Below are 72,089 nucleotides of genomic sequence, written 5' to 3' on the forward strand. Positions count from 1 at the left end.
CAGACCTTTTGATGTATGAAGACCGATAGAAAGACCATTTTATTTTGTAAAAGAATTTTTTTAATTGTTCCTTTGCTTTTGAAAACGACAATGTATTGTGTTGATGATATTTTTAATAAATACCTACATTTTTGGTTGAAGTTCTCTTTTGCTGAGAAATGGTTAATACAAGTGTTACTCTCACTTATCATAGTTTAATGATTAAACACTACTTTTAAACCAAATGTATACTGGAATTACCTACTGTTTTTCATCGTTCCAACCTAATGAAAACTATGCCCTTTTTCATACAAATGATAACAAATACATTATTCTGCTAAAATGTATCACAAGATATTTTGGTGATATATTTCTTGAACATAAAGATATTTGTATTTTCAAATCAAACACGCTCTTGTACTTGTACTGTTAATTCAAACATCATACTTGAAGGTGTCAATTTAAAACACTTCAACTGATGTTTTGATAAATTAAAACTTCAATTATTCATGTGTAAGCAAATTTGTCAACTGTTAAATCTTACAAAAGTAGTAGTAGAATTTGCAATTATTTACAGATTTAATTTCACATTTCGTTGTATTGTCTCTTCCGTTTAAATAATACCTATGCATAGGTCCTCTCGGTCACGATGTGTCTATTAGCTTAATTATTATTTAGTTCGAGCATATTATTGAGTCTGTAATTTATGATTTTTTGTTCATCCAGACTAAAATTTAGTATTACTAGTATTTTATGTTATTGCTCCCAATCTAGTAACTATATCAATATCAGTTGAAACAAAATTTGTTTCAAATTAAGAATATAACTTGTTTGATTTAAGAATACAAATAGGAATTTTTTGTTCTAGAAAGAATTAAACAGAAGATGATTTGTCATCTCTTCTTTCGTATATTTCTTTTTCATTATTAGCAAGATCAGGTGTCAACTACCTATATCGAACAGAAAACAGTAATTTTGGTACTAAATAATTCTATTTCGTATAAAAATAATTAAGTCATTGAGGTATTTGCATAATTTTTTATCAAACATTATTTGTAACAAATAAACATTTTACAGAATATTTGAACTATTACTTATATTGTCTCTATTATTTATTAACCCATGAAACAGTAAATACGTTCGTATGAAATCACTACAAATATCTTTAGTAACTTTATGCAATGATAAACGAGACATTAATGGAAAATTTGAGCATTACTTTATTTCAGTCAAAATTCTATCCAAAGTTGGGATTTTATTTTTAAAGAAGAAACTGTGAACATTATGTCAAATATTTTTAGTTGTTTAGTACAAGGTTTTTACAATTCTTGGACGACCTCCACGATTAGAAAAACAATTGTTCTAGTGCTTCTATATTCTTTGCTAGCAACCGATTTAGCAACTCCTCATAAGGCTTACAAAAATATTTTGAGTATTTCACACATCACATAGGTATGCAAAATTTATCATCATTCATGTATGAAAGAGCCTGTACGCTGTATGCAGTAGCATACAGATATGGAAAAATTTTATCGATATATACGATTGTCAATGCATTTGTCTGAAACATCATCTAGCTAGTCGACCAGTCCAAAATATAAAAAATACACGCGACTTATAAATTTCGGTTTTCGAAATTTATTTTTAAAAAATTTATTGTGAATATTTGAATGAATACAATTAATCTCAAGATCGAACTAACTATAAACATTAAATATCATCAAGTTGTTTACAAAAATCTTATTTATAGTAAAATAAATGCTGATACATGTTTACGATATTTGATACAAAATAGAATAAATGCTGATACATGTTTATGATATTTGATACAATTGCATTGTTTATAAAATGTCCTTCAAGAATTCTTCACATATAACTCGCGATGTAGATTCAAGAGGGTCAAGTTTTAATATTTGTAATCGGCTAAAATATTTATTAACATAATAATCAACACGTTATAATAAAATAATTATTGAAATCTTGAAAAAGTAAGTACAAATAATATTTATAGTGAAGAGTGTAATCAAATAGCCGTGGCGAAAAGTCCACGTGCATATGTTGCGCAATCATTGTGTGGACATCGATGTGAATACAGCTAACATTGTGTGGAATACCTGCTTTGTAGGGACAAACACAAATCCACACAATGTAAAGTATATCTTAATCGACTATTCATGTTATTCTGATTCGAACGGCACCTACTCCTCCATTGAAATGTCCTCTTAATAATGTTAAAAATATATTTTAGGATGTGTATGAAAAGTAGATTTTATAAATAACCTTATGCGGCCAAAGTTTGTAACGGTTGCTGGCGCCCTTAATAGAATTTGTTGTTAATAATTAAAAGTGTGTGTATGGACCGCGGTTAGATTGCTTTTTATATAACCCTATAAAACATAAATATATAATGCAAACGCAAAAATTTATATATTTTAACACTAAAGGACAAGAAAATGAATATCTTTCTCTAATAATTCTTGCTTAATGGGAGATATTGTAAATCCAGTTTCAGATGGAAGTATACTACTCTTTGTACATACGGTACCTCGATATATAATATATAGTGCGGGAAAGTGACATTCTTCAAAGGAGAAACAACTATCACACCCCCCGGGTTTGATATGAGTTGCTATGACAACCCAAGCATGTAATTGTTACTAAAACGTCAAAGTTGTTCAAAACGTCTTGGAAGTGACCGAATAAGAACAAACTTCTTCTAAATTAAACCACATTAAACCGAATCCGATACAATAATATTAATGGATTCATCCGACGAAAAACTTCCCGAAGCCATTTTGAAGGCTGCAAATGAAGTTAATTCCGAGCTGTTACCTGCCAAATCCAGACTAAGGTATGAGAAGCAATACGACCATTTAGATACATGGTATAAGGAGAAAGGGGCCAAAACTTATAAGAAAGAGGTATTTCTGGCGTATTTTTCAGACCTAAGTAAGGTTTTGAAATCTAATGCATTATGGTCCCGCTATTCGATGGTAAGAAGTTTAGTAAAAATAAAACATAATTTGGATATAGGAAACTTTCATAAGCTAACGTCGTTTCTTAAACAAAAAAATATTGGTTTTCGAGCACAGAAAGCGCAAGTTTTTAGTTTTTACTAAAGAAGATATATCCAGGGTTATGCTAGCTCCCGATGGGGTATACCTGATGATTAAAGTGAGTACCATTTTTGCACTGGTTGGCGCTCTCCGCAGATCCGAGCTTATAAATATCACTGTCGACGACATTCAAGATAAAGGCAACCTAATTGTTGTGAAAATTTCTGATTCCAAAAATCATTCGTCAAGATCATTTGTTTTATCTGAAGAAATAAATGATGGAACCTATTTGAAAGTACGCAGATTTACGACCACCTACCATTCCACACCGCCGATTTTTTATTCATTATAAGAATGGAAAATGCTGAGTTCAATGCGTTGGCGTAAACACTTTTGGTAAGATGCCAGCAGAGATTGCTGCAAATATTTACGCCTACCTAATCCGGAACGTTATACAGGACACAGTTTCATACGTTCTTCGGCAACGTTCCTAGCAGAATCCGGCGAAGAAATAACCAACCTAAAGCGTCTCGGTGGCTGGAAGTCTACTACTGTCGCTGAGGGCTATTTGGAGGACTCCAAAAATATCAAATAAAATTCTCTGTACTACAAATGACTTAAAACTGTTGCCGTCACCGTCATCGTCATCTTTATGCGACCTGCAACCGATGCCATCCTCACCGACGTCATCTACCTTCCAGTTGAAACCAAATAACTCCACTGGGCCGGCAATTCTTACTAGTCTAAAGAATGCAACAAATTGTGTTTTCAATATTAATATTTATAATAATTAGTAGTTTTTAGTTAAAATTTTGTATATTATTATGTTTGTTGGAATAAAATAATTTTTGAAAAATGGGTTTGTATACTTTTTTATATATACGGTCGTAGAAAAAATAATGTTCCCAACTCATGCGCAAAGTGTCTTTCCCGCACTTGACCGCTTACCCGAACTCCGCTCCGCGTCGTTCGGGACAACTGTAGTCGTGTGCAGGAAAGTATCACATTCCGCACTTGTTAGGAAAATAACTATTTTTTTCATAACTCTTTGTTACGTAGATCGAAAGTGCATAAAAATGACCAACTGTATGATACTAAAAATTTCTAAAAAAAAATTCAAAGAATTTCAATTGTATCACTGTAAATAATGATATACCTAAAAGTCTCTTATAAACACGAACTACAAGAAGTAATTTCGTAATAAATCACATATATACAAAATTTACTCTGTGACATCGGAAACAGATTCACAAAATAACCATTTCAGCAACGTTTTTGGTAACTTTTTATACAGTTTAACTCATGGCTGAAATTTATAGCTAACATTGGATATTTGGTAGGTATTGGGGTAATCAACCCCCTTCACATAAGATTATGGAATTTAGAAGAGAAAGAAAAATCAGTTTCAACCTAAAATATACATACACCCAAGAATAACAGAAAGCACCAACTCATTTTAAAATGTTTTAAAATATTAGTAGTGTCAGGAATCAATTGAAGGCGCCCCTATATATATATATATATATATATATATATATATATATATATATATATACTAGCTAAAAAACCCGGCTTCGCCCGGGAGTTGATATGAGATGACGTGGTAGAGTCGAAATAAAAAAATAAACTATGACGTAAAAAGTAAAAAAAAAGTTTATTGAAAACGTTTTCTCATTATTTACAATACTTGTTTATAAACAACATTTTTCATTTTATTGTCCGGAGTATATATACATAAATTTTTTGGATTTCCTACTCTTGAGCAAGCTACATATAGCCGACCGTGAGAGAAGCAGGATACTTACTTATAATACTCACTTCTAAATAAAGGCTCACAGATAACTTCTCTTCTTTTCGTTTTGAAATCGCTCGCTGTTCAAATTAAACTAACTCTGGTGAGCGACACCGGGCTCTTATATATTCAGAGAGCTAGGCTCTAGAATATTCGAGAAAATTTGAAAATATTTTCTCTCTCACACCTTCTAGAGTATTCTGGTCATTATCGTCCGCCATAATAAAAGGTTCTATAGCGGTAGCATTTGTAGTAAAAGCGCGAAATTTAAGAACCTAAATTTTTTAATGTTTTGAGAACTAATTTGGATAACTAAAATTATGTCGCTTTAACTCCAAAATATAAGTTAGCTAATGACGTATAAATACACAAAATTTAATAACTTTATTATAGCAACAAATTAAATTTAAGACTTTATTGAAATTGGAATTTTAAATTTCGCGCCACTACTACACATGCTACAATTGCTCGCAACGCTTTTGGAAATGCAACCCAAACAATCGTTGTCCTGAATGAAGTTCAAATATTCGATAACAGATGGCGCCACTATACTTAATTTCCAAGTTGAACGGTCGGAAAGTCCCTTATATCTTTAAAAACATGCCCTTTAGATTAAAACGGGAACTTTCTTGTTCGAGGAGGGATAAAGGGCTATCACACCACATAAGTCCCTTTATCGTGTCGGGACTCCTTTTTAAGTTTTATCGGCACGCACATTTTATCGACTTAGTTTTATTATATATATACAGATATATATATATATATATATATATATATATATATATATATATATATATATATATATATATATATATATATATATATATATATATATACTATTACTGTGTACTTTGCTTTGCTCACTTTGCTCCAAATATTCATTCAGAAATTTTCAGTTTACTAAGTAGACCGTAACTCCTACAATTTTGATGCTAAAACAACTCATAAACAACCATTTTAAAGGTAATTAAAAGAACTACAACTTTTTTTCATCACAATATATAGTGAAAAACCTTTTATTTTAGAACGGTGAAGGGTCAAAGGGTTCGAAAGAGACTGTGATTGCGCTGCCGCGCGCACTTTACACTCATCACCGTCAATTTTTGTGTGACAGAAAAAAAACCAAACATTTCTTATCAGAAAATTACCGACATTCTCTATCATCATTATTTTATACGTATTATTCATAGGTTTTGAGAATATTATTAGAAGAAGGCGGTTTTTTTAAAAATTCGAAATTTTTTTTTTCTTAAAATTTGGATTTTTTTGAAAAATATATATATCTTAAAGCAGCCAAACTGTTAGAATCCATCAAACTTTCTATATTAAAGTTAATTCTAGACGAAATACGAATAATGTTAATTTTGGTGGAAATGGCACTTATGAAACCCATAGATTTAAAAGAAAAAACCATTAGATGTTCCTCTTACTTGCATTACAGCTCACTCATTTTATGTGCAAAAGACTTTTAACAGTGCTCATTTTGAAGCTCAATTCAATCACTAGAAAACCCTATTTCATTAGAATGCATTAAATGTACCTGCTCGCCGCTAGATGGCATTGAATACATCGTTTAAATTTTAGACAAAATAAAAAACGTCTTTGATACCTTAATATTGCACTTAGAACACTTTATAAAAACTGATTTGTTCAATTTCTTACCTGCTAAAATTTTTTTATTATAAAATTTCCGTTAAAATGCATTTTTTTGGAGATATTTGCAAAAAACCGATGAAAAACGTGAAAAAAATTTGGATTTTCAATTGCCAATAACTTGAAAAGTATTGGGTTTTTTCAAAAACTTTATTGAAGATTTTTTTTCAAAATTAGGCCTTTCATAAATATCCGAGGTTTGAAAAAAAAATGTACACCAGCGAGAAGGGGTAGCAACCACCCCCAGGGAGGGTGCGGAGTTCAGTTAAGTTTCACTTTTGAAGTTAAGGGTAAAATGAGCCTAATTCCAAAATTTCATGCAAATCGGTTCACAGTAAAAAAATCGGAGCAATAATGCTTTAATGACTGCACTATTATTACTGGTTCCTATTCGCCAAATTCCGTTCTCGAGTAATATAAACTAGCCTTCAATTATTTTATCTGTGTTTCTAACAAAATTATCCCGAAAATTTGCACTACAATTTTCCACTGACTCTTTCGTTTAAGTTCAAGGGCATGTTTAGCTATTTGTAAGTATATTTCAGGTCTTGAGAAGTTTTCTGCATGTGTTACGATAAATAGTTTAAGTTTTAATATTGAAAAAAAAATTAAAATCTCATCCCCTTATATCGATATGTTACATATGTTTGTTTGAAAATAAAAGGCTTAAGTGGTTTTGACTCAGTATTAATACAAATGGAGTAGCTACCGCCATCTATCAACAATATTTCAAACTTTCCATACATACCTAGAAAAAATAAAAACTCTATGAATTAGTAACTATCTATGACTTTGTTGTACAAAAACTCACATTTATATCTTATGAAAATATATCACATTTATTATAAGGGATATCTCTTACAAAAACAAAAATATTTTTTATAGTATTACATATATGGGTACGGGTTAGTTTCCAAACATTTAGATCATGATCGGGTTAACCCGATCATAGTTGCCGAAAAGTCCTTTTGTATTCCTTGGTGTCTATGTACAATGTTGGCAGAACATTTAAAAAGATATTTTAAATAAAACCATATATATAATAATACTTCTACTGTATTACATATATGAATAAAACAGTTCAATCAAATTAGAACTGTAAATGTGTTCCAATAAAAAAAGTTATTTCATGAAAATATTTTTTTTATAGATCTGTGGAAATGTTCCGATCAATCTAGAATTTCGAGAACTCTCATTTCTGACATATAAAACGTATTTGAGAGGCTGTCATGTCAACCGGTAGGAATAATTTCAACCATTGATAACCTTTGTATTCCATCTTCAGGTACTGACATATTTGAAAAGAAAAATTTCCAGTAGAAAAATATTTTCTTTATCAAATTAGAACTGGCTTCTCCAGAGAGTAATTACAGCAGAATGGATGTCGACCCTTTGCCAGGAATGTCAGGAGGTATTTACAAATGAGTATCGTTATTAAGAAATAACCGCCATTATCCCAACAATTTCCAGATTCACATTGTTGTAAAAATTGATGTATATAAATTGGGTTTTACTTGATGAAAAGTGTTTTCATTGTACCGCTCAAATACTCTTAATTCGTACTAGCCCAAAAACACTATTGTTTAAAATTTACACATAGGTTCACATTAAGCCATTTGTTATGGTGTTAAAAAATAATTACAATGTCATGATTATATATTATATTATATTATAATACAATTAGTATCACTTTTTCTCAAAATACTTTTAGGTTTGACTACCTCCTTAGTGTTACAAACTTTACCAAAAATAGATGAAGATAATGTTTTATCTTCAAAAACCCCAAAAGAGAAACTTCTCGAAACACTAGATCTACTAGAGACTCATGTGGAAAAACTAAGAAAAAATGCAAGTCAACTTGAAGAAGACAAGGATGCTTTATTATCAACTTTAGATTCCGTTATGAATGCAGATATGATGTATAATCTTGAAGAAAGTAAGTTTTTATCTAAAAAAATTGGTAATTTATAAGTAGTTATCCATATTATATATAAGCTCAAACCAGCATAAATATATTTGTTAATGAAACCTATAGGGGAAAGCGAAATATCTAGAAACTGTGATTGCTTAACACTTTCGTTGCTAGAAAATGCACAAATAATTATTATCTTTCATTTCAATACAATTCAATACAATTTCAATACTGTTGTTATTGTTAATGTCAATACAAAATGGTGTTTGGGTTAAGGACTCAAAATAAAAACGTCGTAAGAGTTTTGCTTTAAATTTCCAATGCTCTGATCCTTTATTTGATCTTTATCAAGGCTTTGTGTCATATGTATTGTTGACAAATTTGAAAAACCCACAACCCCTCCATACTAGGAAGGACAATAATATTGAAAATGACATCTTCACCTGAGTTTTTCAAATCTATCAACAATACATATGGCACAAAGCCTTGATAAAGATCAAATAAAGGATTAAAACGTTGGTAACTTATCTAATCTCTTACAGACAGTTTTATTATTGTTATTATTAATTTTTTATATGTATGTATTTATATATTGTGGTATCATATACACCTCGATCCAAAGGATCTATTGTATCCCCCTTTCTTGCAGTGATACTGAGATTACAGCTGATTTGTTAATCCCACTCCTTTTAGAAAGTTCAGAATGTGGGATGGCTGTAGCTGCCAGAGATCTTTCTTTATTTCATATGCTCAATTCTTCTTATCTTTGTGGTAATCCCATCTTTTAATTCCTGAATATTGGCAGGTTTTGTTTTATAAATGATGTTTTTTAAGTGACCCCACAGGAAATAGTCTAAAGGATTCAAGTCGGGTGATCGCGATGGTCATTAGATAAAACCACGCCTTCCAATCCATCTTCTAGGAAACGCCTCATCTCACACACATAGCGAGGTAGGGCACCATCTTGTTGTAGCCAAATATTGTTGTTTGGCATATTGTTATTGTCTGAAAATTTCTAATAATGAAGTTTTTTTTAAGTAATTGAAAATACTTGGATCTGAAAATATCCGAGCCAACTCAAGTATAATACTATTTTCCAATAAATCTAAATACGCCAGACCATTTAACCCATTAAGTACCAAGAGTCCCATTCATTTTGTTGAATCTAAATTTGAATTTGTAAATTCTGTGTTTTCAAACAAAAATAGTAAGAACACAGTACTAAAATCAGCCTGAGTTACTAAACTCTTAGTTGTTATTTATTTTTGAGGTTATGTTCGAACATATTTCTGATTTTAACATGATAGGGTGAAAATTTGTTATGTTCCTGTTGTTCTGAATCTGATGTGTCATCAATACGTCTCTTCGTATACTTATATGATTTTTTTTATTGTTCCCCATTGGGGGATCGTGATATGTTCTTCTCTTCTTAGTTGAACATGTTTCTCACAGGAATGGCCTATCGAGAATGTCTGTCTGTAAGAGACCTTGAACAGATATTAAATGATCCTAACTTTTAGGATAATGACATCAATAACATTGATATTGTTGAAATACCACTAGAAGTTGTAGATGAAGTCACCGATTGTGAGGATTTTGACGAAAATCTATTAGAAGATTAATCCCCCACAGAAGTTCCTGGGACACTGGAAGTTCACAGTATTAATGCAGAAGATAATGTCGATAATGGTTTGAGTACTTCAGCTTACCAGCCAACTAGGAAAACAACGTTACTTAGGGCAAAAAAATCTCGTGATTTTGAAATACATAATGTCCATTCTGGTGTGAAATCGAATACATCCACTCCTCATCAAAGTAAAAAAAGTAGTCAACAATCACTTAGGAACACAAAAAACAATAGAGAAAAGGTATTTTCTAAATGGGAAAAAATAGAACCATCATTTTCTCTAGAACAGAAAAGTACGAACACAGGATAGATTGAAAAACACAACGATATAAAAATGGAATTGAAGGGAAAAAGTCCTCATGAAGTTTTTTAATTTTGGAGTACATCATCAGTGAAAGCTCAAAGTCTGCTGCTTAAAATAACAACCATATATTTTTTTTACTACCAACTGTTTGAAAAAATTCTTTTATTACCACAGGAAAAATGTACTTGGCCACTTCCAGTATCTCCGAAAGTAAACGTTTCCGCATAAAATGAATATGATAAATCGATTTCTCGTATCATTAATAATCTATGTATAGAGTTTCATGATGATCGTTGTGGGGTGGCTTATCGTACTCTTACCAAAATGTGTATTAAAAATAATGTAGTAAAAAACACGATAAACTGATATGCTGAATTGTTAGCTCAAATTTGACACGCCTCGCGCATGACGTCACGCTGGAATCAAAATGTTTTCTTGGTCATTAAGATTAGGTTGGTGTTGTACGTATTTACAGGGTTTTTGTGTGTTGTGATATTTTTTTGTGTTTAGCGGCTATTATAGAGTTGATTTAACTGTTATTATTTTCTTTTAAAATATTGTACTTTCTATTATACATCATAATGCTGTCGGTACATGCAAAAACAATAAACGAAATACCAAATTATTTTGGTTTTCAAAAATAAAGACTTGGCGGAGCAGTGGTTAGGACCCTGTGATCGAGAGGATATAATTAATTTAAAATATGATAATACTGCAGGCATTAAAGTTCAAAATGGTGTTAAACCTCCGAATTCTTTAATGCAGCTCCGATTTTCCTTAAAATTTATAATTGAGCTCATCTTACCCTCCATATCTCAAGATCTACATGGTCGCAAGGTGTGCAAATTGTTTTTAAGGGGGGAAAACCAACCCTTATCGAAAAATACCAATATTATAGTTTATCCTACTTTTTTCATTTCAAATGTTTTACGTTTATGCAGCATAAATATCTTAACATATTGTATATGTAATGAAAATTTATATATTTTGAAGTATAGACCCTTAAAAATCTTTAAAAATCACCCTTCTGATGAAAATAATATAAGAAAAAATCTTTTAACCATTTAAAAAATTGCAATTTCATTTTTAATGTGAAAAATTCATAGTATTTTAATAAAATTTAATTGGTTATTAATTGTTATTATTCAACCCTTAAAAACTACCCCTTTGCAGAGAATGAAATAAAAATAAATCTAATGACTGCCAACTTTTAGATTTTGCATTCTTTTTGGGATTAAAGTTTCTTGTCTCTACTTGAAGTAATTTTTAATTGTCTATACCCTGTCAACCCTTAAGAACCACGCCTTTGATAAAAAATAAAAAAATTTTTAATGACTGTTAATGTTTTGATTTTTAATTCTTTCGGTATTCAAGTGTATTTTCCAAACACGAAGTGATTTTTCATTCTCTACACCCTGACATCCTTTAAGAATCAGATGGGCAGAAGTGAATCGTCTTTCTTGAACCATCCCCAAACTAAGATGTTAATTTGTTTATTCCCTAGACATATCTGGCTAGCTTCACAGCACTATTTTTTGTGGTAGCTTTTATGAACAATTAGTGTCTCATCTGTTGTAGAATGCTGAATAATTTTCAACCTTCTTCAAATTGTACAAAACCTGCCTGATTCCAGAAGATCATCGAGACCTGCATTGCTGTCATAAAATATTTGAGCTTTTTCTCTCAAATTGGGTCTAATATTTAGAAGGTCGATGAATTTTTTTCCCATTATCAAAAAAGGCCGAAGTTCCTTCACACGTGGTAAATGCATGAGCAAAAAGTAGAAGCTCAGCGCAATTTGGATAATTTACCCCAAAACTTTCTGATGAATAAATTACTGGAGCGATATTCGATTTGATTAACTTTAGAAAGTAACCAGAATATCAATATCTTCAGCGACAATAACTGTTTTTAAATTTGACTGGTTTTGAAGAGACACTTCAAATATTGTGTCGTCAGCATTTCCTTGCGTCTGGTAGCACTGTATACATCGATATTTCAAATTTTCCCTAAGAAAAGTAGTAAAACGACTTTTGTTTTTATTATTAGATAAAAATGCATCTTGACCAACTGGTACTTCCATGTTTTTGGTGAATATATACGCCTTGGAAGTAGTTTTTAAAGAAATGCTGTTCCTTTCTGCGGACTTCACATCCTTCAAAAAACCATTTTAAAGGTAATTTTCAGGGCTACAAGCTGTTAGAAGGGTTTGATACCCTCCACATTTTATTAATAAATAGTGTTAGTGCATTTTTTTAGCTTTAACTATTTTACATCATATCTCACCGAAATTTCAGTCGAAACAATTTATATCAGTGGTCATATGAAAGGTCTTTTTAAGCTCTTTAAAAAGTATTTTATGATTTTTTGTTGAAATATGTACCATTTTTCCGTTATTTGAGGTTAAATGCTCAATTACGTAAAACAAAAGCTATTCAAGTATCTATAACTTGTTTTAGGTAGAACATCAAGATCTAAAAATATAGCTCAATTTCTTTGTTTTTTTTTATGAGCTTCATTTTTTTTATTACACTTTTTCGATAAAATGCATCATTACAGAGTTATACGAAAAAAAACTGGTGAAAAATACTGTTTTTTGACGAAAAATCGTACTTCATCAAAAACTATTGATCTGGCAAAAAACTTTATGTGGCATTTTTCTCTTTAAATTGGCTGATCTTTCGATTTCTGGGATTATTTTGCAAGAAAAATTTTCTTCCATCGAAAAGGGGTGATGCACACTTCGGCACCATGTTGATTTCGCTTTTTGGGTACACACCTATCATCTGTCAAAATTTTAAATAAATCGGTGCTGCATTAAAGAATTCGGAGGGGAAATGCTTGAATACCTGGCCTATAAATGAATGTCGTAAATCACAAAATAATCCACATAATACCTTTTTTTGCAATAATTATTTTTATTTTATGTTGTTGTTGATTCACTTGTAGAATTACAAGAAACAAAAACGGTTTCAATCTATAGTTTATTTCAGAAAGGTATAGAGCAATAAAAATTCATTAGGTATGCAAATGGACCACAGAGTGACCCAACGAATATTTAAGCCACTTTTATAGTTTTGCATTGAATTCATTGTAAAATTCTTTCTTTTTATCAAGTGCAGGTAGTACCACCTGGGTTGGGGTCAATATATGGGTTTAGTCGATTGTTATCCATTCGAAAACACTGAAAATATTGTGCCAAAGGAGTGCCGGTAGGATACTCGTAAAAAGGAAAGAGTGTTATTTTAACAGAATAAAAATTAGGCGTTATGTAGATAGTATTAGGTTTACTTATTTTTTATTGAACATTATACAAAAAATACCTTATACAGAAATTAAATTATAAAAAATAATAATATTCTTCGTCATCTGAAGAACTATCATCTCCTCTTGACGTTATAATTAACGGGTCGACGGTCCGATCGATCAAGTAGTCAAGATCCCACATTTTCTCCTTTTCTTTAATGACATGCTGGACTGCTTCTCGCCAGTTCTCTGGTGTCACCTCCTTTATGGCTTGATCAAACAGTAGCTTAACGTCTTTCATTTTGATGTCGTGTTGTGTATTGCTACAAATCCTTTCACTTGCGCCCATATATGTTCTTTAGTTCGCAATGATATGGCGGTGTGCGCAGCACAGTTAAACTATGTTTTTCTGCTATATCTTCCACGGCGTATTTCATCAAACGATGTTTGTATAAATTTGCTATAGCTAATAGTTCTTTTTTTATCAAATTATCTTCAAATTCAATACTTTTAGTGGTTAACCAGTCAATAATTTCTTGTTTTCTCCAAGAAGAAGTTGGATTCTTCTCTATGCGTCGAGAATGATAACTTGCGTTATCCATAACTACTACTGAATTAGCCGGAAAATATTTTATCATTTCACCAAAATAGTCTTCAAAAACATCCGAATCCATGTCCTCGTGGTAATCTCCCGTATGGCACGACTGAAAGGTTAGCAAACCCAAATCCCTCTTCGCTTCCAATATGGACGATTATTAGTCTTTTTCCTTTACCTGAAGGCACCTTAATACCCGTTGACAGGCCTTCCATGAAAGCTTGGCGAGCACTGGTTATATTTTTGTCTTGCCACATTTTTGGTACTGTATAACCTTCATTAATCCACGTCTCATCAAGATAAAAGATTTTCTTCTGCTCTGTTCTGTACCGCTTTATACTTCTTTTCTAGTGTTTTCGACGCCAGCAAACAATTTCAGCGCTTACCAGTAAAAGTGCTTCACGGTTATGCTTTCCCAGGCAAAATCCATATTTTTCAAAGTGGTCCATAAAAGTTTTTTAGTTATCAACGGAATACTGTCATCCTGGCCAAGCTCCATTAAAATCTTATTTAGGGTGGGTATTTCTTTTTTAAAATAAAAAGAGTGAACTTTTCTCCGAATTACACTTTTAGTGTCTTCATCAAGGACTTTACTGGTCTGCCTGGACTTTTTGGGAGGTTCCACTTGGCTTGCTATCTTTTTCCCCCGCAATAATTTAAAAACGGTGGACATTCCAGCTTCAGTCATTTGGGAAAATCGGTCGACAGTTTCTTGTACAGGTAATCGTATTTTATGCAATCGTGTACATTTAAAATAATAAGTTTTTCATTTACTGATAGTGGACAATCATTGGACATCTTTTCGTTGGTGTAAATGTCGCCATTTCATTACTAATCTTATAATATTATTTACGGCTTAACAGCAAATGCGTTAAACTAAACAAATATACTTATACAGGCCTAAAAATTTCGGGTAAGGCACCATTGTTTTTACAGCGCATGGTTAAGCCGAATCTGAAGTAGGGTTGGAATTAGACAGAGGCTCTAATAGAAGGTTAAACGGTACCTGTTAAACGCAAAACGTAACTGTATAATCTACTATCTAAGTAATCCCTACACAATATTTCAAGACCTACACCTATGGCCGACACCGAAGTTGAGCCGAATTGGACGTAATTCCCCATTTTATTGCTCTATACATTTCTGAAATAGACTATAGAGCTGAATTTACGAGTTAGTTTCATGGAAGTTAATGTAAATGGTTTATGATAAATATGATTTGTTGAAATATTTTGCAGCTTTCGGAAGATTATGGTGTTAGATCCACCTGATTCGATTAAAACTTTTAATTTTGATTTCGGCATTATAAATAGGGTAATTGAGGGTAGTCTCGAATATTATTTAAGATTATGCGGGAGGCGATTTTTCTTCGGTAAGGTTCTCGTGAAAATCCTAAAAATTATTCTCGCCGTAGTTTTCTGTTTCGTTTTCGATTGTGTAATTTATATTGAAATTGTGTGGTCGTCTAGTACAGTGGTCTCCAAACTACGGCCCGAGGGCCACATCCGGCCCGCGGAGAGCTAGCATACTTGAAAACTCCTTTTAGAGAACATATTTTTTATAGCAAATTAAATTTAGTTTACTGAAGTATTCTAGTTTTATGTTGATTAATTATTAATATGACATCTACATTGATATGGTCATGGGCTAACTACTCATAACATTGTTGTAGGCTTATTGTTATTGTTTTTGTGATAAGTTGGATAAAGAAACACAGAATTGTAATGAGTAAAGACATGTATAATATGCAGAAAATTTAACTTCAGTATTTAATAATTAACAAATTATTGAAATGAATCCAACTAACATTTTATACATTTTAAATAAAAACATAATTTATAACAAGCATAATGACAATGAAGTACTAATGGGATTTATGTAATTGAGATTTTCCAGTGACAATAGTTTGTAGTTGTGGACTAATTTTACTTGTACCAATTATTAAAAGAGATTTTAGTTTCTCATCAGTTAATGTAAACATTTTTTGTGTACTTCATTTTGGAGAAGGTCTTCTCACACGAATAAGTAGTACCAAAAACAGAAAATAGCCCACTAGCAAATTTATGCAAATTATCAAATTGTGTCAGTGGAAGACTCTTATAAAATTCCAACAACTAACTGGTATGGTCGGGTCACCCACGACCCATTCAAAGATTAAAGAACCTAATAAAGATTTTATTTTTCTCATATTATAACCAACTATTTATAGAGTAATCTAACAGTAATAAAACAAGTTTTTGTTAGAAAAAAAATTATTTTTTTATAATGCTTGAAAGAAAAATGATATCACAAAATTAATAGCTTATTCATTGGCAAAAAAAAACAAAAAAAATATTAATATGACTCAAAACCAACAAAAAATTACTTAAATCAATAACTTCTAGAAACAAAAAACATTTCAACTATATTTGAAAATTCTACCAGAGGCGTAACATTGGGACAGTATAAGCCCAAGCAGCACAGTGTCGTTACTATGACGTCAATTATAGGCCATTGGCGACCAATGGGGACGTCTAAAAAGACGTCTAAAATGACGTGATTATGACGGGTTAATGTCACATCCTACAGACGTCAACTAATGACGTACCTAGTCCGGCTGGTGAGACGTCAAAATGACGTACTTACTTTTGACAAATGACGTATAAGTAGGATCAAAAATATAAAAAAATGCGTTCAAATTAATACCAGTTTATTACAAAATCTTAAAAAACTACATACTATTACACTTATAGAACATAAAAGTTGAAATAAGGAATTACTAATGATGCAATAATGAAAATGACAACCATTCCTGCTTGAAAGGAAAAACAATACATTTCGAAAAAACTTTGTGGCAGTGCAATAACTCGATATACTCTGATAAATTTTGGATAAATTCTTTTGAGTCGACAGGGTATTTGTAAAATGAACGGTAATCCTGAAACCTCCTACCTAATATAAAAATTGCTCCATTATTATCCACTACATTTTCTATTTTGAAAACCAGTCCTTCTAAGGTAAGACAAAAACAATTTGCTTCTGAATATGATGCAATAGAAAAAATAAAATCTTTATAATGAAGCTTTTTATACTGCTTGCAAGAGAAATTTGGCGTTGGTCCTAAGAAATGGGACAATTCACATTTACAGAAGTGTTCATCATCAGGTGAAGTAGAGTCATGTTTTTCGTACACTGTCATTTCAATTTCTTTTAAGCGTCTATTAATCTGTTGTAACGGTTTATTCGGAGACTGAACTAACGATTTTAAATGGTGGAGATAATGCAAGAGATGAGTAACTACTGTACGTCGAACGTACCTTGAAGCTGCCCAGTTTGACAATTTCGAATGCAAATCGCTAGGCGGCGGTTCATTAGAAAATAAATCGTTAGGGGGCACGTTACTGGAATAGGAAGTCAAATGGTTGTATAACGTCGCATCATTGAAGAGCAAATTTTCATTAGGCGAGTTTACATTAAAATCTAAATCTCTTGAGGAACAGGTGTCATTTTCACTTTCACACATTGAACCAGCAAAAAAAAACGGAATTTGATGATTCATTGGAATCATTATTAACTATTAAAGATGTATTATAACAATTCTGACTCACAGGTGCTAAATTTGCTTCTGCCACCTTTCTGTAGAGTTGTCTTTGACTAACAACACTTTTTTTCTTACGGGTTGCCATGCTGCTGCTTTTTCAATTTCTCTGGTGCATGTTTCAACCACACCTTGATGGTATCTTCTATTTCTTTCTGACTGACTAGAGGTTAGCTTTTTCTTACAGCACCTAAAAATGTTGTTTCAGATTAATAATAAGTATGCACCTACAAGTGAAAACACTTACCAATAATCACATCCTTTACGTTTAAGTTTTTAAAAGCCTTTTTCTCACCTCGTTTGCCACAAAAATTCCAATTAGTTGCAAGAGAATAAATGAACAAAAAATTTAAAATGCGGTTTGTATGTCCAGTAAAATCTCTCCCTCCAAAAGTCGATAGATATGCCGACTGGAATCACATAATTTAAATTGTAAAATACATATTAAGTGGTACAGAACACCCACCAAACCGCCAAACAACTTTTTGCTGCCGTCCGCCATTACGCGCACATGCGTTCACACCAGCAGTCCAGCACGCATGCGCCTGCACGTCTCGTATCGTATCGTGGCATTTCGATTAAAATCGCGCCAAAATTAAATCTTGGTCGACAGCCTCGACAGGAATCGATGCTAAAAATAATTGTTTCCTACTAATAAAATAGTTAAATAATTGTTAATTACAACATTCTCACTTCATCTTTAAATTCAAATTGCATTTCCACTTAAAACGTCAGTTTAGTATTTTCATTGCTAATTAATGAATTTATATTTATATCCAAATTTTAGGTAAACAACAATTTAAAATGTACAATTTTTTATAAAGCACGTATAGGGCTTAGTTTTTGTAATAAACTTTCGTTCTAATTTTTTTTATAGTTGATTAAAAAGCACTTAAAACGACCGAAAACAAACGTACGAAAGACGTCTCTAGACGACGTCAAAATGACATCTGAAATGTCACGTCATATGGACGTCGCTTATTGGTCTACGACGTCGCCGACTAATAATGTCCAATAATTGACGTCATTATAACGACACTGTGCTGCTTGGGAGACTATCGATTTGCGTATTATTGTATCAGATTTGCATATTTTTTTGATATTGTCAGTTAAATTTATCAATACAAATACACTCCATATGAATATTGACAAGTTTTAAAGGACAATATAGAAATAATTGAAAATCTGAAAAAATCATATACAAATTGACAGTCCTAGACTGCAGGCGAACAGTGTGTGAATCGACACATCACAGGCCTTCAGTGCATGAAGCACAATAATTTTTTATGAGTAAGTGTGGCTTACAAAATGTTTTTTTATACATTGAACAAAAGGTTGAGTGCTTTCTATCGATTGTTGAAGGGCATTCCATGCAGCGTTTGCGCTTGGTCGGTGGTTCTTCTTCATTGGCTAATTCTTCGATATTCAGACAACGTTTTATTTATTGTCGTATTTGCCGTGAAATATGCGGATTTTCGGATCATCTTTTCATATGATCTTCAATCAGAGATAGTCTTAATTTTTTTAGAAACAATCGTCTCCCTGTTTTTACATTGTTTACATTTGCGAACGCGAATAAGATTCGAATGTTTACACCAGCTATATTTATAATAGTATAAAATATAGCAAGGGGGGCCACCTTCGTGTTCTTAGGTTACAAGAAAATACCGCACATTTTTGATCCAGAGAGTACTCCACTTTTTGAAGAATTGTAAAATGAAATCAAGGTATTCTCCCGAGTGAAACCAAATAAAGAAGAATTCGCGTTACGAGTTTTATTGGGTAAAAACTGTGGAGGCAGTTCTCGCTTATTTTTTCGCATTGTTTCTACATATGTCAGTCCTTTGCTTCTAAGCTCATTCAGCAGTTCCATGGATGAAAACCAATTGTCCGCAGTAACGTTTCTGTTGGTGTGCATAATTGGAGTTACCAATTCTAAGACTGAGACTGTTGGAATAGACAGCTTCTTAGGATTATCAGCATGTAATTTTTTCCAGTGTAAACGAAAGCGTTCAGAAGGTAATGAGTTTTGGAGTCACACAAGCATAATATTTTTATTCCGTAACGCTTAGAATTACTCTTGATATAAACACGGAAACTGCATTTACCTCGAAATCCAACCAACATCTCGTCAACAGTAGTGTAAGCATATGGTGTATAATTGTTCTTGCAATTATCGATAAATTTCTAAACGAGTTCAGATATAGGGCCAGTTTATCATCCTCTGCTTTTTTTGCTTGCCGGGTTTCTGCATCATCAAAACGCAAAGCCGTTAACAGAAACAGAAAACGCTTCAAAGACATAGTAAGACGAAATATATCTCGTCCTGTGCCGTCGGTATCCCATAAGGAACTTGCGTCTTCGCGAGGCGATTTGAAAACACCGGTTAGATATAGTAATCCTAAAAATGCCTTTAGCTCTATTTTATCAACATGCTTGGTAAAAAAAGCGGTACCTCCATAGTTTGCTTGAAGTAGTGAAATTTTTTGATTGGTGTACGTTATTATAATTTCCAGAATATAGTCTGTACAAAGCAGAGACCATGCATCTAAAGGTGAACCTGGTTTGTTTACAGCAGCATTACCTTTGAGACCTAGTAGTTTCGTTATAATATTTTCTTTTCGTGTTCTAGAAAGTGCCGGTGGATTTTTTGACCATTTGAAGTTATTACGACCATAAAAGTATTCTCTCATTTCATCCTGAATAGGTTCTTCATCACTGAATCCTTCAATTTCCGTGTCCGTTTCATGCTCTGAGTGCTCACTTTGCACATCCACGTCACTAATATCGTCATCATTATCCTCAAAAGTGTTTTCGAGGTCCACCTCAAGTTATTAGATATTTCGTCATTTTGATATAAACACCGTTTTGCTATTTGTGTACGTAACTGGTATGGTGGGGTCAAAATTGACCCGCAACGACTAGACAACAATGAATAGTGGGGGAATACTTTCACGCATGATATCGAGTGATGCCTACTCCGGAACAAATTACATGCTTGAAGTTGCTCTGGGTTATTGACCCAACCATACCAGTTGAGGGTTAATTTGATTCGCAATGGCATCAAAGTCCAAGATACGAGTATCAAAATTTATTTTCAAAGTTTCGATTGCAAAATCGATAGGAAACTCAGTCGCAGTGGCGTGGCTGAATATTTCACATGTTTTAAAATGTGAAAAACATTTACTTCGTAGTTGTGATTGAAACAGTATCAATTTCTTCCGGAATGATTTGATATTAGTGTATAAATTAGGAAGTGCTGGTTTTCTCCTTGCAATCTCAAATTCAGTTCGTTCACATGTTTTGTCAAATCAACATAGAATTGCTAACTTCCACAGCCATGCGTTGTTTTGTAATTCAGTAAGAGGGCGATGCTTTTCATTCAAAAAAATTTCGATCACTGCTCGAAGTTCAAAAAAGCGCTGAAGGACTTTCCCACAACTAAGCCAACGTACGGCAGTATGATAAGGTAAGTTATTTTCTCCAATCTCTTCAATAAATTGTCGGAATTGTCGGTGATTCAGCCCAAAAGATCTGATAAAATTGACAGTTGATATGACTGGTTTCAGAACTTTAGACATATCCAAACATTTTCCGCACAAAGACTGTTGATGAATTATACAATGTAAGACTAATGGTTTTGAACCACCGTCATTTTCTACAGCCTTTGACACATGAGTGACCACTCCTTTATCTCTCCCACTCATGTTTTTGCCTCGATCAGTTGTAATACATTTCAAGTTTTTCCATCGAAGGTTCTTTTGATTAATGGCCATTTCAACTTCTTTAAAAATATATGTACCAGTAGTATGAATACTATACATATCAAAAAGTTCTTCATGCACTTCATAGTTTTTATCTACTCCTCGAATATAAATCAATACCTGAGTAGTATCTGACACATCCATTGACTCATCCAAGGCCAAAGAAAACCACTCAAATTATAATTTTCGGTTTTCGAAAATTATTTTTAAAAATTTATTTTACACAAAATTAAATGAATACAATTAATCTCATAAGCGAACTAACTAATATTCATTGAATGAACTATATATTCAAGAACGATACATATATTCATTGCTAAGTTCTTTACAATCATTTGTTTTTATAATAAAATAATTGCTAATAAAGTGTTTATGATATTTAATACAATTGCATTTTATATAAATGTCCTAGAATTTTCTCCATGTAACTCCTCCATCCCTAAGAATGAAAAATGACGGAGGTATTTTTCATATCTTGTTGTCTTCTCTCTTCTAATTCGATGTTTTCTTTCTTCTTTTCTTCAAATTTCTGTTTTCTTACAAATTTACTTTTATATTTACGAATTAACCATAATGTTATTAAAATTACATAAATTATTATTATTATAGTAAATAGTCCAATTGATACATGGCTTTGCGGATTATAAATTTCATGAATTGGTTTTATATTTCTGGCGATTTTATTTATTTCGTATAATTTGTCAAAATCTATGTTGGTTAAATTTGGAGATTTATAAATTTGATTATTCAAAAATTTGAAGTTTAATTTCGGTAATATTATCGATTTTCCTTTTTTGATTTATATGTTAGTTGAGAAGATTTCACTTTCTATTTGAATACTAAAGTTCTTTGGAATTTTTATAATTGATGGATAACTTATTTTAAAATAACGGTCCGAAACACATTTAGAAATCACTTCAGTTTCTGAATTTGGAATTACTAAAAGTTCGTTATTTGTCACTTGTTCTAGTATAGTTTCTTGGAGGTTAATTTCACTAACAACACAATTTTCAGCAGAGCGTCCATTTAACAATTCAATAGTACAATTGTCATTTAACTTAAATGTTTCTTTACAATAATATTTCTCTTCTAATGCCGGACATTCTTCTTTAATAAAATTAACTTCTTCTTGACTTCTGGCCAAGTAAAGTTGAGGAGGGATAAATATTGTATGATTTTGGGTTATAGGATATAAATGGAAAAATTCATAGGTTTTGGGATTTAGGATTGGAACATGGGTAGCAAAAATTATTTTAGATTTGTAAAAGGTTACTTGTGAGCCAAGAAAGAGATAATACGTCAAATTATTATTGAATTTTGGGATTTCTTCTTCTTTATAAATAGTACTTGAATATTTCATCATTTCTATTAGACTAGATATTACTGAACTATGAATCGTATTTAATTTAGAAAATGTTATTGCGTTTTCAATATTATCAATCAATGTAATCAAACTTCGACAGTCCAGATTAATCTGTGAAATGTTATAAAATTATTCAGTTATTATTTTATTTTCTATCGAAATGTGAAATTTCTCTAAATTATTAGAAAGTTTCTGTTGATTATTCCATAGAGTCGTAATCGATTTATTATAATGATCAATTAATTTTTTATGTAACGATATTTGTAAATTTACTTCATGAATTATTTGTTTTTGATTTTGTTGTAGAACATTTATAGCATTATCATATCTTTCTTCATCATCTGAATCTAGAGCTCCAAAAAGCCATTTATCTATTTTTCCTACTGCATTTATTAATCCTCTTTTTAATCTTAAATGTGGATAAATATTTTCTGATTTTCTATCTAAGGTATTAATCAAAATTTCCGTTCTACTTAGTGATTGTTCGGCTAAATTATGATATGAAATAGGATTTGTAGCGTTCGCTTGAGATAAATTATTTTTTAAACTATAATAATATTGTTTCAAATTATTAATTTGTTTATGAATAAATTCTAAATCTATATAATATATAAAAGTGTGTTTAGTATATATAAGATTATTGGTTCTTAAATTAATGGGTAATAATAAGTTATTTACTTTTGTAATTGTTATGTCTTCTGTCTTAGTTGTCTTGTAAAGTAGTAGTAATATTAGTACTGTCATCAGCTTCATTATTCTGTAACAATTTTTCTGTTTTAGTTTTTGGTTTTCTGATTATGCTTTTGTGATAGGTTCCTCTATCAGTTTCTAATAATATACCAGTCTTTTATGATTTCTGCTTTTTTGAATTTAGGTAATTTTTTATCTCGGAATTTTGTTTTTATATAAGCTGTATTTTGATTTTCATAGGAAGGGGGATCATTTCTATTTTCATTTCTCTTATTTATTATTTTTTCTTTAATATCAGCATTTCTATCTTTAATTTTTTCATATAATAATTTTGATGTTTCTTTGTGATTTTGAATATAATTGGATATTATTAGATGATCGTCTAAATCAAACGGATCGAAGTTATTTATATGACATTTAATAATTTCAAATGGTGTAAATTGTGTTACAGAGTGAATCAAATCATTATATGCCAATATTGAATGTTTTATTAATTGATTGGGTGTTAAATCTTTGTTATTTTCTTTTATACATCTGAAATGTTCAATTAAACTAGAGTGAAAATGCTGTACAGGTGAGTTGGAGTTACTGTTTTTTGATGTTGTATAATGTAATTCAATTTTGTGCAATTTGCAAAAATCTTGCAGGTCGTTATTCTTGAACTCTGAACCACAATCAGCTGTAATTTTGTAAGGTAAACCGTGATGAGTAACATAATTCAATAAATTATCAACAACTGAGGTTCCATTCATACTTGACATTGAATATGCTTGACCATAACGAGAGAATGCATCGATTATAGTTAAATATGACTGATTTGCTATTTCAAAAGTCTATATGTATGTGTTCGAATGGTTTACTGGCTGTTGGGGTTAAATTGAATTTAATTACTAGGGGATTTCTATCATATTTATTCTTTTGACATATTTCACAATTATTAACAAAATTTTCTATATCTTGTAACATTTTATGTCAATAATATTTTTCAGTTAATGATTTCTTTAATTCGTTAATTCCTTTATGTCAATTATATTTTCGCTAATTATTTTTTCATTTTCTTTCAAATAATTAAAATTATGAATTTCATATTGGCTTATTTATAAAGAATAAACTTTAAGAGGTTCATTTAAAGTTATTGAAATTGTTTAAACGTTACATTTATGTTACGTTGATTATAATTTAAATTTTTATATTATTTTCCTTTTCCATTAGTTAAATAAACAAAGTTGTGAATTAGATTATTAAATTTCTTATATATATATTCTAATTAATAATAACTTTTTATTATTATAGTCTCTAAAAGTTTACTAATTTTTTTTATATTGTACTTATTTATTATCTATTAATTCTAAATCTTATCTATTCTTATAACATAATAATAAAAAAGAAAGAAAAGTCTTTGTATAAAAATCCATTTTATAATTTCTTGAATTGCGTACCATTTTAATGAATGATAATATCTACGTTTCCAAAATAGTTCTTCAATTAAACGTTAGTATAGCATTTAATTTTCTATTGAAATATTTTGAACTTATTTCATTATTATTTTTATCAAATTCTTTATTAATTGTTTCATAATTAATCTCAACTTCGTCATTTTTATTATTTATTTCTCTTTTATCAATGATATTATTTTGATTTTGTATATCCAATATATTTGTATTTAATTCAGGTTTTATAACATAACATTCTTTTTCTAATATATCATTTTCTATTTTTATAACATCATTTATATCTTTTTCTTCCATTGTCTCATCATTATTTATTTCATTTGTTTTTCTATTTAATTCTATTACATTTTCTTTTACTTCACTTTCATTATCATTTTGATTCATTTTTAATTCATCTAATTCCGTATATTGTAATTCTACATTTAATTCCACTTTATCAAATAATTCTACTTATAATTCTCCTTTTGTATCATTATTCATTTCTCCTACCATTATAATATTTTCTTCTGAACTCTTTTCTGTTACATTTAATTTATCTTTTTCTTCTTCATCAAATAATTTACTAAGATCTAGTTCTACTTGTTTATTTATTTCTTTACAATGATTTAATTCCGATTCTTTCATTTTTATGAATATTTCAATTTTTGGTGATGAATTATTAGATGTGAAATTTATTTCTATTATTTGTTCACTGGATTCTAGTTCGTTAGTTTCTATGAAATTTTCAAAATATGTTAATGGATCATTAAGAGTAAAATTTATTTCTTCTGTTTTTGATTCTTTTTCCCGAGGCTCTTTTCGAAAATTTACGGTTTGATCATTATTTTCTTCTAGCTCAAATAAATGTTGGAAATCAATTACTTCTTCTTTTTCTTGATTATCTTTATAATTATTATTGTATAATTCTTCAGATGTAAAATTTGGTTTTTCATTTCTTGATTGGAAATGTTTATTATTACTCGTATTATTATTATTATTATGATTGTTATTATGATTAATTTTTACATGTCTACTGGGTCTGTCAGTAAAATTTCTCGATGTCGTAGACATCGGTTCTGGTCCTGGTAATCGGTTTACAGGTATTTGGTTTGGCCGGAAAACGTTTTTTCTGGTGCCAAACACCTGTGCGTTTGTTGGATAATTTTGTCTCTTTTGTGGTATAGGATTCACATTTATCGGTTGACTAGGAAAATTATTATAATTATTTTTGTTATTATATCTTTGATTGTTTTCATAGTTATTTCTGTTATAATTATTATCATAATATTGTCGGTAAAAAGAATTGTAATTACTATATTGGTTATTTCTATTATTTATTTGATTCGTTTTGTTATTATTATTGTTATTGTTATATTTAACTCTGGGATCATAGAATTGGCCATAGAGTTTTTCAAAATTTTCGAACTCGTCAACATAAGCCATAGCATCCTCTAGCTATAAAGGCTTTTTTAAATACATGTTATTACGTATGATGCCTGAACATTCTGCTATAAAGGTGTTCAAAGCTGTTTTTTCGCAATGGTTTGTTTGATATTTTTTATCAATTTTACCTAAATTCAAATTGTTACTAATTCTTTGGATTGTTTGACTTTTTATTGATTGTAATCTATTACCAAATGCTATTAGACTCTCATTTTTAAATGGTCGTGTTCTTGTTAGTTCCTGTAATATGCAATCTAAATCACGTCTGTCTGCAAAGCATGTATCAAAGCTTCTTTTAGTTTGAACAAGGTATTTAGTTCAATCCTATTTCCTACCATCATCTCTACTTTAAAATTAATTTTTATTGGATACATTCCAAGACATGATTATTGATATCTTGATCATTATAGATCGAATACGCCTCTATTAAATTTTCACATCTGTTTATGAATTTATTTAAAGTATTTATACTTCCGTCGTACAGTTTGATATTTTCTAGTTTTAATTTAAACAATTCCCAATTTAAGGTTTTTGGACTTGAAGTTGCCATTTTTTCTGAATTATCTTATTATTAAGTTTAATTTACAAAATGTATTTAATAAGTTATCTAAATCGTTCATAAAATTATATGTTCAAAATTATTAGATTATCTCTTCCTTACTTAGTATTTGATAAGGATAGATACAAAAGGAATAAAAATAAGGAAACTTGGCACTCACAGCTATCTGAAGTCCTGAAGTTCCTCGTTGAACAGATCTAGTGCTGCTGTACTGAAGTACTTAGTCGGAATTTGTTATCGCACTTTGCGTGAAAAATCGCGACCGCACTAATCCTACTGACTGCGCCAATTTTAATTTTCGGTTTTCGAAAATTATTTTTAAAAATTTATTTTACACAAAATTAAATGAATACAATTAATCTCATAAGCGAACTAACTAATATTCATTGAATGAACTATATATTCAAGAACGATACATATATTCATTGCTAAGTTGTTTACAATCATTTGTATTTATAATAAAATAATTGCTGATAAAGTGATTATGATATTTAATACAATTGCGTTTTATATAAATGTCCTAGAATTTTCTCCATGTAACTCTCAACATGTCCATTTTTGTCGAACAGTTGAGAGGATATATTTTCGATGTTTTCTATCCTTGGAGCCACAGTGTTTGCTGACATACTGACAGTTTTTAATAAATTTACTTTTTCAGGGCATATTTCTTCGGCTACTGCAATTATACATTCTTTCATCATTTCTCCATTGGTGAATGGTTTTCCACGTTTTGCAATTTAAGAGCCATACGAAAGCTGGCACTAGTTGCAGCCTCTTGCTCAGTTTTGAGTTTTGTAATTGAAGATTGCTGCGATTTCAATCCGCGCTTCATAGCTTCGAATTTTTCTGTCCGCAAACTTCCTGTATATTTTGAGTAATTTTGAAAATGTTTTGCTTCATAATGACGTTTAATGTTATATTCTTTGAGAACAGCTATGCATTTCATTGCAAATCAAACATAGCGCCTTGTTTCTGGACTTAATTACGAAATACTGAATGTTCCACTGATCTTTGAATTTTTCGCTTCTTTTCCATACTACTAAATCACACACAAAAGCAACAATTCAAATCAAAATATTGTTACAAAGATGTCTCAAACTTAAACACGCACAAACCAGTTTTAAGGAGGTACACACTATTTTATTTCACAACAGTGTCATAGGAACTGACTTGTGGTTGCGCCACTAGCCTTCTTATATATTCCAATTACTGCCATCTAGTAGTGAGTGGAAGACACCAGAACTTTCTCGAACCAACGAAATTATTCTGTACGTTCTATTAGCGTCATTTGTTAGCGATAGAAGGTACTACCTAATTCTGCTTGTGTCCACCAGATGTCGTGTCACGTTACTCCTCATGGCTCGTACTCTACGACTAATCTAGAAATTACAGATAATGACAGGAAAATTAATAATATCCTTTTTTAAACGTTGCGTACTTTTTCGGACTTTCTTTTCATCAGTGGACTATTTCACTTTTTACCACCGGCAACAATGATAATATGGTTTTGGCCCTCGGAACTTACTGGAGTAATCAGTATGTCCCTAAGGCTGGAAAGTTTGGAGACCCTGGTCTACTAGAAACACGTATGGGCTGATTTCTTTCCTGAATTGTTTGTACACCGCTCATAGGAGTGGAATTATTTTGAGAATGCTAAGTATTTCTAGATCTATTGAAATTTTGGGTGTTATTCTGGAAATTATTTCTCGGAAAGTTGAAGTTCTGTTGAGGGTAATTACGAGGGGATGGTGAAGAATTGCTTGATTGTGAATTATTATTTGAAAGTTATTATGAGAATTGAAATTACGATCTGGATTTCTACGTGGTTGTATCGAAAAATTGTTTGATCGATTATGTTGAGAGTTTTGTCTAGATGATGTCGGCATCCTATTTTGTTGGTTTTTTAAGAAATTCATCTTGCTGCTAACTCTTGTGATTATCATATGCTATGTATTTTTCAAAGGCTTTTTCGAGAGAAGTAGTTTGGAAGTGCGACAAATATTCACAATAGGGTTCATTTATACCCGAGCAAAAGGTTTTAAGGGCCATATTTTTAAAATAAGGGGTTTGAAAGTTACTATTTCTGCAATATCATTTAAAGTAATATGTTGGAGTAAGTCATTTAGATTATTCGACATGCGTTGATGATCTTGGTCGGAAGTTTCAATAGATTTTTGAACTGTTGTCGATAATTGCGTAATTAAAATATCTTCAGACCGTCTGACACCATACTTAAATAATAGGGCCGGTCGTACGTCTGTCCAAATAGATTTGTTGAAATAATTCAGAAAATCTCTAGGCTCTCCCTTGATACGATATATCATATTAGCATTTATAATGAATTCTTGTGCTGAAGTATGTGTCGATAGGAAAGCAATTACGTTATCGGTTGATTTTATAAAGGTTGATAAATTATCTCCCGAGGAAAATTCGGGCAATGTAGCACAAAGGCTAGAGATATCACTGTTATTCATTGGCATATTGCTTATTGCGTTATTTGATAAATTTGAAATAAGTTTATTAGAAATATCTGACAAGATTATCGAAAAGTAAATGTAAATTATCCAGAGAAATGTCACTAAAAACGCTTATAAAGGGATAAAAAAGAATAAACACTTACAAAAGGATGATAACTGATGAATTCCTCAGTACGATCTTCCTTCTGTTCCCAGGTTCGGTGAATTCTCGTGAAACAATTGAAATTGACCAGTAAATGGGTGGCTTCTGTACGAGAATCCTGTTCGCAGCGCTATAAATGTCTGCAACACTTGTCACTTTTTAAATAATACACTTATTACAAAATTTTTGGAATTTGAATAGTACTTAAATAGATTTTACTACAACAAAGGTTACAATAAAGATCTTACTATACAAAAGTCGTGAAAAAACAAGTGTTCTGACAATTTATAATATCTCATCTGCTGATTAAACATGTCGGCCGGTAACCGTCTTCTGTTCCCTAACTCGATAGGCATAATTTGACCTTGGAATTTTCCCTAGAGCGTTAGCGGTCGAATACAGGCATCTTGTATATTCTAAAAATGATGTAGATTATCGAATCGCAGCATTTTATCTTCTGCGATCTGTATTTCAGATGACAAAGATGACATAATCAGATACGCTGAACGTGTAATGAATAGATGCCTTACTGTAGAAGTGAAAGTGCTCACACAAAGGGATAAGATGCAAGAAGAAGCATTATTCCAAGTAAATCACTTGATTGATGGTCTTGTAATCGCCCTCAAAACTGATGCTGAGTCAGCTAGAACTAAATGTGAAAGTTATATGAATGCTTGTTCATCAAATATGGTACAGGTGAGTTAATTATGTAAAAAAAACTTTGAACAAAGGTTTGGAGTCTGTAACCAAATCAATGTGTTTGATATCATATTACTTTTAATTTATATCAATGAAATAATTAATTTTTTCTTATCGCACCCTGCATAAAGGGTAATATTTCTTTAGTATTCTAATGGTATTGGATCATGAACATGGATTCCAAAAAAACGAAATGGGCATATAACACTCACAACACAAATGACTATAGACAAAACAGTCAAAGGTAGCAAATGACAATAGCATTAATATGATCTTGGGAGATTGTAGTTTTCTAAGTAAAATATTTAAAACTATTGAAAGAAAATATAAAATGCGTTTGTACTAAAAACTTCAAAGAATTAGTGCATGAAAAATAAAGCCCATTGTTGTTTTTCATTGTCTCGTCTAACAGGGAGAGCCAGTGACCAATTTTAGATGGTCATTTCAAAAGTTATGAAACTTTTCACAGTCAAACCTTAATACCTACAGATGCTGAAAAGCCACTTATTGACAGACCATTATAAATATTTATTTAAAAAAATCCAATTTTGTTCTTTCATCAGTCTTGAAATTTTAACAGAATAAATAAAATTGACTAATAAACCTGTGAGTTAGAGTAAAAGAAATTTTTTCTATTTTTTTATTAGTTTCGTGATGAATTCGCACCTTAAAGTACTATCTTTATCATATAGATCACATATGGGCAACCACCGGCCCGCGGGCCGGATCCGGCCCCGTGTAAGATATAATCCGGCCCGCGAGACATTTTGGAAAAACCCAATTAAAAAAATATTACACTAAACTAAGTACTTATACTTAGTACTAGTACATATACTTATACTAGTACATATCTTTAAAAGAAAACACTTGTTTGTGCTTTTTATCTTATCCGGCACCGGATATGATATGAATAGACTATAAAAATGTGGAGTCATCAATAGACTAATGAATCCCATAGCCTACACAAGTCTCCTTGTGTTGCCTTAGTTTACTCACGGGAGTGACGGTGAGGCGGCAAACATCAAAACCTTCGATGTTTGCCGCCTCACTCTTTGATAATCACCGCCACTCGGCATGCTCGATCAAATTCTTTGAAGTTTTCCGCCTCACGGGCTACACATCAAAAGATTTTATTTATTGCTTCTCGATTATTCTAAACTAGTTTATTCCAGATTATTCCTTCATTTTGTCTATATAAGCGGGTGGATGGCCTTAAAGTTAGTTTAGTTCTATTTGAGCTACCGAGGTTATAACTCAGGCAAGCGATATCCTAGCGAACGGCTAGAGCCGTCAACTTGCTTTGTGAATTTGTGTGCATCTTGAGTGGTTACTAACTATAGTTTGTTATTAAGTTTATTGAACGAAAAGTAAAAAAAATGATGTCTGGTGGAAAGAAACGAAAAGTAGATACAGAGGGTCGCCAGTTTCAAGAAAAATGGACTGAAGAATTATTTTTTATCTTGCACAATGGTAAGCCTGTTTGTTTGCTTTGTAATGAATCCATTTCAGTAATGAAAGAATTCAATATAAAGAGGCATTACTCAACTAAGCATGCTACACAGCACTCACTGACAGGACAATTAAGAACAGACAAAATCCAGAAGCTTAGAGCAAATATTGAAAAACAGCAACAAATGTTTCATAAACAAAGAACACAACTTGATAATGTTGTGAAAGCTAGTTTTATAGTTAGCTCAAAATTGGCAAATGCATTAAAACCATTTGCTGAAGGAGAATTTATCAAGGAGTGTATGTTAAAAGTTTGCGGTGTTTTGTGCCCTAAAAAGAAAAATGAATTTGAAAAAATTAGTTTGTCAAGACGAACTGTTGTTCGACGCATAGAAATGATGGCTAATGATATAAAAACAACATTGACTGACCGTATGGCTGGTTTTGAATCATTTTCCATAGCATTAGACGAGAGCACCGATTTGTCTGACACAGCTCAAGTGGCTATATTTATTCGAGGTATTGATAAGGAGTTCACTGTTACTGAGGAATTGCTAGCTTTACAGCCGCTAAAAGCAACCACTACAGGAGAGGATATTTTTAATGAAGTTCAAAAGGTATTCACAAGTTTTGGCCTGCCATGGTCAAAATTAATTGGAGCATGTACTGATGGTGCACCTTCTATGATCGGCTTACGAAAAGCTTTCATCGGAATTTTGAATGAAAAAGCAACAAAAAGATGATTTGATAGTCCTTCATTGCATTATCCACCAACAGAACTTGTGTTCTAAGTCCATTCGACTCCCCAATGTTATGAATGTGGTAGTAAAAACCATCAATTTTATTCGATCCCGAGGGCTTAACCATCGTCAGTTTTTGGATGAAATATCAGCTGAATATAACGACGTAACATATTATTGTGAAGTCAGATGGATGAGCAAAGGAAAAATGTTGAAACGGTTTTACGAGTTTAGAAATGAGATAGCAGACTTTATGAAAATAAAAGCTAAGCCACTATCTGAATTGAGTGACCCAAAATGGATATGTGATTTAGCATTTCTGGTCGATCTTACAGGCTATTTGAATGAAAATACCTAGAAGAAGACAATTTTCCGCAGCTTAGAAAATTCGCAAGAAGATTGATTTCTGCGTTTGGCAGTACTTATAAATGCGAACAGTTCTTTTCATTGATGAAAGTTAATAAATCAACACATCGTACAAGACTGACTGACGATAATTTGGAAAATTCTTTACGTCTTTGTATCAGTGGAATTCATCCAAATATCGATGGATTAGTTTCCCAAATTCAAGCTCAAGTGTCTCATTGATTTCAGTGTATTTAACTTCTGTAGTTTATAACAATTGCAAATGTAACTATTTAATTATAATGTTGTACAATTTTTTAAAATTTCATTTTGTTATTTTAATAAATACAATAATCACATTGTCAATATACACATGCATGATAATAATTAATACATAATACAATAATAACATTGTCGTATTATTTCATGTTTAATATCTATCGCAAAAAAAATATTATCACTACTTCAAAATGCACTAAGTACTTTTAAACGCGGCCCGCGAACGTTTTGCACGCTAAAGTTTGGCCCTCAGCATGTCAAAGGTTGCCCATACCTGATATAGATGATCGTTAAATTAATTTAAAATGGTACTAGGTAAGTTAGCTACTGTTTCCGAAATTAAAATCAATTCCAAATTCTTTATATTTTTGTTGAAAATATTGGTGGTTTTGTTGAAAAATCGAAAATATTTTCAAGGTCAAATTCCATGATTCCGAGTTTAAATACTGAAATTCTTCAATATTTTGCTTCAATTGGTTTTCAAATTCTGCATTTTTTTGAATATTATCAGTCTTACTAGGTCCTTGGCTACTACAATGCAATATGCCAGTAGAATGCAATCTAATAATATTCCCGAAATCTCCTGCTTTTATTTCTTGGTGAATTAGAAGTCTCTTAAAGGTATTTTCAAATTGACATGCAGTAGGATTATTGTTGAATCCACCTCTACTTCTAATAGCACCAAAAAACAGTTGCAAGTGGTCTTGTGCAAATTTATAAGTAAACAAACATTTTTTGAATTAACACATGTTTTATAAAACATGTTTTTCTTCCAGAATTCATTATATTTTAATGATAATATGTAATTTTTGATTTCATTCAATCTAATTAAAAATAATATGTTTTGTTGCTAGGCTAAGTGGTTTTTTAAATATGTATTTTGCCAATCTATTACGAGAGTGGAAAAAATCAAATAAATCATTAAAACAAATTCAGCTGTAGCACCTGCATTATGGAAATATGTATTAATATCCGTTCTCGATAAATAAAGAAGCGCGTCTGCTGTACGTTTACTTAAGATTTGAGATGCCAATTTAACTTTCATTTTTTCCTTTTCATAAAAAATATGTTTTAATTTTTGATCCTGCTCTAAGTCCTTCATTATCTTGAGGTCTTACTAACTCTAAGTATTTCCACTCAATGAGATCATTGCTACCATTCTGTAGAGTTTTGTAAGTAGCTAAACAATTACGAACTAATTTAACCATAATATGACAGGGATCGGGAAATATGAAAACCTTTTCTTGGGTGATGGATAGTTAAAAAATGTTTTTTAAGAATTTAAATTCGAAAAATCTGCCCCTAAAGACTTAACCATTTGCCAATTGGCTGCAGCATCATCAAATGTCATTGACAAAACTTTTACCCCACTTATATGAATAAATTCAGGGCATTTTTTCACTAAATTAGCTTTTTCGCTACCACATAGTCCTTGCAAAAAAAGTAACCGATAGGTATCTTCCATGATCCATTTACTGCAACTAACATGAAAACTAACACCTCCTTTGATTCGGGTAATTCATTAGTATTCATGTTTGTTCCAATTTCGAAATATCCAGTAAATTTTTTCCCTGTCCGTTCAACCTGTCTTCTTATTGCCATTCCATCCAAATTAAATTGCATACAATTTGCACATTTACAAAATTCTTTTGATTTTTATTTTAAAGCAGTTAAAGCTTCTTTACTCTATCTTCGGGAACCATCCACAGTTTGATACCATTTCGAAATGGTAACAATGTGTGGTAATGATTTATGGAATGAACAAAATTATATGCTATTGGAGAATAGAAACTTAAGGTTACAGAAAAAGACCTTAACTCTGGAGAATACTTTTCTTCACTTCCTACTTTCAGCATTCTTTTAAAAATCTCATTACCGCTGCCTGGAATGGAAGCCTAAAAATAGAAATTATGGCTGTATAAATTTTAAAAGATCAACTTTTATTTTAGATTAGAAGGAAATTACTTTGCTTTTAATCAAAATTCATCAAACATCAAAAAGTGTGTTTAATTTAAATGAAGCACAACAGTCATAGAAATAAATTTCTAAGTAAACTGTTCATAAAAAAGCCATGAGCAGCAGAGCTCCATCACGAAAGTCGAATTTTTCGTCGAATGAAGAATCTAACTAATAAACAAACAAATCTTTCCATAAAATGAATTTCTTGGAAATGATATCAATTCTCAATCTTATTTCTTTATATGGAAAATTTGCTATTCCTCAATAACTTTTTATTTCACAACTTTCTCTCTCGAATAAAAATTCATAATTTCAATAGACCCGGTGGTCTCGAACCCTCTTGTTCAATTCCAATTGACAACAAAGAAAAAATTGTCATAATGACAAGAAATTTCGAAAATGGGAAGTAAAAAAAAACACCCTAGCAACGATCATACCTGTATTATTTATTAAATAGGAGGCGGTCCAGCTCAACAATTACAACGATCAAAATGATTTCGGGCGTTTTGTGCTAGAAGAACTGAAGAAGAAAACTTTGAACTTGAGAAAGACAATTCTTCAACATCACCCCTACTTGCATGCGAAGTTCAAACCCTCTAGTTAAACTTTTTCTGGCCAAAAAATAAGAAAATATAACAAAAATGACCATAAAATGGAGAGGGGTGGAGATGGAAAGTTTTGACCTTGGACAGGAAATCATCTCGCAACTAATTGAACCTACACGTGAAATTTCATTTTTCAGTCGCTTTTCGTTTGACCTGGAGAGGTGAGCAAAGGTCAAAAACCACTTTTTTTGCACTGCGACCCTTCGAAATATTCATTTGTTTTCAACCAAACACTAATAACATCAATCCGCCGCCAAAAAAGCCATGTATGCTAATTTTGAACCAAATCGGACCCATAGCAATTGCTCGAGAGACGAAAATAAGATTTGTAGCTTAAAATATATATATATATATATATATATATATATATATATATATATATATATATATATATATATATATATATATATATATATATATATATTTGAAAAACTATCATAATCGTGTTCAGGAGGTCTCAAAACATGGAAAAAATGGTGTGCCCCCCATTTTTCTTCTAGTCATGCCTACCGTAATAGTCTAATTTTTCCTTGAAAAATTCGACTAAAAATCTTTCAATTATAAGAAAAATTTGATTACTGTCAACATTATAGCTTCTCTCTTTTAATAGTTTTTGCTGTACTGTAATCTAAAATGTTTGACTCATTTCCTTCATAATCATCACAAGAATTATAATTTTCTTTCTCGATGTTTTACTTGTCATTAAAATTGTGATTCTAACCTCTCAACTAATTCTGCCTTATTTCCACCTTGAGGACGTCCAAGACATTTTAACCATCGTCTTAATTGAATACAATTATGAGCTTCTACCGTTGGATGCACCATCTATTAATTTTCTTTTAATTTTATTGGTTACAAAAGTGATACAACTTGTTGCCCGGCCATATTCAGAAAAAGTGCCCGAAACTATCATGTTTGCGCCGTTTCAAAATGGCGGACGCGCGTGCGCTGAGCAAACCATTAAAAGGCCTATATATTGTCCCTAAGTCGGTGAGCTACTAATAATTCCTATCTGCATTTTAAGCAAAAATGAGACTATGTACAATAATCTGTAAAATTTTCTTATGGATCGAATAGAAATAGCGCCAAAATGCTAAAAAATTCAGAAATGTACATTTGTATTCTAATACCTCCTATTTATACTGCGCATGGCAATATCTTCTATTTGAAACCGTAATGGCAGTTACTGTGTAGAGTTTGATGTGACTGTTTCTGCTAAGGTAAGTCAACAAAATGACTTTTTGGACTTAATTGGTTATTGGCCTGAATGTTATGCACATTAGCTACTAACTGTATCATTATAGTCTGCTTTTTGTGAAGTTTTTGAGATGCTATCTAATGTAATCACTGCGAAAAGCACTTAAATTAATTGTCGTTCAGATAGGTGATACTTCTTTCAAACAGTTCGGGTAACTTCTGTTTTGTTAGTTGAAGATAGATGTTAGATGATTGACTTAGACCCACTGGATATAGAATCTGTGCCCATCATACACAGGAACTTGAATTTCCCAACTGTGATAGACTTATGTCAATAGTAATAAAGAATCAAATGAGACTACGAAAGACTGTGATATTAGTCGTTCCTTCACTTAATTTTCAAACGAGTGCCATAATGTTAATGCTACAAACACTGACTGTGATAATGTGAGTCACTGCCTCACTTCACTTTCTAATGAATACGATAATATGATTAACAAAGAAGAAAACGTCACACAACACAACATATTATTATTATCAAGCATCGATAATTTTGCTATTCAAAACAAATGTGAAGCCGGTACATCTAAAGAAACTGATAAAGATAATGCAGATTATATTTCTGAAACTGACATTCCTGAAACTGATTCTTCTTCTGAAAGTGAGTACGTTACTGAGACCGAAAACGAGTATGGAAATATGAACGAAGGCCGAAAAAGATGCAAGAATGGCAATCCAGAAAAATGGGGAAAAAAAATAGAACAAAGAAGATGATAATGACATGATAGGCGTATTTAGGTTACACTCGCTCAAGAGAAGGAAAAGTGAAACATGATACAATGAGATGTGCCAGAAAACTTGGACGTTGTGCGTCAAAAAAATGTGAAACATCGAAATTCTGCAGCAAATTTTCAGAGAATACAAGAAACAAAATATTCTCAGAATTTTGACATGACATGGGATCAAAGAAATTTGCTTCATCTCATGTTTCTCGAATTGGCACTAAAAGGTGCACAAAAAGTAGCGATGAAAACTCTAGGAGACTGGAACCTTCGTATATACTCTAAATGATGGAGAGAACACCTGGACTGTATGCAGAGAAATGTTTCTGAATACACTTGCTCTAAAATCTTTCACAGTCCAGAGTTGGGTTAGGAATTCAGTGCTAGCAATGCATACCGAAAAGGAAAAATTGAGCCAGTCACGCAGAGAAAATAGCTATAGTGTCCGAAAATCTTTATCTTATGATATTCCTTTAAAAGAATTTTTTGATCAGTTGGCAAAAGTACCTTAACATTATGTACGCAGAGAGTCCACAAAGTTTTTTTTGGATGATGAAATAAAATCATTATCAAATCTTCATGAAATTTACAAGAACTATTGTACGGAAAAAGGATTGCCTATTTCATGCAGAAAAATATTCGAAAGAAAGAGAACTTGGCGCTATTTCGGCCCAAAAAAGATTTGTGTGATCTATGTTGCGAACATAAAGTCAAAAATGTAGAAGATAGGGTTTGGAAAAAACACATTTTGAACAAGAATCAAGCAAGAGACGAAAAAGCTAGAGACAAACAAAAAGCCCAGAATAAAGAACTTATTCTGCTCACAATGGAAGGCAGTGAAAGTTACACCTTAACTTAATGCTAGCAATCTCTATTTTGAAACGAAACTTTGCTGCCATAATTTTACCATCTTTCATTGTGGCACCAGCGACGCAACGTGCTACTGGTTCACTGAAATTGATTCTTTATTGTGTGCCCCAACCTTCGTTTCTTGCTTGTTAGACTATTTAAAACGTCACTGCTTACAAAGAAAATTACCAATTGTAATATTTTCGGACGGATGCACGAACCAAAATAGGAACTGCATTATGTCAAATGCGTTGTTAAATTTTTAGATGTTACATGACGTAACAATAACACAAAAGTTCTTAGAATGTGGTCACACTCAGATAGAGTGTGACTCCGTTCATAGTTGTATCGAGAGAAAATTGAAAAACCGAATCATTCAGTTACCCAGTGATTACCTGAAAGCAACACAGAAGCTCGAAGAAAGCCAAAGTCCTAAGAAGCTTTAATGGTTGATCATACTTTCTTCAAAGATTTTTCTAAAAATCAATTTCTGCGATACTCATCAATCAGACCGGGTAAAAAAGTGGACGATCCGACAGTAACTGATTTAAAACAAATAAAATATACTCCTAACGGTATAATTGAAGAAAAAGGTTTGAAGACGGTGAATGGTCATTTGAGCGATAATAGTTGCCCCTATAACAAATTACCCAAGTCTCAATTCAAACAAGTTACCGGTTTCAGAAAAGAAGCATTTGCAGAGTTTAAAAAGCGTATTAACATCTGATTGTCATGCTTTTTACGATACTATCCCGCATTAATATGCTTTCAAAGTGGATAGTTTCTTTTTTCCATGTTTTCCACTTAGGCTTTTAAATTTGTTTATAATTTTTATGAAGTTATGTTCCATGTTCTGTTGTTTTGTATTTGAAAATGTATTAAAAAAATGTTTTATGAAATTATACAAAGTTCAAATATCTATCCACTACCAAATTTTGTTTTGTTTCCTTGTCACGGTAGAGAACACAATATTGAAAAGAAAATTAATGTTTATTGTGCAATAATACAAAATATGTGACATTCATCGAAAAAGAAATATCTCCTAAGTGCATGCAATTATGTATTTTTAAGTATTTCTTAACTGAATATCATCGGCTATTCCATATTTCAATTGAAAGCGTTAAATAAAAAAAATCTGCTTATAAATAAGAAATAAACATTTAAATAAGTTTTCTGTGTCTCCTGTAAGGTTCGAAATTTGTAGATAGATGGTATTAGTAGCTCACCGACGATATATATTTTATTCTGAAGAACTAGTGGATGAATTGTTTAAATTAATCATGAGAGGTTCTACAGTTTGATCAATAATGTCTAATTCCCACATTTTTTCTTCCTCTTTAATAACATGCTGAATGCATTTTTGCCAGTTTTCAGCAGTAAAGTTTTTTAAAGCTTCGTTTAGTAATATTCTAACGTCCTTTAATTTAAATGTTGCGTTTTTCCGAGCTACTTCGCCTTTAACTTGGGCCCATATCAATTCGATCGGATTGTGTTCTCAATGATAGGGAGGAAGACGAATAATAGTAATTCGGCGATTTCTTGCCCCTTCATTCATTCAAGTCATTGTTGAATGTAATATTTTTTTGTATTAACCAGTTAACAATTTCTTGTTTTCTCCATGACGTCGTAGATAGACTTGTCTCGAGTGGTAACTGGCGTTGTCAAGAATAGTTACAGATCCGGCTGGAATAAGATCTAGTATTGGTATAAAGTATTCCTCGAACACATCTGCATTCGTATCCTCGTGATAATCACCGGTTTTTTTTGTTCAAATAACAGTAGGCCACCATCAACAAAACCACTGTAACTACCAATATGTGTTACTATTAATTGCCTGCCTTTCCCTGCCCTGCCTCTCAATCCTGTTCCCTCCAAGAAAGCTTGTCTAAAATTGTTAACCGTTTTTCCTAAGTTGTGCCCCTCGTTAACCCAAGTCTCGTCCAAATAAAAAATAGTTTTTGCTTCCTCCTGGAGTTTCTTAATCATCCGTAAATAAGACCTTCTCCGTCTTCCAAAAAGGATGCCACAATTTTATCAATTCTAGGAATTTTCTTTTTAAAGTAAAATGAGTGTACTTTCCTGCGGATTGCATATTTGTAATCTTCATCAATGTAAACCTATGGCCTTCCTGACCGAGACTTTGGACCACTTGTTTTCCTTTCCTTAAGAAGTTTGTAGACCGTTGATTTTCCTAGAGCTGTCATCTTACACATACTCGTTAGATCATCCACACTCACTGAAGGGTACTGATATTTTAATGCACCATATATATTTAAAGCCATGACTTTCTCGTTAACAGAAAGAGCGTGCGTCTTCACTTTATGTATCGGAGTATAGTTTTCAAAGGTCGACATATTGGATAGTAACTAAAGTTTTGTGAACGTTTCTGTGACAAACACTGCGCTAGAAATGCAGTGTATTGGGAATTTTCTTTTATAGGACTTTTTCTTAAACTGAAACTTGTCATTAACCGTTTAAGTATACCTCATAATTCAATATTTTATTACCCTCTTGCAAAATGTACCTAATTATCATTTTTCACAGAAAACATTTTACAAATTAACCTGTCTGGTATAGGTATATACTATAAAGGGCATGAAATATTCACCTGTCAACATCATTCCTTTCTTAAAATACCCCAAAGGAATTGTTTTCGCCGATAAGTAAACATAGTTGGAAATGTGAACTTGATGCAATAAATTTCTTAGAAAATAAATGTTGTATTCGTTTACTAACGTTTAATAAAATAAAATAATAAATTATTCTTAAATGTGACTACGGCTATGGTGGCCAGGAGAGGGATTGATTTATTACTCTACACCATTTCCGAATGGAATATAGTAAGACTGAAAACATGAATATTGGGAACGATTCTCCAAAAGATTAGAAAGTGATTTTTATGGTGCTCAGAAACAAATATGGCGTTTCGTGCGAACTCAGCGAAAAGAAATAGCAGAAACTAACAAAATACCTCAAGAAGAATAGGAAAGGTATCTGACAGAATTATTTAAAGGAAATATATACCACAAATAAGAGAAGAATTACATATCAGTTAACAAGAAGTACAAAAAGCCCTTGAAGCTCTGAAAAATAGGTAGTCACCCAGGCAAGACGGTATACCAAACGAGTCATTAAGCATTAAGATAAGGAAGAGATAGTTGAACAACAGCATTTACCAATCTAATCCAAAAAATTATATTGCACTGCAAGGTGGAGAACTAGAACAATGTTTAAGAAAGGAGATAAAAAGTGCCCAAATAACTATAGGGGCATAAACTTATTAGACACAACTTAGAAACTAGTCACAAAAGATATAACAAACAAAATTAAAGCAATTACATCGGAAGAACAACAAGGCTTTAGATCCGGAAGATCATGCGTGGACGCTGTATTCATATTGAGACAAGCAGTTGAGAAATCCATTGAATATAACAAACCAGCATATCTGTGTTTCATACACCTTCAGAAAGCGTTTGACCGCATTCAACTTGAAAATGTTCTACACCTGCTATATAATGGTTCAGACCATCGACAACATCTATTCCGACAACCAAGTCCAAGTCAGAATTAATAACAAGTTGGCAAATGCTCTACCTCTAAATATCCGCATCAGATAAGGTGACTCATCAAGTCCCCTTTTATTCAATATAATATGGACGAAGTTATAAAAAAAGTACGACAGGGCAAAGGGTACCAGATGGGTAACAAACAACTTAAAATACTTTGCTACGCGGAAGATATGATGCTGTACTGTTCGCTGAATCCCTGGACGATCTCCAGAGACTAGTACACATCTTCAACACAGTAGATAATCAGTACAATAAATAATTTCAGCTGAGAAAACAAAATTCATGACAACGTCTAAGATATTTAGGAATAGACATAACGAGCTATGGAGATGTCGAGAATGAGGTGCGACAGCAGGTCGTCAAAACAAAGTAGCAGGATGCCTCAACAACACTATTTGGAAAAATAAACATCTTACAAAAGAAACAAAAAGCAGAATATATAAAATAAAAATTAGACCTATAATGACATACACAGTAGAGACAAGACCCGATACACCTAAGACAAAAATACTACTAGAGACAACGGAAATGAAAGAACTCAAGAAAATAGTAGGAAAAAAACAGTTCTAGACAGAGAAAGAAGTGAAAACATAAGCTAGAAAATGTAATTGACTGGGTACAAAAACGAAAACAAGAATGGAATAGTAACATTAGCAGAATAAGTATTGGTCGACCGAGAAAGATATGGTGTGACAATCTGGATCCAGGAGGCTGAAACTGAAGAAGAAATAGGTTTTAATCCTACCATACAAGAAGGAATAAGAAGAAGGAAATTACAAGGTGTAGTAGTGAGTTTACCGTCTATATGTCTCGAGATATACAATGTAATAGATATTTTATCCAACTCTCATATTTCATTTATGAACATTAGTCCAAATTAAGAAGTAACAGACAAAACTTACAACTTTGACGATGTTTTAAAATAACATTTGTCAATTTCCTTTCCCCTCCCTCCAATTTTCAGAATAAAAGCGAGTAACCTAACCAACTGAAGAATTTATCTAACCCAGATACAATACCTTCCTCAACTTCATTCCTACTGATACGAGTGCAAACCACTTAGAGGACACAAATTATTTGTCGATCTCCAAATAGATTAATAGAACTCCAAAAATACTTCAAATTACCTCGTCGATAATCTTTTCAACCACTTTATCATCTTCAGTGGATTTGCAGTTAAACAATAAGTCACACAGTAGTCTTTTATAATTATTGAACAGCACCTTCAAAGTTGTTTGACCCAAAGATTCGATTCCAGTCGCATTTTCAGTGGGTGCGTCGGCCGGGAAACTTCGTATCATTTTTCATTCTAGTAACATCATCCAATAAATCGTGCATGGTAATCCCACATTTGAATCCAGCTCTTGCAGTAGACATTTCTTGATACATTTGGCTTTAAACTCTCCTCTGAGCTATGCCATGAACATTTGTTTCTTTCCAGGTCTCTTCATACCTAATACCAATTTGTAATACTCCGGAAGCTTTATATATACCGTCCCACGACGAAATAAAACTATCTGTATATGATAAAATACTTATGGTTAAAACATGAAAATATCTACGTTTGGGTTTTCGAATACGATCTTTTTAACTAGAATATTTTCAAAGATGACCGACTTCCGGTTCTATCGGAAGTCGACTGTAACTTTGTTATTTTAAATAGAACACCCTGTATATTAATGCATTTTTGAAATCTACGTAAAATTTTAGTATACTTTTATCTAATAACTTTTTTCTAAAAATGCATACTTTTTGAGTTATTAATTTTTTTGTAAACAATTTGACCCTTGCAGACCCTTATAAATTATTTTTTTACGAGGATACCCTTGAATATATGAAAATGGTTTCTGTTCGATTGCTTTTAGCAAGGTCAGACGTATTTGAATCTATGTTGAAAAATTTTTCATTTTATACAGGGTGCGTATAAAAGTGGTCAAGGTTTGATTTCATAAATATCAAATTTCTTAATTTTACAAATACAACTACCCGGTTTTTTCTATTTTAATGCATTCAGGGGTAAAAATAAGGCAAATTCATGTATACTTCCCTAAACCTTACCGTTATCCAGATATTAAATGTTTTCCGTACATTTTAAGAGATTCAGGTGTGGTCTTTTTTGTTTATTAGAAGAAGTTAAATCACCTCTTGCAGTAGCCACTTTTTGGTACCTTTGGCTTTAAACTCTCCTCTGCCATGAACATTTGTTTCTTTCCAGGTCTCTCCATTCCTAATACAAATTTGTAATACACCGAATGCTTTTAATTTGTGTGTAAACACAAATCAAAACTTGAAACTTTAGACTTGTAATTTTGACCTTTTTCTAAAATCATATCTGTTAATGTAATTTTCTCGAATATTCTGAAACTAGTCAGAAAACCTCCAGTATATTCGATAACTGCATAATTATAGGCAATGGATAAGCTACAAGGGAAACAATAATGCCTTAAACACATGAACAACTCGTTACAGTGTATAATCTAAACATTTGTCGAAATTATTGATGTGAGAAATTTTTTTTCTGTGATATTTTTTTAATAATATCTTTGTTTTAGGGTATAACGGACAAAATTTTTGAATCAGCCTTATTGGGATGTACTGTCGATGATCAGAAAAAAGTTAAAAGACGACTGTACGGCCTTCTCACATACTTTGAAAAAATGAAAGTTGTTTCTTATAATGAAGTGAATTGATTGAAATGAAGATCGTATATTTTCAATTTAAAAGACTGCTTATACATGTTAGTTCACAATACATGAATGTAGGATTTCTCGAAGTATTGATTGTAATAATTTTTGATGTAAATTTTTTTGTTAATTTAGTTTTATTGAGAAAATCTAAGGAGTTTATTTTTCGAAAATCAGATTAATTTGTCGTCGTTTTTTTTTCAAGTATAATTTCGAGATATCTACTGTTAAAAATATAACATGTAGTGTAAAAGTTTTGGCAAAGAAATATTGCATTCCAATTAAATATTCAAATTAAAACTAATTACAGAGAGGTCAGAGTGTGAAAAACTCAATTGTTACTATTTCGATTTATAGTATCGATGGTTAAATTGCGAAGCTCGAAGTCGATTTGTTGAAATTTTATGGGGGGAAGAGAAATTGATTACATTATCAATTTAGTTACTTGAAAAACAATGAAAGCTGCAATATGGCCGTAAGGATTTAAGTTTTTGGAGGAAACCTCATCACTTTGTTATTAACCCTTAAATTCCCATTCTATCTAAATCAACATAACGTCACTTGAGATCAGAACTAGCCAATGTCACATTTCTAAAATTTTACAGGAGAGATTTTTTTGTGTATAAACGAAAAACCTTTTGAAGTATATCACTCTAATTTTTATCCAATCGTCATTGGGGGGGCTAAAATAAAATAGTATATAACACACTTTACCTATTATATAGTTTTTAAAAACTAATGGACATAGGCTACCTAACGCAAGTTGGATACATATTCTATGTCCATCACTGGATATAAGATACTGGGGATTTGGTCTGGATTTGGAAATACATTGGACTATGCAAAATTTTTAAACTTTGCATAGTCCAGTTACGTTTGAGCACACTATATCATTCAAATATGTGGAAACGCCTAAGACTATAAAAGAAAAACAAAACGTAATTGCAAAGAACATTTTAATCACTAATTAATAACACCATTGTATAATACAAACAATTTTTTAAAAAATAGGTATACACAAGGTGCTGAATTAGTTTTTTAATAGTAGTAATAAATACAAAGAAAAATTCCGAAAGAACTCATGATATGACTTACCAATAACACCCTTTTCACAAAGGAATATCAAATGATCGTATTTTTTTTTTGGTAAGTGGGATAGGTTTGTTATACAATGTCTTTAATTTGTATTCATGGGTAACGCTTTTTATTTTTTTCCTACCCTTCTCTAGCAGATTTAAAATTATAAATGACTCTTGTTTATAACTGTATTTCAATAAGATACAATCAGGATGATCCGGAGAAGTCTTCATTATTTTTATTTTGTTCCAGTTGATTTTTTCATTCGCTGTGTCTTTTTCACTATTTATGATGGTTTTCAACGGTAGGTCCTTTAAATCAAAAATTGAATCCTGAGATACTTCGTGAACGGTATAATGTTTTTTCTTTTAGCAGTTCTTACCAGTGTGTACCACTGGTCAGGTGTTGCTATCGGAATATTTCTAGCTGCCTTTTCTATTACGCTATGGACGCAATCTCCTTCTGATTGCGTATGACATCGTTCAAAGTATGTATGATTTATAACAATGTTATACTTTTGTGAGACATAGTTGTACAGGGAAAATAAAGTTTTGTTTCTATTCTGCCCTGCACAATTATCAGAGTAGAAACAAAATTCTTTAATGCCTTTAGCAATATGCTCTTTTATAAACATAAGAATTCAGCTTCCTATTTCAGAGGAGCCCCTTTTCGCGACACATTCGTACCACATAAAGCAGTTACAGTCCTTGGAAGCTAAGTCGAACACAGTGAAATTGAATGTAGATAGCTTAAGCTTGTAATAAGCTAGCCCTACCTCTGATTTTGGAACGGGTAATATCTGTTGCAAATCAAAGACAGCCGCACACATTTGAATATTAACTAGGGCCTTCTCTTTGTCAGAATTTTTTAGATCCCTGGCAATATTTTTGTTTTGAATGTGAATTTGGTGCTCATGTTCTAAATCTATCTTTTCATCTGGTGTAGAGTTTTCGTATTTGTGACAAATATCGCATAAATATTTTTTTGGTTGATGAAATGACAGGTTAAAATCGTTCTTAAAAATGTCCCTGTACATGTTTTCAGTAGCAGGTCGAGAAATGTTGTTTTCCTCACAATAATCAATGTAAAGGGTATACATTTTTGCTATATTTAATGTTCCTGGCAAATGTAAACGAGGAGAGTTCTTACGGCAGTAATGGCTTTCAATAGTCTCGAATGAATTGATATGGTCTTTGACGCTTTGTCTTACAGTTTCATCTAATAGATTGTTTTTTGATGCTCTTCCTCTCCTATCTTCTTTTACCACCCCAGCGCTTCCTAGCTTATTAAAAACTGTTTTCACCACTTGAGCACTTATATTTAATGTGTTGATAAAAAATGTCTTGCAAACTTGGATCTTGGTTTGCTCAATAGGCAAACAATATGTGTAAGTAAATGATCGCCTACTTATAGTTTCAGCAGATTCTTCATTAATTGGTCTTCTGCATTGTCTCATTTTGTTTTTGTACTTAACATACTTTGCTATAAAATCCCTTTGTCTGTTGACGTTTGCTAAAGCCCAGAATTCTTCAAATACGAGAATCCTCTGTTTTTCTGAAATTTTTGTTGTACATTTCATTCGACAATTTTCACACGGTGTTTTTATGCTTCGCCGGGATTGTGTATTTCTTTTCCAATTTGTATAGGACATTCCAGAATTTCGGCTTTTTTTTATTACGTTTCTTTTCCAGTTTTCTGTATTGCGCTTTCTGTTTCTTGATGTTTTTGTTTGCTCATCTTGATTTTTTAGATCAATATAATTATTTTCTTCGTTTTCTGAAGAGGTTTGCTGATAATCAGGATCATGTGAATCGTTGTCAGTCTCGTAGGGATCACATTCTGAAGATGATAACTGTAAATCTATCTCAACTTGCGTTTTTTGTTGGAGTCCACTCGTGGATGGCAATACTTCGTCACATTCGTCTTTTTGTTTTCCAGAACCCTCTATTAGATTTTCGTTAACATCAGAAGTAAGAAAATGGATATCATTATTTACCACCTGTTGCAAGGAACACTGCATTTCATCCTCGCCCATCTCAGATTTTGGATGATCGGGTGCAGCTGAGTCAGGAAGAGCCTATGTCCGTTTAAACTGTTGCACTCTAATATCTCATGTTTATTAGAACTATTTTATGTCCACCGTTCGAAGACACATAGACTATCTGTGGCACTTAGGCTTCTTCTGCACCAAATATTATATCGTTGTGTGACATAGACTTCTAACCAATATTAGATTTGTGCGCCGATCGAGCGCTCTGCAGTTAGACTACTTCTGCACTGAACGCTGGAGTATGAGTTCAGTATGGTGGCGCCAGAAGCTAATTTCGAGAAATTTTGGTCACAGACTAGTTCTGATCTCAAGTGACGATAAACACCCATGCGGGGTCCTTCAGAGACCCCAGCTAAAAATATTATTTTAAATTAGTTTAATTCAATTTTTAGATCAAATAGCTTTAGGGAGAAACAAATTATACATTAGACATTCAATGAAACTTCTTTGAATATTCTGGAGAAGAAAATAAAAAATATATTTAAAATATAACAAACAAATATTAGGAAAAAGAAATAAAAAGTTACCAAAAATCAAAAATAATTCATTATGCTCATTAAAAATTAAAAAAGAATTTAAGCCGATGCGCATTTAGTACATACAATATTTGGTTTGCTTATTCTATGATTTTGACATATAAATTGTTTGCAATTATCGCATCTAGTGTTCACTTTATTGTCACATCTTCTGGGACACTGGAAACATCTTGCCCTTTTTCTGTTTTGGTTCGCTGGTTTTCCAGCAGCTTTTGTGGCACTGTATTCTGCTATCCCACAGTCTCGTAGTGCTGCCTTTGTGTGCTACTTATGGTTCCTATATTGTGCTCTTTTTTCCATATTAGATCCAGCCAAGTCATCACTTAATTGCAGTAAGAAAAGACGTCGCCGGGCATAGTTCTTTTTCTTCCAAATGGGATTTTACTCCATATAAATGACATAAACATTCAATGTACACATGTCTATAATAGAAAAATAACCAATACGGCCATCGAGCTGTCCTCCTACTACATGAATATTCCCTTACAAGTTTATCAGCATTATCAATCCCTCCTTTGGTTTGGTTATAATCCAATATCATGATTGGCCTAGACGTGTAATTTATGGTTGCGAGAGTATCGGGTTTCTTTTTACGAATAGTTCCAAATGAGATTAGATTTTTGGATACTAAATAGTTAGCTAAAGGGACGCTTGTGAAGAAATTGTCAGTAGTTCTTCCTCTCCCAGTATCTTGATATGGTTGTACTAAGTCAGATACCACTCTATAGCCTTGGTTTTTCTCTGATAAATTTCCAGGAAGTTTTCCAGTGAAGACCTGAAGATTGCAAAGATAAGTTTGTACGTCAGCAGCTGCCCATATTTTGATGCCGTATCGACCTGGCTTTGATTTAATGTATTGCTTAAAAGGGTACTTTCCACGAATACTAACCAACTGCTCGTCAATAGTAATATGGTCATATGGCTCAAAACTTTTTCTACAATTGGTAACAAAAAGATTCCATACTTCTCTTATCGCAGCTAATTTGTCATTCTCCTTTCTTTCTGCTCTAGTAGATTTGTTAGATTTGTTAGTAGAAAAAAGTTGAGATTTCCTCAAATCTATTTCTTGATAACGAAGCAGTGAAAAATGCTCTACGAATGGATGTATTCGTGGTCCACATTTCCTTAGTGGATTCTTTCCTACATCGTCTGCTTTTATTAGAATCCCCAAAAAACATTCTAGCTCGTCCCGTTACGTCAGAATAAAGATTTATAGTAGGATTTTTGGAATTGGTAATCAGGTAATCAGAAAAATACACATAGACCAAACATAATACATTAACATTGCTATAAAGGAATAAAAATGTTTAGCCATGTGAAAGATTTTCATAAAATGTCCTGAAACCTTCAGGTACAATTTTGTTCAATTCTTTTAAATGATTCTACTTTCCGGTTTTATTTTTAGTCGCCCGGAATATAGATTAGAAATAATCGAGTTTTCTTTTCGTTTTTTTACTCGCCTGGGTAGCTCCTCCCAGTTGTCCCCATAATTTATTTTATAGTTAATAGTACCATCTAAATTGTAGGCTAGACGTCGAATATCTGTAACTATAGGATCTTTGGTTGTATTACCAGGACGAATTGAAGAATAAATAGTTTGTAAAACTGAATATTTTTGTAAAAAATATAATGAACCCTGTATGTTTTGCCGTTTTGCAAATCTGAACGTAGCAACCAGGCACATAAACCTCTACATTTTTCAGTTTCCTCTCAATACAAGCATGAATTGAGTCACACTCCATTTGAGTGTGACCCTTTTCAAAGAAATATTGATAGATTTCAATTTTCTTACTCTCAACAAAGTTGGTATGTATATACGTTGGTACCCACATATATATACCCACGTACCCACGTCCGACACTGAAAATTATTAGTTTTAGTATCTTGAATTAGATTTTTATTAATATAATCCAGAATGATTGAGGTAAACTCATTGGCAGTCACTCCACCAGCACCTTCATGCCAGATGTAACAGTCTGCTATACCATTAACCATGTAATAAAACGTAAAATTCATTTTATAATACGACGCAGAAACTCGCAATCTTGGTGCCGTCGGACAGCTTTGTACATCCATGGTAAATATTAATGTAGATGAATTGGTCTTAGCGAGTTCGTTTTGAGTTTCTTTCTCAGCCCGAGCCAAATTTTTTTTTGTGATATGTGTTTGATATTCATCTTCTTTGATGGTTCCCGTAGAGTATCGCATTGATCTTTCTTGAAATGAATATTTTAAAATCAAATATAATAATATAATCGCTAAGATGGTTAATGTTATATTACCTCCGTTTAAAAACAGACAGATTTTGTTCATGAAACTCTTGTCTAAATGTGGTATGGTTTAAAGTTTGAAATCTTTGTCGCTCACATTCACTAGAATAAAATATGTACAGATCATTAATATTTTGCCAGTGGGAATCTAAATATAATTTAGCTGTATCTTTACGACAATAATGACTTTCCATCTTGGGCAGTTCACTCAAAAATCTGGTCAGAAATTCTTTGTCTCTAGAAACTGGTCTAATATTTCGATTTTTCTTCTGCGTTGTTGTGTCAATTGTTGGCAGATTATAGCAATAGTTTTAAGAAACATTTTGTTGCGAACTAGTCTTCGCATATTTTCTTTTTTATGATGAAATACTTGAGAGACATTTCTTAGCTTACTTTCAATATCTGAAAATACAGGAAATTTGTTTAATAATTCACAGGAATAGGTTAAACAAATAGTACCAGTGCGATGAAATTTAACAGGAGCAGCATCGACCAATACCGATATATAAATATTTTTTTCACTCCAATCTAAGTTTTGCCCAAAAAATTTCAAATATTGGCTTCCTTTCTTTCTCAGAAAATAATCGGCAATAAAACTTGGATTTTTTGGAAATATTGCAATCACAAGGGGGACCCATTTTCCTTGATTCTTTCTCATTTTTTTTTATAGTTTTTTGTTTCCTTATTTAATTTAATTGAAGTATAATTTTCTCCTTTCATTCATTTCAATTTATTCTTATTAAGTTGAAGCTATTCACGTTTTTTCTTCTAGATCTTTTACGTTTTGGAGCAACAGTTTGATTTGTCTTATTTTGATCATTTTCTGAAATAACATACTCAGAACCACAGTCACTAGGTTCGTTATTAGAATTTTGAATCTCCAAGTCAGACACTCGTATTAATGTCGTATAGTCCCGTATTATTCAAGTCGAGGATTAATAAGGATTCCTCCAAAGGTGATGTTGGCTGGCACCGTGGAAGTAGGCGTCACGCTTTTACTAATATCAGTTATATCATTATCTTAATTTCTTTCAGAACAAGGAGTATTACTGGTTGATGCTTGTTTCTCAGTGATATTGTTCAAAATATTCAAATCATCACCGATGATAAAGCTACTACTGGCTCTTAAATCTGTCACCAGAATATCATTATGACCCTGACCTTTGCCGAAATCATCTTGGGTTTTACTCTTTTCTATTCTACAAGACATTAACATTAACCCCCAACATAATATTTAGAAATCACGGTATTATTAAGTTAATAAACGATTTACCCAGTGATATTTTTGTTAAATATTAAACTCACAGTATATTTACCATGGTTATCTGACATAACTATTTGATTTTATGAATGTTTAGGGCACAAAAACAAACCTTAAGTTGGCTTACCGCGAAATGATTTTTGGCGCGACTGAAGACTTAACCTCACTTTAATTTTCATTAAAAATATACTTAAATGTCAAAACCTCCCAAGTCTACTAAAGAGGTTTCTTTTTTATATATTTTTCATATCAATCTTGCTAGCTTTTGAAAGATGTCACTACAAGTATTAAAAATTATCATAATTATTATTATATTATAATTATTATTATTCATGAACTTACGAGATTTTGCAGTTTAAGTGAATAATTTATTTAAAAAAATTTTCACATCAAAAACCCATAAATGATAAAAATTGACTTACGTGGTTTTGCAATTTTACTATAGGTATGTTTTGTTAGAGACAACATCTGCACAATGAATGCACTTTGTAACATGCTCTTACGTTAAATTATCTGATAATTTCATATGGCGAACTTTTTCAACTTTCCCATTGATTGAGAATTCCATTGCACTTAAATATGCTTAGCAATTCTCTAAGATTTTCTGGATACTGTTAAATTATTCCATATTTTATTTTTTGAACAATACCTTAATAAAAATGTTTCATTTGATCGCAGTAACTGTAAACGTTTTGTTCTCCAGAACCTGGTCTCCTATATTTTTATCGAAAACTGATATTACTCATTTCTTTGTTAGTTCAGAAAGACACAAGTATATATATATATATATATATATATATATATATATATATATATATATATATATATATATATATATATTTCTTATTTCTTAGACCTTTTGATATATTAATGCATCTAAGTGTTCTTGATTTTAGGTCTCTTCTGTTTCAAAATTAGTTTTTCTGATAGTTTTTAAAAGAAAGATAAATTTTGAAGTTTCGACTTTTCTTTAAGTCTTTATCAAAGTATGATATTGACACTGAAAATTTGCTTATATATATTGATCTATAGATCACCTTCATCATGAATATCAAAATAAGGATAAAATCAACTTAGAACTTTGTTCCAATAAGAAAAATTAATTTTTCCTTGTTTTCCACATCTCAAATATATTAAATTTAATAGAATTTACTAAAGAGAGATATAAATTTTACTTAAATTATTTACATCTTTTTTCTCATTTATAGCTTTTTCGTGTATTAGATTCCGTTTCAAGAATTTTTGAATCTTAATAATTGATTTTATGTTTTTTTGATATTTCATGGTTCGTTAATGCAGTTCTATTTTTTTTATCGTATTGATGACCTCTTAGTCTATTTTCTAAATACTGATATGTTTGCCCTTTATAAACAGCGTCACATTTAGTACAAAGCACTTGATATATAATATTACTTCTTTTGTTTTGTTTTAGATTTTAATTTAGTGAAATATTTGGATAATGTATTATGTCCTCTATGACTTATACTAATATCATATTTATTGAAATAATTCGATAATTGTTGGGAAAATGTACATATGGTAAGGAAAAATGTTTTTTATGTTTCGTTTCAGTTTTGTTTGTAAATTGATTGCAGTATCTGTTTATCCTTTTCTTAAATATGTCATTTATAATTTTTTCCGGATAATTATTTTCTTTCAATGCAATTTTTTGAATATCTAAGCATCTAAATTCAGGATCTGATGGTTGGATAGATCTATCAGCCAAACTTATTATCACTGATCTTTTTTATGACATAGTATAACACGAATTGAAGTTTAAATATCTTGAGGACCAAGTTGGTCTGTTCTTATGTTATTGTTAATTTTATATAATGTGACATCAAGAAATTGATTCTATTATTTTGCTCAACCTCGATGGTGAATTGAAGTTTTTCATGATAAGAATTGAATTTTTTACTTAAGTTTTCAATTTGATTCTTTGGTACAGCAGCAATGCAATCATCTACATATCGGAAAAAGAATGGAATATTTATATCAAGTTTGCTTAGAACCGTTTCCTCAAGATCTTCCATTGCCAATTGTGCTATAACACTCTTCTTTTAAAAACTACAAAAAAAATTTTTTGAAACAGAAAGGACCTAAAATCAAGAACATTTAGATGCATTAATATATCAAAAGGTCTAAGAACAGAAATAAGAAATATATATATATATATATATATATATATATATATATATATATATATATATATATATATATAGAAATTGCTAGCTATATTATTATTAAAGTGGACTAATTTTAATATATTTTTCGAGATTTCGAATACTTATTCGACTAGGACTGAAATTATGGTCAAATACAATATAAGAAATATGTATAAATGTATAATAATAATAAAATTTCACTTATAATAATTTAGATTTTCGGTGGTTTAAAATTCATAGGTTTCAAAATTCAATATTCAAATTAATAAAAATTAATAGAAATATTGATTAATTGAAATATTGATTCTGGTTACTATAGAAATTTTTATAAATTTTTAATTGGTTAGATTATGAATGGTGTTGAATTTTTATAGGTTAGATAAGGATAAGTTGTAGTGAATGATGTTCAATATTGCTTGGTAAATTTATGGATAACATTAAATTTCAATAGGCTAGGTCGTTATGAATATTATTGGTTAGAATATGAATGACAATAAATTTTATGGGTTAGGTTGGATTAAAAATATTTCAAATATAGAGATACCTAAGGATATTTTACAGTTTCTATTGTTAGGGTCTAAATTCAGTATTGAACCTATAATTACTAAAGATATTTCAATTAAAACTATGTTAGCCAATATTGATTACATATCCTCTTTCATACAAAATGAACAAGAAAGAAATGTCATTATAGCCAAAGCAACCAATATTTTAACGAACCACATTCATGAATTCAAACAATCTTCTGGTTTTAGAGATTTATTATATAAAACCAAAAATTTTCTAAAAGAAAATCCAAATTTAATAGTCATACCATCTAACAAAGGTAATGTCACGGTGATTATGAAGAAACAAAAGTATTTATATTTATCCAAAGAACTTATCTACAATAATACATCATACAAAGAACTTCATAATGATCCAACTCTAAAAATAACTAATAATTGTAACAAATTAATAAAAAAAGTTTTTAACAAAAAACAAATTGACAAAGAAACTCGGAGGAAATTAACAAACTATAACGGTATTTCTGCTAAATTCTACTGTTTACCAAAAATTCATAAACCTAGTCTATCAGCTAGACCCATTGTAGCATCAATTAACACTCCCATCGAACCCCTCACAAATTGGTTAACTGAAATTTTAACTAAATCTTATGATTATCACAATGATTATTATATAAAAGACTCCTTTAAAATAAAATAAAAAATTTAATAATATGATATTACCACCGAATTGTTAGGATTGGATGTAATATCTCTAATTAGTAATGATCACTTAAATATATGCCTTACAGCTCTACAACATTAATGGAGCGATATAAGTAAATATTGCAAACTCAATGAAAAAACAATTAGAATTAATAATATTCATTTGTATCAATACAAATTTTTCTTATAATAATAAAAATTACTAACAAATTTTTGCAACACCAATGGGGTCCTCAATATCCTCGATATTAGCAGATTATGTAATGGATTATATCTTGAAGTTAGTAATATCTGTATTAACCTTCAAATTATTCTTCATTAAATAGTCTGCCAAAGGTTTGACAACTTGAAAAAAACATTCTATAAAAATTCAATGCCATTAACAACCAAATAACCTCACCTGACGGATAAATTTCAACTTAACTTATAACGACCTAACGTATAAAATTTATTATCATTTATATTCTAGCTAATAAATATTCAGCTACATTCATAATGAGCTAGCCTATTTAAATTTAATGTTATCCATAAATTAACAAATCAATATTGAACATCATTCACTACAACTTAGTCTCATCTAACCTATACGTCATTTATAATCTAACCAATGAAAAATTAATAAAAATTTCTATAGTAACCAGAATCAATATTTCTATCAACGCCAATTTGAATATTGAATTCTGAAACCTATGTATTTTAAAATTTTTTACAAGAATACACTTATTACATTTATAAAAAAGCTTTTAAATAATGGCTCTATCAACGCAACTGAAGCAAAAAAATCACAAACATATAATGCTTTACCACCAAAACTATATGGTCTTCCAAAATTACATAAACCGAATATACCAATGCGTCCAATAGTGTCATATACCCAGTCACCTTTCTACAAATTATCCAAATACCTTGCCAACAGTTTATCAAAAATAACCAAAAAACCGTTTTTACATAAAAGACTAATTTATGCTCAAGCTGTTTTTAGATACAGTATATATTCCTGACAATTACAAAATCATATATCTATGTTTCAATGTACACAAATATTCCTAATGATCTCATAACACACGTATTGGAAAATAGATGGGATTCAATCAAACAACATACATCACTCACTATAACAAGTTGCTAGAAGGTATTATGCTTATGCAAACTAATAATTATTTTCAATATAAGGATAAGTTTTTGCAACAACTAAACGGATGTACAATGGGATCTCCAATTTCCGCAAGTCTAGCGCAAATTGATATAGAATATGTAGAAGAGAAGATTCTGGATGATATGAAGTGTTTTTCAAAAGATAGTATCCAATTCACTTTAGAAACAACAACAAAATGAATTTTTTATACATGACACTTATTAAAATCAATAATAAAATAAAAACAAATATTATACAAAAGAAACATGATCTGGAATATATCTTAATTATAATTCATGCTATCCCAACTCACATAAAACAGCGTCGTTATAGGATTAACAGATAGAGCATTAAAATTAACTTCTCCAGAATTTCACCGTGAAGTAATAAAAAAACTCAAAAATACTTTGAAGAATAATCAATATCTAGAAAATCTAATTAATAGAATGATCCAACAACGCACATATAAATTACACAATAAGAACAATATAAATCCAACTACACAAATAAATTCAAGAAAAATATACAAATATAGCACTCCACTATAAAAACCAACTATCACTACACTGAAAAAAGACACTAAGAAATCAAATATATATTCCATACCATGTCTGAATTGTACTAAAAATGATATAGGAATGACTACACAATATTTGGAGAAATGATAGACAAGATATAAAAAACCTCATCAAAATTTACTATAATTCAAACAATTAGTTTATTTCAATCTACCTGGTATCATATCGTTTTATTGAACTTTCGAGATAAATACATTGATTCTACTATGTTTTTAATAATGTTTTTGAGGTATCTACTAATATGTTTTTATCTATTTCCACCATTATTTTAATCATCATATATTAATTATTGTTTTGAAAATGCTCCCAAGGAAGGAGCGAAACGTTAAGTTATACGTATAGTTAGGGAGGCGAATAGGGGATTTTTCGGGAATGGCAGTTGAAGATATGAGAGATACCTTAGACCTAATAGAACAACTTTGGAAAGTATTAGCTCTATATGTAGTGACGCGCGCCTAGGATAGGCGATCAGATTAGTAAAAAAAATCGATAGTCTGAAATACTCGAGCGCGTCAGATTAAGATATTGGGGGTTGATTTTAGTGTTTTAAGACTAAATCTAACTAATCTCACGATAAGTCCTTGACGCCGCCGGGTTATAGGGTCGCGAACTTGTAAAAAAAACGTTAATCCGGCATTCTCGAGCGCGATCTTTTTTATTTTGAAGAATATAATCTAAAACTTACTAAAAATACAAAATCTGTCGGTTTCCGCATGACCGGAAGTGTGGAGGAGCCATTTCGTGTTCCGAAAAACGCGAACGATACATTTTACAAAAAAAAATTTAAACAAAAAAAGGTAATTTTATTTTACTCAAAAAAGGTCTCTTTACATTTTTGTCCAAATTTAAAACTTTTGGACTTAAAGCATCATGAAAACTCAAACTCCAGGTTTTTTGAGTATATCTCGAAAACGGAGGGTGTTAAAAAATTGATATGAAACAACGATGATTAAATTATGTAACTTTTATATATTTAAAAATTTTTTTTCCCGGGAATCAAATGCCCGGTGCGTATAAAAACGTTGTGATATCGGCAGATATTCTGGGCAACTAGAATGACACTGTGGATAGCAATGACGAGACGCTTGATTTAGGTAAATTTTTGTAGTCTTCTATAATATTCTCTCAACAAAATAACTTACAGTTACAGGCACTCGACAAGAAGAAATTGTGGATGAGGAGCCACAATATGAAAGTTCCAGTGAAGAAGAAGTTGAGCAAAAATGTAAAGGTCATACATAACAATACAATTTTTATATCATTTCATTTTTTATACAATAAATAATACAATTTATACTACATTTCACCTACATTTACGTTTGTTGTATCTATCGCTTTTCCCCGTTTTATCAGGGAGAAAGAAAGGAAAAAAAAGAAACAAAAAACCTTTTTTCAGGATAACGATATAAACCTCCCCTATGAAAATCTGACGCGCTCGAGTATTTCAAAAGAACTTTTTTTGCATTTTCAAAAATTTGTCGTATTTTATCGTCCCGCCGAAATCGTCAGTTTTTTTAAAGGGAGCTTCCTTGGGGCCTACTTAACACCCCTTCCAAAAATTAGACGCGCTCGAGTAAATTTTTTTTCCAGATTTTTTACTACTTTATATGCCTACAACCACCCCGCAAACCGGCATATTAGTATACCGTTGTTATCAGAGGCACTTGGGGCATACATGGTATGAATATCTGACGCGCTTGAGAATACCCAAGTAACTGTTTTTTAACATTTTTGAAAAACCGTACACGCCATACCCACCGCTAAAATTGTTTTTACCATACAAGCTTTTCTTTTCGAAATTACTTTATCTTTCGATTTTGATAGGTCTCGACGGCGCTCGAGAATGTCGCCATTTAGCGTCTTCGCCTCCCTAACTAATATAAATATGATATTTCATCAAAGTTTGATTATTTTATCCTTCCTTGGGAGTATTTTCAAAATAAAAATTAATATATGATGATTAACATATTTGTAGAATAGATAAAAACATATTAGTAGATATCTCAAAAACATCATTGAAAATATACTATTAGAATCAATGTATTTACCTCGAAATTTCAATAATACCAGGTAGATTGAAATAAACTAATTGATCAAATTATAGTAAATTTGGAAGAGGTTTTTTATATCTTGTCTATCATTCTCAGAACATTTATCTTGTTTTATGTATATCATTTCTCTGATTAATAATTTTTGGTAGTTCGTATCTTGAGCTAAGGGTTTTGTTTTTTAAAATCAAATTCATGATGTTCATTTTTTTTATGTTTATGTAGAGCACTTGATGCGTTTTTGGTGTATTTGTGATATACATATATGAATTGTAAAGAAGTCTTTGCCAGCCATATTATGAGCGTTTTCTTATTGGGAACGTGGCAATGAAACACCAAAGTCTACTAACTTTAATATATTTTCCGAGCTTTCGAATACTAATGTAACAGGGTGTCTAGGTAAAATTGAAAATCAAACTCCTGTCTTTCTCTCAGTTTTCCCAGATTTTCACATTTTCCCAGTTTTGAAATTTCGTGAATTTCCTGTTTTTCCAGTTTTCTTTTTTCAGTTTCCAACTTAGCGATTTTTTGTCTTTTTGCGTTGGGCTATATCTTGAGCAGGCATTCCTCATAGAGAGTATCATAGATTTTGAAATATCTACATTTTTGAGCCCACAAATTATTTGTACACTAATCTTTGGCCTAGTAATTTTTCTTTTAAATTTTCAACCAAAATCTCATTATTGACAGAAAATTCTCTCCCTGTTGTCGCAATGTCGTGAGAATTTATTAGAAAAAGTTGAATCACCTTTTTTACTACTACTACTGTTTTCGATAATTTCCATCCAAAAATTATCTACTCTATGACATCTGTAATAGTTTTTCATCTCATTACGAGTGATCTGATTCGTCAGAATCTCTCCAAAAGCTCAGTCTGCATCTTCCAATGTAATGGCATTGCATTTGCTTGCGGTCAACAAAATTTTAAAATCCTCAGACATCAGTTGCACGGATTGTTCCGGATCATTGCCAGTCTTACTGAGATTAAGGAAACTTATTGCTTAAGTTAATTTGAATGCTAAGGGGGAATTTTTACAAAAGTTTGGAAACCTTATACATCAAACAGTTTCTACAATCCTTGCAAAATATCAACATATCCTTATCTTTGACCCCAATGCATTTTTTCAAAGCCTCTCTTGCGGCATTCCCTTAATCGATATTTGTACTTTTCTGTGGTTGCAGAATAAACCATCGGTATCTTTTGTTAAAATGTCTATTTTCTGAATAGGAGTGCTTTGAAGAATTTCGCCTGCACGAACCTCTTCATTAAGTTATTTAGAACCGAAATTAGGTCTTCATAAAGAAATGGTACAAAAATATTTATTTCTTTAGAATGCCGTATTATATTTTTTACAGAAATATATCGTATTTATATACATGTACAACTGTATGTTACTGTATAAGTGTACGTTACGATCCAAAATCACGTATTTTTCAAACCATTTCTTCATTTTGAGAAATTTGATGTGTATCTTCAGAATTATATGGTCAAAAACGTAAAATTTGAAGGGAATTTAATGCTCATTCCGAAAATGGAATAAAAAAAACCTTACGACGCATAGATTTTGAGATATAGGCAAAAAACCAAAAGACATCAGAAATTCGGATTGAGTTTCCCTTGGCATCCCCGAACAATATCCCAACCTTTCTAATCAGTAACTTCACAATTTTGTACGGGATAACTGCTATACTGTTGAAAACTCTATTTCTTGAGAAATCGGATTTTTTTGATTTTTCCTTATAATTTACAAACTGTTCGTTTTACAGCATTTTAAAATTTTTGGAAAAATTGGCAAATTTTAAAGAGCTGTATCTCGGGACCTATTAGACCTACAAAGCTGCGGTTGGTCTTAAACGATAGTGATTCTAATCTTTAAAAAGGTATATAATATCTTTTTCGGTAGGATGTATAGTTTGGGAGTTATAAGCCAAAAATTGAAACAAGTCCGAAAAAATCGTGGTTTTTCTGCCACCCCCACTCGAGCACAGGGTAGATTTATTCGAAAACTTGGATTTAGCTTCCCTATACATTCCCAAAAAAGCCTCCAAAATTTCATTTACTTTCGTATTTTGTCCAGGCAAAAGTACATGACTCCTGGAGTATTATTTTAGTTTGTTTATTTTTTTAGCCTAGTCTTAAATATTTTTTGCATTTTACGTTTAATACTCCTCAAAGTATGAGTATCATCAGTATTAAACTGGTCGTTAAAGGCAACAAATTTTTGCAAATCTGTTATAGCGTTAAGTGCCTCGGAAATTTTGTTGGCTGAAACTATTCTTCAGGATCCTGCTGGTCTTCGTTTTCTTCGTCAGTGTTACGATTGTTACTTTCAGCTTCTGCAAGAATTTCTTCCTCACTAGCTAAAGTGCACACGGCGACACTGTCATATATTCCAATAAATTCCTCTATCTCAATTCTTTGTCCTGTAGCAGTAGATTTTTGTGTCTAAGCAACCAATTCAGCAAGTGGTACATTGTCATCTTCATCTGTAGATTGTATCATTCTCGCTAGTGTGTTATTTTCCCAAGCTATCATTAGAATTGCATCCAGAACACAAAGACTTTTAGCATCTTTACTGTTTTCAATATTCTGTATCATTTGTAGCACTTGAAGTTTTATGTATTGTATTTTTAAAACTTTTATCTGTCATCTAGGACCTAGTGTTGTTTTCTTAATGTTCTTAAAATAACGCGTTTTTTTTAGCTTTTCTTATCACCAAAAGTTTTCTTTTACATGTTGGCCGCACCAATACTGTAATTCTTGTTTTGGACAACTTTCCACTCCTGCATTCCTCGCCTTTGAATTTAAGTGTTTTCTCAGAGGTAAATTGTAAAACAATCCTGTTTCATCAGTATCAAAGATTTCCTCTGGTGTGTAACCTTTGCACAGTGCAGGCACTTATGAGAGAGCCACTCTTCAGACACTCCTTCAAGAACGCCAGCCGCTTCACCATAAACTTTTCCTGCCACAATATTATGACGAACACGAAAACGTTGTACTCAAGACGACAAACACTCAAAATTTTCCTTACTTATAAGACTTATATAAATCATGTTAATAAAGTATCTTATGTTCACTTTCCCCCGCTCGTTTAATTCTATCGAATCTTATTTAGTAATATTTAGTAATCAAACACTTATTACCTTATGGAAGTCTTTATTTCAGAAAAGTATTTAACATAAAGACATAAACTCATCTCTATATTCTAAACTTGAAGCTAAAGCACACAGAGAAGCTCCCGCTACTTATCACGACCTATTCTGTTCTTTTAATATTCGATGTGATTTACATCAAGTGATTTTCGCGACTTTCACAACAGTCCCCCTCGTTAATATCTTTCAAACCTATTCGCTCCGAGTGTGACTGCAGCGCCACAGTAAATATGAACTACGGGAGGCTGTCAGAGAATGTTTTATTACGATTTTCAATAGTGAACGGAAAAATTTTGGAAAAAAGTATAATAAATTAGTCGTCAAAAAATGTCACAATTCAATACTTACTACAATTTTATAATTATCTTGAATAAGCCAAAAACAAGTAAGTATAAATATAAAATATATAATAGAATGCACTAAACGTATATAAGATTATGTTGCTTCAAATTTATGTCAAAGTTTCGTAATAATAATTAGGAAAATATTTGAAATGAAATGAAAAAAGAAATGATAGTTACATGCGAAGAATTCCTGAAGGACATTTTTAAAACAATACCATTGTATCAAATATGATAAACATCTATCAGCATTTATTCTATTTTTGTATCAAATAACGTAAACATGTATCAGCACTATTTTATTATAAATAAGATGTTTGTAAACAATTCGATGATATTTAATGTTTATAATTAGTTCGATCTTGAGATTAATTGTATTCATTCAAATATTCAAAAATAAAGTTTTTTTAAAAATATATTTCGAAACCCGAAATATATAATTGGCGCAGTCAGTAGGATTAGTGCGGTCGCGAGTTTACGCAAAGTGCGATAAAGTTCCGGCTAAGTACCTCAGTACCTCAGCACTAGATCTACGTATTCAACGAGGGACAGGACTTCAGATAGCTGTAAGTGCCAAGTTTCCCTATTATTTTGATTCCTTTTTATTATCCATCCTTATCAGAACTTTGAATAAGGAAGAGATAATTTAATAATTTTGAATATATAATTTTATGAACGACTTTGATAAATTATTAAATACATTTAGTGAATTAAACTTAAAAGATAAACCAGAATATATAAAAATGGCAACGTCAAGCCCAAAAACCCTAAATTGGGATTTATTCAAATTAAAGTTAGAGAATATTAAACCTTACGACGGAAATAAAAATACTTTAAATAAATTTATAAATCGATGTGAAAACCTAATAGAGACGTATTCAATTTATAATGATCAAGACATTAATAATCACGTATTAGAATGTATTCAAGAAAAATTAATAGATAAAGCCGAGTTAATGGTGGGAAATAGAATTGAGTTGAATACATGGTTTAAATTAAAAGAAGCGTTGATTCAGTGTTTTGCAGATAGGCGCGATTTGGATTGTATTTTGCAAGAATTAACGAGAACGAGACCATTTAAAAATGAAAATTTAATAGCATTTGGTAATAGATTGCAATTATTGAAAAGTCAAACTATACAAATTATTAGTAATAATTTAAACCTAGGAGAGATTGATAAAAGATGTCAAATTAATCACTGTGAGAAAACAGCTTTGAACACCTTTATTGCGGGATGTTCAGGCGTTATACGTAATAATATGTACTTAAAAAAGCCTAACTCTCTGGAAGACGCTATGGCTTATGTAGACGAATTTGAGAATTTCGAAAAACTTTATGGTCAATTTTACGAACCTAAAGTTAAATATAATAATAACAATGTTCAAATGAATCCATCAAGAAATAATAGAAACAATCAACATAATCATAATTCTTTCTACCGACAACCTAATAATAATAATTATGATAGATATAATAATTATGATAGATATAATAATAACAACTATTATAATGAAAGATATAATAATAATAATAACAATAATTTCCCTAGTCAACCTATAAACGTAAATCCAATACCGCAAAGAAGACAAAATTACCCAACGAATGCGCAAGTATTTGGTCCTAAGAAAAATGTTTTTCGCCCGAACCAAATACCTGTAAATCGTTTACCTAGACCAGAACCGATGTCAACGACATCGAGAAATTTTTCTGACAGACCTAGTAGACATATAAATAATAATTATAATAATAATAATACAAATAATAACAAATATTTCAAATCACGAAATAATCCAAATTTTACATCCGAAGAACTATATAATAATAATTACAAAAATAAAGAAGAAGAAGAAGAAATAATTGATTTTCACCATTTATTTGAGTCCGACGAAGATAATAATCGAATCGTAAATTTTCGAAAAGAGCCTCGGAAAAAGAATCAAAAATAGAAGAAATAAATTTTACTCCTAATGATGCATTAACATATTTTGAAAATTTTATAGAATCTAACGAGTCAAAACCTAGTGAAAAAATAATTGAAATAAATTTTACATCTAATAATTCATCACCAAAAATTCAAAAATTCATAAAAACGAAAGAATCGGAATTAAATCATTGTAAAGAAATAAATGAACAAGTAGAACTAGATCTTAGTAAATTATTTGATAAAGAAGAGAAAGATAAATTAAATGTAACAGAAAAGAATTCAGAAGAAAATATTATAATGGTAGAACAAATGAATAATAATATAAAAGGAGAATTAGAAGTAGAATTATTTGATAAAGTGGAATTAAATGTAGAATTACAATATACGGAATTAGATGAATTAAAAATGAATGAAAATGATAATGAAATTGAAGTAAAAGAAAATGTACTAGAATTAAACAGAGAAATAAATGAAATAAATAATAATATGACAAGGGACGAAAAAGATATAAATGATGTTATAAAAATAGATAATGATATATTAGAAAAAGAATGTTATGTTATAAAATCTGAATTAAATACAAATATATTGGACATACAAAATAAAAATAATATGATTGATAAAAGAGAAATAAATAATGAAAATGACGAGGTTGAGATTAATTATGAAACAATTAACAAAGAATTTGATAGAAATAATAACGAAATAAGTCTAAAATATTTCAATAGAAAATTAAATGCTATACTAAATGAAAGTTTGATTGAAGAACTATTTTGGAAAATTAGATATTATCATTCAATGAAATGGTACGCAATTCAAGAAATTATAAAATGGATTTTTATGCAAAGAACTTTCTTATTTTTTACTATTATGTTGTAAGAATAGATAAGATTTAGATTCAATAGAAAATAAAATAAGTAAAATATAAAAAATTAAATTAGTAAACTTTTAGAAACTATAATAATAGAAAGTTATTATTAATTAGAGTATATATAAGAAATTTAATAATATAATTCATAACTTTGTTTATTCAACTAATGGGAAAAGAAAATAATATAAACATTCAAATTATAATCAGTATAACACAAATGAATCATTTAAAACAATACCTATAACTTTAAATGAAACCCTTAAAGCTCAACCATTTGAAATAAATCAATATGAAATTCACAACTTTAACTATTCAAAAGAAGATAAAAAACTAATTAACGAAAATTATAATTGGCACAAAACTTATAATTGACGCAAATATAAAATAGATAAAAGTAAATTAATCAAAACAAACTTATGAGTTCAGAAGATGTAGAAAACTTTATTAATAATTGTGAAATGTGTTAAATGAATAAATATAATATAGACCCTTCAATTAAATTTGATTTAATATATCAATGTTATTAAGATAGTAAACCTTTCATATTCAACAATAACGAGAAAATGTTTCTATTTATCTTACGGTCAAGTTTATTCAATGTCAAGTATGAATGGAACTTCAGTTGTTGATAACATATTAAATTACGTTACTCATCATGGGTTACCTTATAAAATAACAGCTGACTGTGGTTCAGAATTTAAGAATAATGACCTACAAGACTTTTGCAAATTACACAAAATTGAGTTACATTATACCACGTCTAAAAATAGCAATTCTAATTCACCTGTTGAACGTTTTCATTCCAGTTTAATCGAACATTTTAGATGCATAAAAGACAATAATAACGATTTGACTCCCGATCAATTGATAAAACACTCAATATTAGCATATAATAATTCAATTCATTCGGTAACGCAATTCACGCCATTTGAAATTATTAAAGGCCATATAAATAACCCTGATCCATTCGATTTAGACGATCATTTAATAATATCTAATTACATACAAAATCACAAAGAAACCTCCAAATTATTATATGAAAAAATTAAAGATAGAAATGCTAACATTAAAGAAAAAATAATTAATAAGAGAAACGAAAATAGAAATGATCCCTTATCCTATGAAAATCAGAACATAGCCTACATAAAAACAAAATTTCGAGACAAGAAACTACCTAAATTCAAAAAAGCCGAAATTGTAAAAGATTCTGGCATATTACTAGAAACAAACAAAGGAACATATCATAAAAATATAATTAGAAAACCAAAAAATTAAAACAGAAAAATTGTTACAGATAATGAAGCCGACAATAGTATTAATGTTACTATTACTTTACAAGACGATCAAGACGGAAGACATAACAGTTACAAATGTAAATAACTTATTATTACCTATCAATTTAGGAACTAATAATCTTATACATACTAAACATACTTTCATCTACTATATAGATTTAGAATTCATTCATAAACAAATCAATAATTTAAAACAATATTATTATAACCTAAGAAATAATTTATCTCAAGCGAACGCAACAAATCCTATTTCATACCATAACTTAGCTGAACAATCTTTGAGTAGAACAGAAATTTTAATTAACACTTTAGATAAAAAATCAGAGAATATTTATCCACATTTAAGATTGAAAAGAGGACTAATAAATGCTGTAGGCAAAATAGATAAATGGCTTTTTGGAACTTTAGATTCGGATGATGAAAAAAGATATAATAACGCTATAAATGTTCTACAACAAAATCAGAAACAAATAATTCACGAAGTTAATTTACAAATATCATTACATAAAAAATTAATTGATCATTATAACAAGTCGATTACGACTCTATGGGATAATCAACGGAAACTTTTTGATAATCTAGAGAAATTTCACATATCAATTGAAAACAAAATAATAACTTTAAATAATTTTAGAACATTTCAAAGTACAATTGCACAAATTAATCTGGATTGTCAGAGTTTAATTACACTAATTGATAATATCGAGAATGCAATAACGTTTTCTAAACTAAATACAATTCATAGCTCAGTTATATCAAGCCAAGAAATTTTGGAAATGATAAAATATTTAAGCACCATTTATAATGAAGAACAAATACCAAAATTTAATAATATTTTGACATATTATCTCTTTCTTGGTTCACAAGTAACCTTTTCCAAATCTAAAATAATTTTTGCTACCCATGTTCCAATCCTTAAACCTAAAACCTATGAATTTTTCCATTTATACCCCGTAATTCAAAACCATACAATATTTATCCCTCCGCAACCTTACTTGGCCAGAAGTCAAAAAGAAGTTACTTTCATCAAAGAAGAATGCCCTGAATTAGAAGGAAAATATTATTGTAAAGAAACTTTCAAATTACAAGATAACTGTACTGTTGAACTTTTAAATGGACATTCCGGTAAAAATTGTGTTATTAGTGAAATTAATCTTCAAGAAACAATATTGGAACAAGTAACGAATGATGAACTTTTAGTGATTCCAAATTTAGAAACTGATGTAATTTCTAAATGTGTATCAGATCGCTATTTTAAATTAATGTATCCATCACTTATAAAAATTCCAAAAAATTGTAGTATTCAAGTAGGAAGTGAAATTTTCTCAACTAATGTTCAAATTAAAAAAGGGAAATCAATAATACTACCGAAATTAAACTTTAAATTTTTGATTAATCAAATTTATAAATCCCCTAATTTAACTAATATAGATTTTAATAAATTGTATGAAATTAATAACATCGCTAAGAATATAAAACCAATTCACGAAATTTATAATCCACAAAGTCATGTATCGATAGGACTATTTACTGTAATAATAATAATTTGTATAATTTTAATAATATTTTGGATAATTCGAAAATATAAATATAAGTTTGTAAGAAAACAGAAAATAGAAGAAATGAAGAAAGAAGACATTGAACTAGAAGAGGAAAGAAAACAAAGGATGAAAAATACCTCCGTCATTTTTCATTCTTAGGGATGGAGGAGTTACATGCGAAGAATTCCTGAAGGACATTTTTAAAACAATACCATTGTATCAAATATGATAAACATCTATCAGCATTTATTCTATTTTTGTATCAAATAACGTAAACATGTATCAGCACTATTTTATTATAAATAAGATGTTTGTAAACAATTCGATGATATTTAATGTTTATAATTAGTTCGATCTTGAGATTAATTGTATTCATTCAAATATTCAAAAATAAAGTTTTTTTAAAAATATATTTCGAAACCCGAAATATATAATTTGATTAAACTGTTTTTTCAAAGGAATAAGTAAATATTTGCTCAATTAATTAATTTTTTTATTATTTTTAGGTGAACCAAAGACATGGATATTATTATAAAAACAGGATTTCAGTCCATCAGCCATCAAATAAAATTTAAACCAGAAACTATGACCAAGGGTAAAAATCTTTTTCTTGCTGGACATGTGAGAGAAGTTGAGGAACATCGACGAAACTTTGACAGCTTTTCAATAAAGTCTCGTGTTATTCGATAAGCCTCAGTCCACGCTACTTATGTCACTTCATTAGACGTAATTCACAATAAGATAATTTATTTCATTATGTACTGTAAATTATGTTAAAGTATTATAATTAATAGGTTCTTCCATTTCAATTTCAGATTAACTCAGAACGCTGTGTGACGAATGATCACTGCAATTGTGTATACAATTAGAGCGATAAGTGTTCTTGATCCTTTGTGATCGATGCGAATCCATTGACTTTACTTACAAGCAGAAGTTTTTTAATCAGTACCACATTCTTTATTAACAAATTTTTTATTACTAATATGTATTTTTATCGGCCTAGTATCTTCAGCTATTTCTGTCTGAGTTTCAGCATGACAAATCATGTGTAACATACCGATTGCACCGTTTGAGAATTGATATCAGAGTTTGAATAAAAATCAACTTGACACTCTTGGTCAACTTTTAAAGACACAATTGGAGGATTATCATATTCATTTATCACTTCCATCTGTTCTAATACAGTGGGCTCAAAACTTCATTTTTAAGGTGATGTTATTTTAATCCGCCAATTTAATAACCGCTTGTATCTGAAATTATTATTATTATTATTATCTGGTTTTACCATATCATTTTTACCTGTTCACGGCCGATGATTCATTTATTTTTGGAGAGGACTAGCTAGGACTCAACTCCTTATCTGATTTTTTCCCTCCAATAAAATGATCACTTCAAATATAATCATATGGCTTGGGAACCCACGGTGATCCATCAACGCTAAAAATTATATTTTTTATTAATTTTATCACAGTATTAATTAAACTGTTTGCAGAATAAAAAATTTTTCACTGTAATTCATTTTTCTTATAATCATCATTACATTTTTATAATATTAAAATTTATTCATTTATAAATTTTATTTTCACTTTTTTATCAGAGAATAAAAAATATTCACGTATACTAAGCTTAACAATTTTACAAAGATTTACAATACACCGAATTATTATTTTTGATAACAATAAGGTTATGGGACTACTTACCTTTTAACTGCAGCTATTCACCGATTCCGTTGATTTATTTTCCAAATAGCGGTTGGAAATTTATAAAATTTGCACTTACTTTTTCTACTAGTATTTTTACAATTCACTAAACAAGAACTCTGGTGACCCATTTTTATTTAATTTATTATAATTAAAATAAAAAAAATATTTTAACGTGTATTTGTTTATAATTTCGGTTATAATATCTTCCCGTAATGCTCAAAGTGATCACTGCAAACGCTTCAGTCGATTTAATTTCTCCTACCGTGCCTTCCCTCAGAGCGAATACTTTCCTTATGCTCATAAAATTTACTGCTTAGTAAACCACTTGTATGTTAACAAAATCTTTCCCACTCACAAAGTTGTATTTGAAATCTAGCTGTTTTATACGTCTATTGTTACCTGGATTTTCTACGATTTTTGTACATCCTTCATTATCTTTACATATTTTTAAGCTTCCATTTTCCTGAAACTTCAAACTCAACTTTTTTCTTAGGTATACTGTTTAAACCAACACTAATAATTTAACTGTTCGACGCGCGTTTCGATAACCAAGTTATCGTCTTCAGAGATTGAAGGTAAACTAAAATCTAATTACTGGACTTACCATACCAAATTTTCCCACCAATAAGCCACCTCACGCGAAAATTAATACCAGCAGGAAAAAACTCCTTGGCGGGAATATTCATGTTTATTCTTTCACTACTAATCTAAAGAGTAGGCTATAAGGAATTGACCCTTTGTCCCTATTCAAGCTACCCTTACATCTAGCAATTTCAATGTTCTCAAATGGATCCAATAATATATTATTGGATACATTTTTTAATAATTTTACATTATTAATATTTATGCAATGATTGTGACTGGCAGCGTGATCGGCAATACCAGATTTTCCGGTCCGTCCATATTTCAAATATGTGTTCTTTAAACCGGATATTAACGGATCTCTTAGTCTGCCCAATGTACTTTCGGTCACAATCACCACAACTTATTTCATATATACCGCTCTTTTCCAAATTTGGTATTCTATCCTTAGGATTGACCAACAATTGTGCTGTTGGATTTATAAACAAATTTTAAACCCTCTCTGCTAAATATTCCGTACAATCCTCTCGTGTAAAGAGGACTGAAAGGTATCATAGCAAATTTTTCTTGTTTTTTATTTGAGTTTGAAAAAAGTGGTTTCACATAGAGATTTCTTAAACCTATGACGATTGATTAACCTATTTACAATTCTTTTTTCATAACCGCTGAGTACAGCTACATCCGCAATGAAGGACTTTTCCTTATTGTATCTCTCGATGGTGAGTGGAAAGTGGATTAACCGATGTACCAGGAAATGGATACTGGCCATCTTATATTGGATACAATGAAAAGAATCAGCTGGGATGTACCTGCACGTAGCGGTGTTTTTCCTAAATACATCAAATTCTATCCTATTACTATTCCTAATTACTAAAGTGCCTAAAAATGGTAACTGTCCATTATTCTCCATATCATAGGTGAACTTTATAGAGGGATATTTTTAGTTGAGTTTCAAAATGAATTCGTTTACGTTTGCCTTCTTCGTATTAAATATGGCGAAAATATCATCCACATATACCTGTACCATACCCTGGGAAAATACTGAAACTCTTTTGCTTTTCAAAATGACTCATGAATAGTTCAGCCATGAACGGTGATAGGCAGTTTCCCATTGCTGTTCCTTCGTCTTGCTTGTAGAATTCGTTGTTGTACTGGAAATAGTTTTGTTCCATACATATTTTTGTTAAATGTGAATATTCTTCTATCACATCAGCTTCCAAATTATTATATCTCAGTAAGTACTCAAGGTACACGAAAGGTCTGCGGGATCGGCACGCTGGGAAATAATGAACTTACATCAAAGGAGATTAAAATTTCCCCATCTTCAATATTTGTAGTCTTCACTTTGTTGATAAACGAATTCTTCACTGAAAAACTCTCAGGTTTGATGGGTAGGTTTTCAAACTCCTTCGTTAACCACCTGTAACTAGGAGTACAAATTGTTGAAACAATAGGTCTCATTGCTTTCCCAAGTTATGCTTTTTTTCAAACCAGTTTTCTAAACCTTTCCACATCTTAAATCCTGTATCATTGTCATTCACACCACCCCAGGAATGCTTTTTTAAATCTTTCAAAGGAACAT

At 30.9% G+C, this 72,089-nt stretch overlaps 1 protein-coding gene across 1 annotated transcript; it reads left to right on the forward strand.

Moving 5' to 3' along the window:
- The first annotated feature begins 7,630 nt into the window (after positions 1-7,630).
- On the forward strand, positions 7,631-52,637 carry LOC130903660 (BAG family molecular chaperone regulator 2). Its single transcript, XM_057815887.1, has 4 exons — positions 7,631-7,891; positions 8,192-8,416; positions 30,085-30,305; positions 44,635-52,637. The coding sequence occupies exons 1-4, from the start codon at positions 7,858-7,860 to the stop codon at positions 44,770-44,772; spliced, it is 618 nt and encodes a 205-aa protein (XP_057671870.1). The 5' UTR covers positions 7,631-7,857; the 3' UTR covers positions 44,773-52,637.
- Positions 52,638-72,089: the final 19,452 nt, after the last annotated feature.

The sequence above is a fragment of the Diorhabda carinulata genome, chromosome 2 (assembly GCF_026250575.1).
Source record: "Diorhabda carinulata isolate Delta chromosome 2, icDioCari1.1, whole genome shotgun sequence".
In the NCBI taxonomy this organism is placed as follows: Eukaryota; Metazoa; Arthropoda; class Insecta; order Coleoptera; family Chrysomelidae; genus Diorhabda; species Diorhabda carinulata.

Excerpts from the sequence above, each read along its gene's own strand:
- LOC130903660 (XM_057815887.1), top strand. The coding sequence starts at position 7,858 with ATGGATGTCGACCCTTTGCCAGGAATGTCAGGAG. Across the intron at positions 7,892-8,191 it reads TTTGCCAGGAATGTCAGGAG|GTTTGACTACCTCCTTAGTG; the intron begins GTATTTACAAAT and ends AAATACTTTTAG. Across the intron at positions 8,417-30,084 it reads GATGTATAATCTTGAAGAAA|ATGACAAAGATGACATAATC; the intron begins GTAAGTTTTTAT and ends TCTGTATTTCAG.